This window comes from Ranitomeya imitator, chromosome 4 (assembly GCF_032444005.1).
Source record: "Ranitomeya imitator isolate aRanImi1 chromosome 4, aRanImi1.pri, whole genome shotgun sequence".
In the NCBI taxonomy this organism is placed as follows: Eukaryota; Metazoa; Chordata; class Amphibia; order Anura; family Dendrobatidae; genus Ranitomeya; species Ranitomeya imitator.
In genome coordinates, this window is record NC_091285.1 from 632,131,368 (window position 1) to 632,203,456 (window position 72,089).

The 72,089-nt window shown below is 43.3% G+C and overlaps 1 protein-coding gene across 1 annotated transcript; it reads right to left on the reverse strand.

Annotated features, from left to right (window-relative positions):
- Positions 1–5,054: 5,054 nt before the first annotated feature.
- Positions 5,055–39,168, reverse strand: PAX8 (paired box 8). The gene is made up of 11 exons (XM_069766763.1): positions 39,124–39,168; positions 34,884–35,049; positions 31,718–31,918; positions 30,583–30,665; positions 24,138–24,263; positions 22,500–22,675; positions 18,473–18,593; positions 17,347–17,535; positions 13,453–13,551; positions 9,939–10,028; positions 5,055–5,364 (listed from the first exon to the last, which is right to left on the reverse strand). Exons 3-11 carry the CDS (start codon positions 31,801–31,803, stop codon positions 5,288–5,290), a joined length of 1,047 nt encoding a protein of 348 aa, XP_069622864.1. The 5' UTR covers positions 31,804–31,918; positions 34,884–35,049; positions 39,124–39,168; the 3' UTR covers positions 5,055–5,287.
- Between the last annotated feature and the right edge of the window lie 32,921 nt (positions 39,169–72,089).

The window sequence follows — 72,089 nt, forward strand, 5'->3', positions numbered from 1 at the left end:
CACACATTTCAAGGGTATATCCTTTTCAGCATACTCTTCAAGTATTTTAATGTATGCAAACTGGTCCATGATCCCTGGTATGCGGTCAATAGGTCCGGCACTATAGTAAGAGAAACACGCCCATGTCGTCATACTTGCACCACCATGCCTCACTGTGTGCAGGGTGTACTGTGGCTTCAGTGCAGAGTTTGGGGGTCGTCTGATGAACTGCCTGCGACCCTTGGACCCAAAAAGAAGAATTTTACTTTCATCAGTCCAGAAAATGTTTCTCCATTTCTCTTTAGGCCAGTTGATGTGTTTGTTGGCAAATTGTATCCGCTTCAGTACACATCTTTTTTTTTTTTTTTTTTTAACAGTGGGACTTTGCGGGACTTCTTGCTAAGAGATTAGCTTCACACTTGAGACTGTCTTTGATCCTCCTGGAGCTGATCATTGGCTCAGCCTTTGCCATTCTGGCTATTCTTCCATCCTTTCGAATGGTAGTCTTCCATTTTCTTCCTTGTCTCTCTGGTTTTCCATTTTAAAGCATTGGAGACCAGTTTATCTGAACAGCCTGTCATTGTCTGCACTTCTTTATAAGTTTTATCCTCTCCAATCAACTTTATAATCAAAGTACCTTGTTCTTCTGACCAACGTCTCGAACGACCCATATTTCTCAGGCTTTCAATGAGAAATGCATGTACAACATGTCCTGGCTTCACCCTTAAATTATGGTCACCTGATTCACACCTGTTTCTTCACGGAATGATTGACCTCACTAATTGAACCCCACACTGCTATTATTTTGAACTCGCCCCCTTCGATTCATTATTCTACTACACAGACTCCGAAACCTGCAGATCATGAATGCCGAGTCTGGTGGTTTCCTTAGAATCTATTGCACCAACTGGTAAATTGACGTGGTAATATAATTTGTGCCAAAAGAGTGGTTAATCATATTGGACTGCTAGTATCTTGAACATTTAGGCCACAAAGACTGCTCACAGTAGCACGAGCGACATGCCGTCTAGTGGTATCATGTTGATAAACTGCTCCTGATGACTTAGGAGAAACTACTGGGCCACAAACAAATTAATGCAACACCAAGCTGTTGGTGTTCCTGCACTGTAGGGGTCCGGCTACTGTATATTTTTGCCACCCCACACCATGTACCCAGAAGCCGGACCGGAGTGACGTTCCCTCATGAAGACCTCTTCATGACATTGCCCATGTGGTCTCAAGACAAATGTCCATCAACCATTGTGTTCGAGACAGAAGTGAGACTCCTCGCTGAAGAGGACGGGCCTCCATTCCAGCCTTTATTGCCATCTTGCTCTGCGCCACGACAGCCTTTGAGGGCGGTGGTGTGAGGTCAGCGGACACCTGTGGCTGGACGTCTGTCTCGTAGCCCAATGTCACTCAGACGCCTTCTGATGGTTCGTGTAGACACTGACGTCTTAGGTTCCGCATGTGACATTTCCCTTTCAGTACAAAGTAGATCTCTAGTCTGGCGCGCCGTCCATCCCGAGTATCGCCTGTCGTCTTTCCAACCACTGGGACACACAACGGTGAACAGTGCTGACATCTCAATGCAACCTGTGATAATCCAAGGTCCCTCAGATTAATAATTTTGTCCCCTTCAGACTATGGAAAGTGGTGATCGACCAACAGAAGGCGACGCACAATCATCCCACAAGACTTGATGCTATTTTTGAGGTTTCGCCTGCCATAAAAACACTTTGCTTTTAATTGGGTTTTTATGCCTCATATTGGAGCTAGGTGATACAAATGTTGTAAATGTGCAGATTTTAGCGACACCACCTACTTCATCGATTGGCATAACCCTATGGCTCATGCTGCTTCTTGGCGTTGCAATTTCCATGTTGAGGAGTCTATCTACACCACATATTATTAATGTGTCACAAAAGCATTCTATACACAGCTCATCTAGGCCGTCCGTATCAGATTGGTTTGGGTCACATTTTTAGCCCCTCAACAGCTGATTGAAGGGGTCTGATGAGCGCCATGTCCTCAACTCTGCACAGCGCCATACACTTTGTAGTGGCTGCGCGTGGTATTGCAGCTTGGTCCTATTTGCTCAATAGCGGTGTCATGCCCAACACGGGCGCTGCAAAATGTCTAACGCTACGTCTGCTTTATAACCGGTGACAAGGATGCAACCTGACGGAGCGCCACCATCCTATATAGCATTGGATAAATGGGATGGTGTGGGACCACCATTGGTATTAATGGCCTTTTTTTGTTGTTGCTGCTACAATTACAGGAAATCTGCACAGACGGACTGTCCAAACCAAGTGCAGGCGATTGGTGCACCATGACGTAGCCAAACGTTTTTAGTTTACTTTTCCATCTATCTCCGATCTTCTCTGGTTCTATAAAGCCAGAGCTGTCAATCAAAGAAGAGGTGAGGGGTGAACATAAAGAGAAAACAAGTAGGTAGGAAGGGGCACTTAAATATTTGGCCACATCATGGAGTAACGAGCGACAGTACTTGGTTTGAACAGTCATTTTGTGCTGACAGGGTCCTTTTAAGTGGGTACATTGTAATGCTCCAATTCCCCAGTGGGGGCACTGCAGGGAAATGCACAAAGTACAGCTGATCACTGGGGATCAGCTAGTGATCAGCTTATTGTCACATGACTTTTTATTGTGCAAAGCAGAGACCCCCCTTTTTTGGGAATATTATAGTTATTTTTTTTTCCACATCCTCTTGTATTCCCCTATATCCATGAAGACCAGGAGCCATATTATTTCATCATGCTTATTTATTTAAAATATGTTATCTTACAAATAATTTCTGTACATTGTGTTTTATCTCTTTCCAATTATTTACAAACCGTTCCGGTGGAGAAAGTCCCGTAGGAGGAGCACCACCCCGTATATACCGTATATATATATTCCTGTGGTCCTCCGGGCGGATCCCAACGTTATCACACAGCGAAAGAGAAATCACAGATTTTGCCCGTCCCCAGGCTTGAGGTAAAAATGTCTACAGGTAGAAAACCATCCCTGTTTTTTTTTTGTTACTTTGTTGCTTTTTTTTATATATAGATTCTAGATGTTTACATTTTTGGAAGCCAAAAATTTTGGGGGGAATTTTAGATTATTTCCCATTCTGGATAATTTGCACCCGCACTGAGAATACTTGGAAGTGCGTCCCATTTAGGATATATAGAACTGCAATAAATCCGGGTTATTATAATAAACAACCAAGTGTTTGTGCAGTAAATTATCAATGGCGGTCGTCAGAATGACTGCAGCCTTCCCGCAGGCAGATTTCATACCTGTGCCTACAAATAGTACTTCCTCATTTTCATTACTTACGTTCACATGAAAACTCATTTTCCGGTTAACATAAAGATAAAACCTACAGAAAAAAAAGTTGTAATAAAACTTCGCAAATGTTTGTGTTTATTTCTAAAGTCACATTATGGCTGTAACCAGCGCTGGATTCTCCGGGCTCTAATCTCCAGGTGTCATCTTGACGCCAGGAACTAAATAGTGATCTGATATAGGCCCGAATCCCACATCCATATGTCTGGTGTACTTGGACCGTGATGCACGGACGGCCCGCAGGTCTCCTCGCACGGACGGCCCGCAGGTCTCGTCGCACGGACGGCCCGCAGGTCTCCTCGCACGGACGGCCCGCAGGTCTCGTCGCACGGACGGCCCACAGGTCTCCTCGCACGGACGGCCCGCAGGTCTCCTCGCACGGCTGGCCCGCAGGTCTCCTCGCACGGCCGGCCCGCAGGTCTCCTCGCACGGACGGCCCGCAGGTCTCCTCGCACAAACCGGACAGCCTCATATACGCCTAGGAGGTTGGTGAGATTGGGTCGGTCGGTGAATCCCAAATGTAGGATGCAGCGGTAGGGAAATTTAAGGTCCGCTTAGACGAGCCAATTACAGCCCAGTAACGAGCGCCAATAAACTATGTATAAGTCATTTAGTGCTCGTTTATTGTTTAATCTGTATGCACAGGCTGACCAGTACTGATGGGGACATAACGATTGTTACAGTATCATGTTATCGACAGCACATTTACACAGGGTGATGCGCTGCCGATAATACTGATGGGAACGGCATGATTGTCCTATCCCCATACAGTATCATGTTATCGACAGCTTGTTTACACAGGGTGATGTGCTGCCGATAAATACTTAAGGGAATGGAATGATTGTTCTGTCCAGTACAGCATCAGGTTGTCTGCAGCTTGTTTACACAGGGTGATGTGCTGCCGATAAATAATGAAGGGAACGGAATGATTCTTCTCTCCTGTACAGTATCAGGCTGTCGACAGCTTGTTTACGCAGGGTGATGTGCTGCCGATAACAATTATTTTTTTATGCTAGCATAAATGATAGTCACCTGACAAACGAGCGTGTTATTTGTTCATCGGGTGATCACTGGCACCTTTACGTGGGCTGATAATCGCGTTCTTCCGATTCTCGACTCCTCCAAACACACCTTTACTGTCCCACTGCACTACAGATGCTCGCTCATGCTTTTCACAGATTCTAATAGCAACCAGCAGAATTGTGAGTGCAGCTCTGGAGTATGCGATTTATGTGCACATAGCAGATATGCCATGAATTTTCCATTTGGGTTAGCGGGCAGTAAATCGGTGTACTACAGTACTGGCAAGTCTCATTGGCGCGACAAGAAAACATTTCTTAGTGGAAATTGACTGATTTTAAATCCACATTTTCACTACACATTGTGATGGGGAAATCCACAGCAAATCTGCAACAAAATCCCTGACAGAATCTGCAATGGATTACCCCTGCCATGTGTGATGTGTTGTTTTTACTAACTGTGGATTAAATTTAGGAAATATCTTCTGTTCTTCCGGTACTGTGCTGCTCTACTATCTGGACCCCAAATCTCTCCTTCCCCCTGTGAGTATAAGACTACGCCAGATTATAAATTAGGATCGGCACAGAAAAGTCATGTAGATTACAGCTATATATGGCGTCTGAATGGTGCTCAATGGTGGCCGCAGGCAGGAACGCCGCTGCTACGGTACGTTTCATTGGTGCAGTACTTTATCCAGTGTCGGGAATAACTATTTTATTAAGAGAAAGTTGTAGCATGCCGTGTGGGCCCGGGCCGGCTGTACGTCTGTCTTCTACCAAACGTATGCAATTACACGAGTCTTCCCTGCTTCGTCGTTACACATAATAAGGTATAGTCCATGTTGTTCGTGGCGTTGGCAGAACCGTAACAAGCCAAGCTGATCTCCTGGAGCCGGGTCATGGTGACGGTGCTACAAGAATAGCATCTGGGGAAACTACAGGAGGTCATATGCCCCGGCGGTGGTCGGAGGTGGTGCGGTCCTTGCAGTGGAGCTGTAGTAGTAAGGAGAACCTGGGAAGTAAAAGGGATAATGTTAGCCAGGGTCAATGATGGGACTAGTAAGTATGGGAAGTGAAAGTCGTCCACTTGGCACTGTAGGAAACACATGGTGCTCATGTGGGGGGGTGCCCCTGTGTGGGGATGGTGCCCCTGTGTAGTGATGGTGCCCCTGTGCATGGATGGCGTCAAGGCGTACCCCTGTGCAGTGATGGTGCCCCTGTGCATGAATGGCGTGCCCCTGTGCAGGGATGATACTCCTGTACGGAGATGGTGCCCCTGTGCAGGGATGATACTCCTGTACGGAGATGGTGCCCCTGTGCATGGATGGGGTGCCCCTGTGCAGTGAGGGTGCTCCTGTACGGGGATGGTGCGTCTGTGCATGGATGAGTCTCTTGTGTGGGGATGGGGTGCCCCTGTGCAGTGTTGGTGCTACTGTATGGGTATGGTGCTCATGTGCAGGGATGATACTCCTGTACGGAGATGGTGCCCCTGTGCATGGATGGGGTGCCCCTGTGCAGTGATGGTGCTCCTGTATGGGTATGGTGCTCATGTGCAGGGATGGTGCCCCTGTGCAGGGATGAGTCTCCTGTGTGGGGATGGGGCTTATGTAGGGGGCTGGCGCTCATGTACAGGGATGGTGCCCTAAATCATATGAAAAGAAAAGACTGGCACTCCCTTCATATAAAAAAAATGAGTGTCTGTTTTTATTTTCAAATAAGATGTGTCCAGTCTTTATTATGCTAAGATATGAGCTGGCGTACACATTAATTTACTGCTTTTATCAACTAAGATGTAGGTTATATCCATTAAATAGGTGAGAAAATGATATCTGCGGATGCCCCTAAGCTTCAAGGCTCAAGTGAATGCTCCGATCAAAAGCGCTTTCTCCTTGTCAAAACAACGGGCCCCATTATAAATCGATGGAGGCTGTCAGGTACCAGGGATATTGGTTGTACAACAGATCTTACAGAGCGTGGTGGCCTCTGTTACAGACATCAGCAGTGAGGACGGAGCCTGAGAAGGACGGATATTTATCAGATAAGCTACATTTTTAAAGGAATCTGTCAGCAAGATTGTGTTATGTAATCTGACAGCAGCATGTTGTAGAGACAGAGACTCTGATTCCAGTGATGTGTCCTTTAGTTTACTGGGTGCAGCAGTTGTAATAGTCATGGTTTTCTCGGTTTTCTCTGCTATAGATATAGCAGAGCTCTGAATGCTGACCTGTATATAACCCCGCCAACACCACTTATTTGCACCTTTCTGTGTTTATAGTGACAGAAAGCAGCCAGTCAGTAGTGGGGGAGGGGTTGAACTAGGAGACACCAAGTCCTGTAGTGATAATCTCCTGATGATAAAACACTGATTGTAGTGAAATGGCAAAGCACAGCCCAGCAACTGATAGATCTATGGAATCAGGGTCTCTGCCCCTACATCATGCTGCTGTCAGATTACATAGCCAAAAGCTACAGACGGATTCCATATAAAAGAGTCTTCCTATGTGAGGCCTGCATAAGGTAGTGACAGACGCCTTATATGTTCCCTCGGTGTATTTTTTTGTGAAAATTTACTCAATTTACAATGCACCGTGAGCCAGGACTGTTTGATATTCATGATCTCTAGGATAAGCCACTGCCTTTATTGACCAATTCTCCACCTGACTCCTTCACTTTCTGTCTGCTGACATTCCCACCACCATCATGTGTGACTTCAACATCCCCATTGACACCCACCAGTCAGCAGCCTCCAAACTCCTGTCCCTTACTTCATCCTTTGGACTTACTCAGTCACCCACACAGACGGACACACATTAGACCTGGTCTTCACCCGTTTATGCTCCCTATCTAACTTCACAACCTACCCTCTCCCTCTATTTGACCACCATCTACTCACTTTCTCATACCTGTCCTCCTCACCTGTCACCCATGTCCAGCAACATGCGCACCCACGCAGGAACCTCGCACACCTACACACTCACACTCTTTCTGACTCTATCCTACCACTGTCCTCTATATCCTCACTCCACGACACAGACAGTGCCACTGATTTCTACAATGCCACGCTCGCATCAGCTATTGACACGGTCGCCCCTGTCATGCATAGCAGAGTGCGACAAATCAATAGACAACCCTGGCACAATAACATCACTAAAAAGCTTCGGCGAGTATCCAGAATTGCAGAACGGCGTTGGAAGAAAACACATTCACAAGATGATTTCACTGCACTCAAACAAGCAACACTGGCATTCAAATCAGCTCTCACTTCTGCTGAACTGGCCTACTTCACAACCCTCGTATCTTCCTTATCCCACAACCCCAAACAGGTGTTCAACACATTTAACTCCCTCCTCCGCCCACCACTGCCCCCTCTGAGTTCCCTAATCGTTGGTGAGGACTTTGCCACGCACTTCAAAAATAAGATCAACCAAACAAGGCAAGTCTTTGTTGGCCAACAACCACAACCCCTTTGTATGAGAGACCAATGCCCAAACCCCATAAGTTCCCTCTCTAAAATCACTGAAGGGGAGCTTGCTCATCTTCTCTCCAAATCACACCTCACTACTTGTGCACTTGACCCCATCCCACCTCTTCCCCAACCTCACCACCACACTAATCCCATCTTTAACCCATCTCTTCAACCTTTCACTAACTTCTGGTACCTTCCCCTCTGCCTTCGAACATGCCACAATCACACCTATCCTCAAAAAGCCATCTCTTGACCAAAGCGGTTTATCCAGCTATCGCCCCATATCCTTGCTCCCATTTGCTTCCAAACTCCTTGAGCAGCATGTCCATGCTGAACTTTCCTCTCACTTTGCATCTAACTCTTTCTTCGACAACCTACAATCTGGCTTCTGTCCCCACGATTCCACTGAGACTGCCCTGACCAAAATTACTAACGACTTAGTTACAGCCAAAGCTAACAGACAATTCTCTATACTCCTCCTCCTAGACCTGTCCTCTGCCTTCGACACAGTTGACCACTGCCTCCTACTACAGATCCTCTCTTCCTTTTGGGGTCAAAGACCTCGCCCTATCCTGGATCTCCTCATACCTTTCCAACCGCACATTTAGCGTTTCCTACTCCCATACTACCTCTTCATCTCGCCTCCTCTCTGTTGGAGTGCCCCAAGGCTCTGTCCTAGGACCCTTAGTCTTCTCAATCTATACACTCGGCCTGGGACAACTCATAAGGTCATATGGCTTCCAGTACCACCTCTATGCTGATGACACTCAGATCTACCTCTCTGGCCCAGATGTCACCACTCTGCTCTCCAGAATCCCAGAGTGTCTATCGGCCATATCCTCCTTCTCCTCTCGCTTCCTCAAGCTCAATGTGGACAAATCTGAACTCATTATCTTTCATCCATCACGCATATCTTCCCTACCTGCTCTATCTATTAAAATAAATGAAATCACACTTTCCCCTGTCCCCAAAATCCGCTGCCTCGGAGTAACCCTTGACTCTGCCCTTTCCTTCAAACCGCACATCCAAGCTCTCGCCACCTCCTGTCGCCTCCAGCTCAAAAATATTTCCAGAATCTGTCCTTTCCCTAACCCACACTCTACCAAAATGCTTGTGCATGCCCTAATCATCTCCCGCCTCGACTACTGCAACATACTCCTCTGTGGCCTACCTTCTAACACTCTCGCACCCCTCCAGTCCATCCTTAACTCTGCTGCCCGACTAATTAATCTCTCTCCTCGCTACACTCCTGCTTCACCTCTTTGCAAATCCCTTCACTGGCTCCCAATTTCCCAGCGTATCCAGTTTAAATTACTAACACTGACCTACAAAGCCATCCATAACCTTTCTCCTCCATATATTTCCACGCTTATTTCTCAATATCTTCCCTCACGTAATCTCCGGTCCTCCCAAGACCTCTTTCTCTCTTCCACACTTATTCGCTCCTCACCTAATCGCCTCCAAGAATTCTCTTGAATATCACCCATCCTCTGGAATTCAGTGCCCCAACACATCCGGTTATCCACTACTTTTGGATCCTTCAAAACAAACCTGAAAACCCACCTCTTTAAGGAAGCTTACAGCCTGTAAAGACCACACAGCCACCTCAACACCATCGGAGCTACTGCAACCCTCGACCTACTGTCTCCTTCCCCATAATCCTGTAGAATGTAAGCCCGCAAGGGCAGGGTCCTCGCCCCTCTGTACCAGTCTGTCATTGTTAGTTTTGTTTACTGTAAGTGATATTTATATTTTGATGTAACCCCTTCTCATGTACCGCACCATGGAATCGATGGTGCTATATAAATAAATAATAATAATAATAAGCCCACCCATCCCTGCTCTTCATCTGATGATTGACGGACGGAGAAAACTTGCAGAGAAAACTGCCAGTAGGTAATGTGTTGGTTATAATGTGCGGCTTATATACATCAGCCCCCCTGTGCCTGTTTCTGTTCCCGCAATTCCCAGTAAGCGCCCAGTCCCACACCAGGAGAAGCGGTGCCAGCATTCTCCTGCAGCAAGCGATGAAGATGTTGGGAGTGATTGTACCTGGCTTACACCGATGTCCTTTTTGTGAATGAGTGCGGAGAAAATCCTATTATATTTAATGTACTCACTTAGGAGGCTGGAGCCGGGGAACCGCCAACTGTCTCCATATGCCGCATAGGCCCCATGGCTATAAGTATTACCGGAGTAATCGCTTCCTGCTGAGAAAACAAGAACTGTCAGGTCAGATGGAACAGAAGTAGTAACATCTCACCCAGAGCACCGCAGCCAACGTCGTCCTCATAGCCCCCTCCTGCACGCCGCGGACCGCCGCTGCCAGGGCGCTGGAAATTATTACCTCATACAGAAGGAAATGTGACCATACGTCTACAAAGATGGAGCACCTTGTCTCCCCCTCCATCTACAGACAGGCCAGATGTATCCATAATACCGAAATCCGATTTCTAATATATCCGCCATGTACCCTGCTAAACAGCCATCACCATTTTATTAAATGACTGCATTAAGTAAGACCTCACTAGATGCAAGATGGGTCAGAGAAGGGGTGTACAGGATTCGGAAGACAAGGCGGCTTTCTTCTAGAAGCAGCGCCACACTTGTCCAATGGTTGTGCCTGGAATTGCAGCTCAGCTCTGTCGAAATGAAGAATGAGACTAAGTCCTCGTTCAGACATCCAATTTTCTCGTACAAGCGCTATCCGTGTTTTTCACACCTGTCATGGTCTATGCGGCCATTCACATGTCCGATTCTTTCCTCGAACCGAACAATCCTCGGAAAATTGTTCGATTTTGATCCAAGCGTCAGAGCAAAATCGACAATTCAAGTCTAAGGGTCCGTGGAAAAAAAATTGGACTGGACTCGGATGACATCAGTTTGGTCCAATTTTCACGGACTGACAGAATGGAGAAGGTGAAGAAACTTTTTTTTTTTTCCTTTACATACAAGAAAAACTGATGACACTCGGACCAAATTCTGATTAATGGTCTGACCGGAATAATCTGTTCCTTTTTTATATTTGCGAGAAAAACAGACGTCTGAATGAGGCCTTATCTGCAAGACCACACACGACCTGAGGGCAGGTGTAGCAACGGGTATTTTAATGTTTTTTTTCATTTAAATCACAATGTCTTTTTTAATTTTACTTAATACAAAATTATTACGTACTAGACGAGTGAGGAGCTTTGTAAATTTGTGTAATCGTCAGATTCCTGCCACAAACTGTGTATCATGGTCCAAGAACGGACTGTGATGTACGGACCGTCCGCGGGTCTCCTGGCCTAAACCCAACAGTCTCAGGCCACTTTCACACATTCAGTATTTGGTCAGTATTTTACCTCAGTATTTGTAAGCCAAAAATCGTCCCACTTTTCAGGATGATTTTTTTTATACTGTCGTGTGAACCTACCCCTAGGCTAAGTTTTCATCAATGTTGAACTTTTCGGACCAGTCACCTAGAGGCTATCACTGGCTCCACGTACTGGGCAGGTGCAGGAGATGATGCCACCTATTTCCATCTTAATTGGACCAGACGAGTGCATTCTTCAGTCTGTTAAGCCAAGGCCAAAGTTGGCCTTATCCTATATTTTGACGCGTTGCGAAGAATTGCACCTGCTATGGGGCCAACCAGATAAAAATGGAAAGATCTGACTCCTCTTGTGTTGGCAGTATATCGGTAGGTATATCGGGCTTAAATATGTCCGCCACTGACTCTGTGACCATCTGCAGGTTAGATGAAAGGAGTAAATGAGTCACCGGTCCGACACTCTTCTCCCGCCATCCGGGGGGATGTTTTATATGGCCCGTAGCAGATAATTTGTCCTTCTTGTGCATGTATGGGCATGTAGATTACAGGCGGTTGGGAACAAATCCGTCTTTCGCACACACAGTTAAAATATAACTGCTCTTTTTTATTTATCTTGACCAATCTCATTTCACGCTCCAGGAGAGGAAGGAGGGTGTGCACGCGGGTGTGGGGAGCCGGGGAGGGGGGTAGAAGTACTTTATATTTTTAACGCTGCATTAAGCGCGTCTCCGTGGTAACACAGTAACACGCTGGCTCAGCAGGTTCCGGAGATGTGAGCCGAGTGGGTGAGGGACCCGCCGGTTCTGCATTTCTTTTCCATTTAAATCTACCTGCAAAGGTCACCGGGGGTCAAACCCCTCCAAAAACACATCTTCATTTATAAACTGCGCAGTGTCGGACAGGTCTACGCTTATGTTTTGTCCAAATGTCCCCATGGGAACGTATTCAGTGTTGGGAACTAATACAGTACTAGAAGACCAGAGGGACAAGATCCAAAATGAATTAAGCGTTTGGATCTGCCATAAATCCTACATTAACGACAATAGATGACGGATTGGGACAAGCGATGCACAAAATGCCACCATTAACATAGATGTTACCTCAGATTTGCTACAGATCTGTTCTTTAACCCATTGAATGGACAGAAAAAAATTATCATTTAAGAACTTTTGAGGTCCAGGAGGGTCGAGACATCTTGTCTAAACTGCGCTTCTCCTGTCTTAGTGGTGACCACCATGTTTGACTTTTTTTTATTTGCCTGATGTTTCATCCATCCATCATTCATGGTCCAAGTACAGACTCCGACATTTGGATTGGATGCGGGCCTCCTGACCCCAAGTCAACAGCCTCATAATTGCCTATCGGTCAGGAAAACCGTGGTCGGTTCATCGTAGTCCATAGTCCGTACTTAGACTATGAATGCCGGATGTGTGAAACCAGCCTTACTGTAGGTTACAGGGGTCTAATTCAATACAGGCAGTAGGGTCTTCCTAAATAGTGTTATTAGGGTGAGCCCATGCAAACCGGCATTGCCGGGGATTATTCCGGGTGGATTATTAGATGGAAAATTCCCAGTAGAATACACTGAGAAATTCCATCAACAAAAATTGACATGCCGCGGATTTGAAGATGTCCACCACCTTTCACATCAATTTTTGTTGATGATTTATTCCAGATTTCTCCATTGTCTTGGATAGTCAAGTCAAAATCCGTAACAAATCCTAATTGTTGCAGAATTTGCTTCAGATTACCCACTGTAGAATCTGCAAGTGAAGATTTCGAAAGCATTTTTCTTTTTTTTTCTTTTTTTTCGCAAAACTTATAGGAAAATCTGTAGCTGCAAATTAGCAACAATTCCATCTCCAGGGGACCGACCCTCCATGTGACTGAAGTCATCGGGGCTCCATGGCCTCATTCCCACATCAGTGATTAAATACGTACGTGAAAAAAAATGGTGAGAAGTGGATGACGCACTCGGTGGAAGAGTGCGTCATCTGTATGTCCGTGACCCATACACTTGTATTGGCCATTGTCATCCGTGGAGACAAAAAAAAAACGTCACCGTAGATTATAACGGATACATGTACCTGCAACACAGACATGTGAATGAGGCCTAAGACTTAGGGCCATATTACTATATAGTAAGTCTCATCCAAAGGGGGTGGGATTTTGCAAAACCGTGCCGAAAAGTGGGCATCTTGGAATGAGACTTAAAAGTCATGAATTTTTTTCTTGCTAACGTTGATTAGAATTATGTATTACTCTAAAACCGAGCCCGATCCCTCATCAATAACTATGGTGAGCAGCGGTAGATTACATACCAGCAACCATTCCAGCAATTGCAGATGAGGCATAGTTTCCCTGCCCGCTTGGTATGTGTGGAGGGTAACCCGGCAATGTGGATCCTACAACATCGCGCCCTGGTAAAGAATAGACAGTTATTAGTATGACATACTTCCCCAATCGCTATGCCATTATGTAGAGATCGTGACTAGTGATGAGCGAACGTGCTCGGATAAAGTCCTATCCGAGCACCCTCGGGTGTTATCCGAGCATCTGGGAGTGTTTGTATATTATGTTCGAGTCTCTGCGGCTGCATGATTTGTGGATGTTAGACAGCCTGAACACATGCGGGATTGCCTGTTTGTTAGACCGCCTGAACACATGTGAGGATTCCCTAACAGCCGTAAATCATGCAGCCGCAGGGACTCGAACATAATATACCAGCACTCCCAGATGCTCAGATAACACTCGAGCATGCTCGGATAAGACGTTATCTGAGCACGTTTGCTCATCGCTAAGACTCGCTAGGCCTCATGTTTGAAATCCATCATGGTTCCCATATCAAGTACCCAGAGTCCCCCAGTCCAGTGCAGGTTAGAAATGACCACATCTTTACTGAGGGTTCTGACGTGACTGGTTAGACCCATTTCTGGAGCTTCTTGCCACTGCAGGAACTCTACCTATGCTCCTTTATACCCTATACCCTTACAGTTCATAATCTCCCCTGATGATTCCTCCATATGGAGGAAGAAACGTTTAGGGAGGGCTACAGCCTTTTTTGGGGTACTATTAAGGCAGTATTATACTTGGGTACACAGGGGCAACACATGGGGCACAATGACAGGCTATAATATTATGGTCCCTGTTATATTCTGCTGCTGTAATCCTGCTTGGACGATATTGGTTCATCATGACACAGTGGTGACTGGTGAGATCAAACCTTTTTATATAAGCATTGATTTACTGAACACTTGCACTTTATATTATAACTATTGCTGGTCATTGTATGTGTTATTTTTATTCTAGGTTCTTTTAATTATAGATTATTAATAATTATCATTAACAGATATATTTTATATTATAATACATTGATTATCTCTCAATGCTGGATTTGGATTTATTCTTTGAGCGATCCTTGTAGATCTGTCCTATCATATCGGATCCTTGCTGTTTTTCTCCACAATGTCTATCTGATCTAATACTGGAGATGCCACGAGTGCTGAGGTAAGAAGAGGCTGCTCACACTGCTGTCCACAATGTCTATCTGATCTTATACTGGAGACACCATGAGTGCTGAGGTAAGAAGAGGCTGCTCACACTGCTGTCTATCTGATCTAATACTGGAGATACCACAAGGGCGGAGGTAAGAAGAGGCTGCTCACACTGCTGTCCTCTCTATCTGATCTAATACTGGAGATACCAGGGGTACTGAGGTAAGAAGAGGCTGCTCACACTGCTGTCCTCTCTAACTAATCTAATACTGGAGATACCAGGGGTACTGAGGTAAGAAGAGGCTGCTCACACTGCTGTCCACAATGTCTAGCTGATCTAATACTGGAGATACCAGGGGTGTGGAGGTTAGAATAGGCTGCTGACACTGCTGCCCACACTATCTTTATGATATAACCCTGGAGATACAAGGGGTGCTCTGGTAAGATGACCCTGCTCACATTGCTATCCACCCTCTCTATATGATCCAATACTGGCAATACCAGGATACTGAGGCAAAACGATGATGCTCACAGTGCTGTCCACCTTGTCTGTCTGATCTAATACTGGAGATATGCTAATAGGCTGCGCACACTCCACCAGAAGTACTGAGGTACGAAGAGGCTGCTCACACTGCTGTCCACCCTGTTTTTCAGACACAGTGGGCAAAATAAGTATTTGATACACTACCGATTTTGAAAGTTTTTCCAACTACAAAGAATGGAGAGGTCTGTAATTTTTATCGTAGGTACACTTCAACTGTAAGAGACAGATTCTTTAAAAAAAAAATCCATAAAATCACATTGTATGATTTTTACATAATTCTTTTGCATTTTATTGCTTGAAATAAGTATTTGATATAATATAAAAACAACTTAAACAGGTTGTCCCCAACTAGGACAACCCCTTCTTGATCAAAACATTTGGCCCCCATAAAATAAAAAAGCCTATACTCACCTGCCATGTCGGCGCTGTTCCCACACTTGGCAGTCATTCTCCCTGGGGCTCTTGAGCGGTGTTGTGCGCTGGCGTCACTGTCCCCGCTTTCAGATAAGTCAATCATGAAGAGAAAGTCTGGGCTGAAGCTGATCCCGGACTTCCTCTTCATGTTCGATTTGTCTGAGGATGGGGGCAGTGATGCCAGTGCTAATTGGACGCCGATGTCACAACACCACGGGAGATTGACTGCGAACACCGTGGGAAGGGCGCCTGTACAGGAGGTGAGTGTAAGCTTTATTATTTTATGGGGGTCAAGCGAGGGGTATGACAAAAAGTTGTACAAATAGTGGACAACTTCTTTAATATTTGCTACGGAAACCTGTGTTTGCAATTACAGAGGTCAGACATTTTCTGTAGTTCTTGACTAAGTTTGCACACACTGCTGCAGGGATTTTGGCCCATTCCTCCATATAGATCTTCTCCAGATCGTTCAGGTTTCGAGGCGGTCACTGGGCAATATTGAGTTTCAGCTCCCTTCTAAGATTTTCTATTGGGTTTAAATCTGGAGACTGGCTAGGCCACTCCAGGACCTTGAAATGCTTCTTACGAAGCCACTCCTTAGTTGCCCTGGCTGTGTGTTTCGTGAAGAACCAGCCACGACCCATCTTTGATGCTCTTACTGAGGTAAGGAGGTTGTTGGCCAAAATCTTGTGATACATGACCTAATCTTCCATTCAATACGGTGCAGTTGTGCTGTGCCCTTTTCAGAAAAGCACCTCCAAATTATGGTGTTTCCCCCACTATGCTACACTATTAGGATGGTGTTCTTGGGGTTGTATTCATCCTTCTTCTTCCTCCAAACGCGGCAAGTGGTCTCGATACCAAAAAGTTCTATTTTGGTCTCATTTGACCACATGACTTTCTCCCATGCCTCCTCTGGATCATCCAGATGGTCATTGGCAAACTTCAAACGGGCCTGGACATGTGTTGGTGTCAGCAGGGGGGCCTTGCGTGCCCTGCAGGATTTTAATCCATGACAATGTAGTGTGTTACTAACAGTAATGTTTGAGACTGTGGTCCCAGCTCTCTTCAGGTCATTGACCAAGTCCTACCATGTAGTTCTGGGCTGATTCCTAACCTTTCTCAGAATCATCCTTACCCCATGAGACAAGATCTTGCATGGAGCTCCAGACCGAGGAAAATTGTGAGTCATCTTGTGTTTCTTCCATTTTCTAATAATTGTGCCAACAGTTATTGCTTTCTCACCAAACTGCTTGTCTATTGTCCTGTTGCTCATCTCGGCCTTGTGCAGGTCTACAATTTTGTGCCTGGTGTCTTTAGATGACCGCTCTTTGATCTTGGCCATGGTCGGGAGGTTGGAGTGTGATTGATTGTGTGGACAGGTGTCTTTTATACAGGTACCGAGTTCAAACAGGTGTAATTAATACAGATAATGAGTGCAGAATAGGAGGGCTTCTTAAAGAAAAACTAACAGATCTGTGAAAGACAGAATTTTTGCTGGTTGGTCGGTGATCAAATACTTATTTCATGCAATAAAAGGCAAATTATGTAAAAATCATACAATGTGATTTTCTGGTTTTTATTTTTATATTCTGTGTCTTACAGTTGAAGTGTACCTACGATAAAAATGACAGACCTCTCCACTTTTTGTAGGCGGGGAAACATGCAAAATCGGCAGCGTATCAAATATAACTTAATTAATAGGCTTTATTTAAATAAATCCAGGCGACATTACTCCCCGGGTCGGACACCCATGATCGTACCTGTGACCGTCTGACTGGTGAACTGTCCGTACACAGAGGACGCATGAGAAAATGCACTGAAAGCAGGAACAGCAGCTGCTGATCCGATGGGCTGCAGGTCCAGGAACGTGGGACTATACAGCGATGGCGGGGTGGAGCTGGCGCTAGAGCTATCTGAGATCTCTTGCTTAATGGTGAAAGATGAGAGTTCTACAATGGAGCAATGAAATGGAAGTGTTACAATGAATAAAACGTGGTACATGAGGGAATAAAGTGATGTGGCGGATTGTCACATGCCGATGACGTGTGTGAAATTGACATGATGACAAAGTTTGGTCTATGGAAACAGAACATTGCCGATGGTATTGACATGTTTATAATGGCATCCAAGGCTGGACTGGCCATCTGGCAATTCTGGCTAATGCTAGGTGGGCTGGTCCAGTCGTGGGCTGCATTGACTGCTATGCTGTTAATGGTATCGGGGTCCTCAGGGTGCTGTTGAGATGGAGCATCGGGGGGAGGAACAGCATCAGCCTACGAGCTTTCAAATGCCAGGGCCGAATTTCACTCCCAGTCCGTCCCTGATGACATCCATGGGATTTACAAGTGGCAGCCTGGGGGAATAACGATTATCCCTGATGATAAGCAAATCACTCGGAACCCCCCGGCAATCAGATATAAGGCCTTATTCGTAACACACAGGAACACACATTTCTGACTCTATCAGAAGTTCCGTTTGAACCCCCTAAAAAAGGGGGATTCAGACGTGCCCCTGTTGGAGCCCTTTACTATAAGGAGGCAGACTGAATCACTTTGTACTTTCCGGGAGTGTTCTTTTTTTTTTTTCCAGAGTTTCAGATGGAAGAACCCCAGACGGAGTCACAAACGTGTTGCCCGAATATGAGGTGAACAGGACCTAACTCTGCAGTGCCCCCCACAGGCGGAGAAGAAGAATTACACAGCTCCCATTGAAATCAGTGATCAGTATAAGATCCGGTTCCTCCAGAGTTTGAGCAAAACTTTGACGCAACTCTTTGATGTGGCTACTAATGGGGGTCCTAAACTGGGTATCCGCTCTATAAAAATCCTTCAAGTTTAGAAACTTTTGTAAAAATTTTGCCCAGATCGTATCAATTTTTCAGCTTACCTGACAAAGCAGAGTAGCCCTGGTGTGCGGAGAGATTTCTACCTAGAGCAGCATTGGAAGCGGTCAGCGCAGATTTCCCCTCGTCCATTGCATTATTTAGCAGCGGTAGCGGATACAGGGCCTGAAATCAAAGGACAGACAATAAGTTACATTTTATATAAAATCGGAATCCTGCCTATAAAGGCTTACAGTTCGAGATGAGTGAATCTCCTAAAATTAGTTTTGGGTAGAATCTCTCGATTTTTAACCAGCTGATCTTATACGGTCCTAGTAAAATTGGCCCTAATTGAAAGTGCCCAGAAAAGACATTTATTATGCTCTGAGGTCTCTTCAGATACCAAAGCATTATAAATGCAGGGAAGGGGTTAAAAGTAATTAACATTATATAATGACCTGTTTAGGCCGTCTTTACCTGTCCCTACCCTGCCTCTGCTCCCCAGGCCTAGGACAGATCGGTATATCGTGCTTATGGCTTTTAAACCCCTTCCCAGCCCTCAAAAGAAGACAGAAAAATGGCAGCCAAAGGGATTCTTGCAAATCATATCCCAAAATTTTCAGATTTGCCAGAATCTCCAACTTTTTTTATTTTAAATAAAAGAATATTCACAGAAACCGGAGGACTTAAGACAAAATTACTACACGGATTGGTAACAGTATGGATGTAAAATAGTAAGTGTGGTTGTAACATGATATTGATCTAAGAAATGTCTGTAGATCGTCTGATACATATGTGTACGAAAAATACTGTGCAAAAGTATTAGGCAGGTGTGGGGAAAAATGTGACAGATGATTGACAGGTCTTTCCCTTGCATGCCCTTACATGGACGTAGCAAGAGACCTGTCAATCACCTGCAGCGGCACTGGGAATAGCTGGGGGGGGGTGTAGCTGGACTAGTCTCATCTCTGGCAATACTTACTGGACAGATCTTCAAGGTATATTTTCTCTGACACGAAGAATCATTTCAGAGCATAATATTATACCGCATAGAACTGTAGAACAGGACGGCACTAGAGCGATACCGCTTTCAGAAGCCAGGACAAAAAATGTAGGATCCAGAGCTCTAGGCGTCACGCATGCTGGGGGGTATTGGTGCTCAGCATACTAAATGAAATCCAATAGTTCGTATATACACATAGGAAAGAAAATATGCGGCACTCACCCCAATTCAGCAGTGGAAAGCGTGAATTTTAATGGAAAACATAAACAGATAAAAATCCGTTACAACATCAGGTCCAGGTCGCACCGTCGAAGCACCTGCTGTGCGAAACGGCTGTCGTCCAAGCTCCAACACCGCACCCTCCTACTTACCTGATGTTGTAACTGATTTTTATCTGTTTATGTTTTCCATTAAAATTCACGCTTTCCACTGCTGAATTGGGGTGAGTGCCGCATATTTTCTTTCCTATGTGTATATCAGAGCATAATATACCTAGCTACCATCATGTAGCCAGGCTGCGATTCATCCTGCCTCTGGTTTGGGCAGCATCAATTCGCCTGACAACATCCCTTTAACAAAATAGAAAGTGATTGAACAAAAGAGAAATTTAAATCAAATCAATATTTGGTGTGACCGCACTTTGCCTTCAAGACGGCTTTAAATCATCAATTCTTCTAGGCACAGTTGTGCACAGTTTTTGAAGAAACTCAGCGGGGAAGTTGTTCCAAACATCTTGGAGAACTAACCACAGATCTTGTGTTTATGTCGCTTGTGCGAATCCTTCTGTCTCTTCTTGTAATCCTGTCTCTTCTTGTAATCCCAGACTTTGTCTTGTTGCTGTGGTGTATGACCTCTGACATGAAACTGTCTTCCACAACCTCACCTTTGACTGTTCCTCACCCACATTTAAGCCTCCTACTCTGTTTTTTCTGTTTCAGTTAATGACTATGCTTCAACCTACATATGAAAATGATGATCATTATCACCTGTTTGGTAACATTGGTTACTCATACCCCTGACCTAGAGAAATTGATGCAGCTTTGATGGTAAAGAATGGTCACATAAAATACCCATTTGATTTAGATTCCTCTTTTATTCATTTACTTTGGAATTTTTGTTAATTAATCAAAAATAAAACTATGAACACTTCTATTTTTTTTTAAAAGCATTCTTACTTTGCAGCATTTTTTCCACACCGGCCTAAAATTATTAAATAGTATTGTATGTATCAATGCTCTATACATTTTACCAGGGCGCTACTATGTACATATACAGGCTTGGACTGGCCCACGGGAGAACAGGAGAATCCTCCAGTGGGCCTCTCTGAAGAAGTGCAGAAAAAAGTATCAGCTTAACATTACATAGAAGCAAAAGTAAATCTGTTTACTAGGGCCAGGGTCACGTAGCTAAACAGTGGGCCCCAAGATTCTGGACCTTTGCCGACCCAGTCTGACACTGCACATATAATGTACAGGTCCTTCTCAAAAAATTAGCATATAGTGTTAAATTTCATTATTTACCATAATGTAATGATTACAATTAAACTTTCATATATTATAGATTCATTATCCACCAACTGAAATTTGTCAGGTCTTTTATTGTTTTAATACTGATGATTTTGGCATACAACTCCTGATAACCCAAAAAACCTGTCTCAATAAATTAGCATATCAAGAAAAGGTTCTCTAAACGACCTATTACCCTAATCTTCTGAATCAACTAATTAACTCTAAACACATGCAAAAGATACCTGAGGCTTTTATAAACTCCCTGCCTGGTTCATTACTCAAAACCCCCATCATGGGTAAGACTAGCGACCTGACAGATGTCAAGAAGGCCATCATTGACACCCTCAAGCAAGAGGGTAAGACCCAGAAAGAAATTTCTCAACAAATAGGCTGTTCCCAGAGTGCTGTATCAAGGCACCTCAATGGTAAGTCTGTTGGAAGGAAACAATGTGGCAGAAAACGCTGTACAACGAGAAGAGGAGACCGGACCCTGAGGAAGATTGTGGAGAAGGACCGATTCCAGACCTTGGGGAACCTGAGGAAGCAGTGGACTGAGTCTGGTGTGGAAACATCCAGAGCCACCGTGCACAGGCGTGTGCAGGAAATGGGCTACAGGTGCCGCATTCCCCAGGTAAAGCCACTTTTGAACCATAAACAGCGGCAGAGGCGCCTGACCTGGGCTACAGAGAAGCAGCACTGGACTGTTGCTAAGTGGTCCCAAGTACTTTTTTCTGATGAAAGCAAATTTTGCATGTCATTCGGAAATCAAGGTGCCAGAGTCTGGAGGAAGACTGGGGAGAAGGAAATGCCTGAAGTCCAGTGTCAAGTACCCACAGTCAGTGATGGTGTGGGGTGCCATGTCAGCTGCTGGTGTTGGTCCACTGTGTTTCATCAAGGGCAGGGTCAATGCAGCTAGCTATCAGGAGATTTTGGAGCACTTCATGCTTCCATCGGCTGAAATGCTTTATGGAGATGAAGATTTCATTTTTCAGCACGACCTGGCACCTGCTCACAGAGCCAAAACCACTGGTAAATGGTTTACTGACCATGGTATTACTGTGCTCAATTGGCCTGCCAACTCTCCTGACCTGAACCCCATAGAGAATCTGTGGGATATTGTGAAGAGAAAGTTGAGAGACGCAAGACCCAACACTCTGGATGAGCTTAAGGCCGCTATTGAAGCAGCCTGGGCCTCCATAACATCTCAGCAGTGTCACAGGCTGATTGCCTCCATGCCACGCCGCATTGAAGCAGTCATTTCTGCCAACGGATTCCCGACCAAGTATTGAGTGCATAACTGAACATTATTATTTGATGGTTTTTTTGTTTGTTATTAAAAAACACTTTTATTTGATTGGATGGGTGAAATATGCTAATTTATTGAGACAGGTTTTTTGGGTTATCAGGAGTTGTATGCCAAAATCATCAGTATTAAAACAATAAAAGACCTGACAAATTTCAGTTGGTGGATAATGAATCTATAATATATGAAAGTTTAATTGTAATCATTACATTATGGTAAATAATGAAATTTAACACTATATGCTAATTTTTTGAGAAGGACCTGTATACACTACTCACTTGTTCAGCTTTGCTGTGACTGGCGGAGGGATAAGATTCAGGAAAGTGCTGCCTCTGGAATGGGCACTCCAGTCCATCGAGTGGGTGCTGGATATAGGCTTCTGTCCGCATCTGCTTCCGGCTCAGACCGCCACTGCCCTGAGAGTCTATGCTGAGCCTGCAGCTGTCCTGATCGCCTGGGAAAACCAACAAGGAGTTAATGCTATTATTGCACTGGCACCTACATTTTATTGTTTTATATATATTTGTATTGTCTAGTTTTTGTGTTTTTCACCTGTCTTTCATTTGTGCCTAATTCTTCGTTTAATTTACGCCTTTTTTTTTTTTTAAAGTCTGATTTAGTTCACCTATTTTATTCGTTGTTGTCGATGGAGCCTGGGGTTCCCTAAATGCTTTTGTCACATACATCATTTGTGACCTTTTAAAAACTTTGGTGCAAATATACTCTAGTCACCCATGTAGTGGTTATATATATATATATATATATATATATATATACTGTATATATTTATTTATATATATATATATTTTTAAATAAAGATTGCACCAGAGATATTTGTGTGCAACGTTTGCGCCACTTTACCAAAAGTGAGACTTTTTGTGCTTAATAATACCAAAACAGGTCAGAGACAAAAATAAAGACTATTTTTTTACTTTGTGTCAAATTCATCAACCATTTGCACCATTATGAAAAATATAACACAATAGACAGCAAATACCATACCATAAAAGTGCATAACCCCCCTGCAAATGATGAATTAGGGACAAGAGGTTGCTATAGTGGTAAAAATACTTTTTAATTCCCCTCTTTATTATTGTTTATAATTCCATTGCATACAAATACTAAGCAATTTTGCAAATAGTCTTGATTATGATTGCAAAATATTTTGTGTATACAGCTCCCATGCAAACCTATGTGTGCCTTTTGCCGCAGTGTAAATTGACATTCTGTTTTTAAAGGGAACCTGTCACTTGATTCATGCTACCTAAACCATGTCCAGCATGAATTAGTTCATGTTTGCAGCCAGGTATGTTTTGCTCTGAAACTGTCTGGCGTCTCGCAGAAAATATAGTTAGAAGATCCGGTTTCTGCCAGCGCTGCTACATGTGATTGACAGATCTGTTTCATATGTTTACTTAGCGAGAGACCTGTCGATCACCTGGAAGATGCGGGGAGAAGAAGTTGGGGTTGGAGTCATTAGTCTCGTCTCCGGCCCGATCTTTTAACCAGGCTTGGACTGGCACGTCGGGTAACAGAAGAATCCCCTGGTGGGCCTCCCACATGAGCAAATAAATGCAACATCTCATCATTCATTTAAAAAATTACTCAGCTTAATATATAGAATTTTAAGCAAGTTTTATGAAGAATGCATACAGCTGAGCAGTGGGCCCCCAATATCTTTGTTACTGGTGGACCCCTGGGACTCCAGTCCGACACTGAATCTACCTATATTTTGTCAGAAATGCCGGAGCGTTTCAGAGAGAAGTCTACTTGGCTGCAGTCGTACTGACCCATTATGCCAGTGGTTTGGGCAGCTTGAGTCAAGCGCCAGCTTCCCTTTAATATATGTTAGTGATGATCGCGCCCAGTCTTGTGGAATACGTAGTCTCCTGGACACGGCAGGGGATGCTACTCACTGTCATCTAGTTTTCGTTTGCCATCTGTAGACGGATGAGAGATTCCTAACAGACCATTGATGGAGTAAGTGGATCCAAGTGAGTCCGAGTGTGGAGACTCGGGAGGTGTCACTGCTGAGCTTGGAACTAGGAGAAAAATACTCAAGATTATCCATCAATTTGGCTCCTCATTTGTAGATATTAACCAATTATATTCACTAAGACCAATATTTGGAATGTTTTGTCATCAGCTTCAGGATACAGTGTGTTCTTGCTTAAAGGGAATCTGCCAGCAGGTTTTACTATGTAATCTGAGAGCAACATAATGGAGATGCAGAGACCCTGATTCCAGGGATGGGTCACTTGCTTGGCAGCTTGCTGTAGTATCAATACAATTAGTGTTTTATCAGCAGGAGATTATCACTGCAGGACTAGGTGTTTCGTGCAAATCAGTCAAGCTAATCTTTGCAACCACACACACACACACACTGATTGGCCGATTGCTGACAATACACAGGAAGCTGCCAATCAGGGGTATGGGTAGGGTTATACACAGCTCAGCATTCTGACCACTGCTCACCTACAGCAGAAAAAACAGGGATTATATCAAAACTGCACCAAGCAGCCCAGTAAGTGACACATCGCTGGAATCAGGATCTCTTCCTCTACATCATTTTGCTCTATGATTATAAAGCAAAAACCTGGTGACAGATTCCCTTTAAGTAAAGAGACCATTTCCTTCCTTATTACCCTCCCAGTACATTCTTGACTACCTTATGCCACCACTAGAGGGCGATCTATTTATTGCTTCTATTGACTTCTTCGAATCCACGTAAAGACTGGCCCTTATAAGATTTTATGAAAACGCAGAATACTATAGATTTGTTCACACCAAGGGTGTCCTATTGTGCATTTTCCACATCAAAAATCTAAGGCTGACTCTTGGTTTTCCATTGTGGGCATGCAGCTAATTTGTAGTTTGCGCTGCTGTACATCCCCAATGCAATGCTTGCTTTTCCATACTGTGTCTGCAGGAAAAAAGTATCATGCTATGTAATGATACACCTGATCTTTTTCCAGGGTGGCATGCATGTGGTAGGTTTGCAGAAATCCTATTTACATGCAGGGGATGCAAATTTCACACAGACTGAGGCACAGAATTCAATCCAAAATTTACATGAGCTAATCATGTGAACTTACCAAGATATTATATTATAATTTATAATACAAAGTAAGGCGTAGTCCCCTTAACATGACCCTGACCACTGGACTATTCTTATATGCTGAATCAGTAAAGGAAAGTTTTGCCGTGTGCCACAACTCATTGTGAAGTCCCAATCTGTGGCTTTACACAGGACTGCAGATAAGGTAGGTCACTGAGATATCAAGCGCAAAAAAAGACAGTAAACCAAAATCCAGATCTGCTACATCTGTTGATTAAAGATAATAAATGGAGACATACTAGCCTTTCAAGACTTCATGGATCCAATTTAGGTCCCTCCGGAGGTCTCCACTGCAGTGGTCAGATAATTAGGAGAGCGCAACATCGGATGTTTCTCCAATGAAACGCTCTTCTGCCCACATGACTGCTGCAGCCAATTACAGGCTGAGGCTATGTGCAAACGATGCGGATTTAGTGCGGATCCACAGCATTTTTTTCTGCGCAGAAACGCTGCAGTTCCGCAAAGTGATTTACAGTACAATGTAAATCAATAGGAAAAAAAAATGCTATGCTAATGGTGCGGAAAATTCCGCATAAAAAACGTTGCGGATCAAAAGAAGGAGCATGTCACTTCTTTTGTGCGTATCTGCAGCGTTTCTGCACCCTTCCATTATAGAAATCCTCAAAGGTAAAAAACGCATGAAATCCGCACAAAATCCGCATCAAATCCGCAACAAAAACGCAAAAAATCGACATAAAAAAGCGTCAAATCTGCACCTGCGTTTTCTGCCAGGAGATGCGGATGCACCCCAATCCGCAACGTGAAGGGGGCAGAAAACCTTCAGGAACCTTCGAAGACCTAAGGAGTGGCTTGAGCTGGATCCAGAGTGGCGCTGGAAGATTAGTATGCTGTTTACTGCTAGACAATCCCTTTCAGAACACAGACCTCACCGTTATAAAATTCTTGTAAACTCTTTAAAGAAGGTCTGTCACTTGCTATAAATATAAAGTTGTGTAAATGCCGCTGTTTTCCAGAATCTGTTGCTGTTTTTCATTTGTTCCTGCGCCTCTTCGCCGCTGAGTAGAGATGAGCGAATCCGAACGTAAAAGTTCATGGTTCATTCCGGTTAGTGTCCGGTGCTTAACGACGAACGCGGACTTCTCCCGGAAGTCCCTTGCAATGTACAGAGTACCGGGGGAAATCCGGGAGGAGAGAGACGGAATTTTCCAGCTCAAAAGTTTGGGTTCCATTCTTTTCAATGGGGTTCTGGTTCCCGAACCAAACTTTGGAATAAAGCTTAGGTTGGGTATCAGAATCCAAACTTCCCCAAGTCCACTAATCCTTATTCTTGAGATATGGCCACTCTTCTCTGTAAATAAATCTTTTTTAGCTAACTGGGTGTGGTTATCAGATCTACCCTCTACTAGATTTATATACCAGGAAGAGGGGCCATCTCATATCACTTCTCTCCTATGCCTCAAAACTACTGGAGCAAAATGTCCATTTTGAACTGTCCTCCCACGTCTCCTCCCGCTCCCTCTTTGACTGGTTACAATCTGGCTTCTGACCGTACCATTCCACTGAAACTGCCCTAACTAAAGTCCCCAATGACCTACTGACTGCCAAATCTGTCCTCCTCCTCCTGGACCTGTCCTCTGCCTTTGACACAGTGGACCATTCCCTATTACTACAGACCCTCTCATCTCTTGGCATCACAGACTTGGCCCTATCTTGGATCTCGTCATACCTAACAGACCGGACATTCAGCATCTTCCACTCACACACCACCTCCTCACCTCGCCCCCTATCTGTCAGAATCCCGCAAGGTTCAGTCTTAGGTCTCCTACACTTCTCATCTACACCTTCGGCCTGAGACAGCTCATAGAGTTGACTCTGATCTCTCCTTCAAACCAGATATCCAAGCCTTTTCCACCTCCTGCCGACTCCAACTCAGAAATATCTCCCGTATCCGCTCATTCCTCAACCAAGAATCTGCAAAAACACCAGCCTCGATTACTGCAACCTCCTGCTCTGTGGCCTCCCCTCTTATACTCTTGCACCCCTCCAATTTATCCTAAACTTCGCTGCCCGACTTAGCCACCTGTCCCCTCGCTATTCCCCGGCCTCTCCTCTCTGTTACTTCCTTCAATGGCTCCCATTGCCCAGAGACTCCAGTTCAAAACTCTAACCATGACATACAAAGCCATCCACAACCTGTCTCCTCCATACATCTGTGACCTCGTCTCCCGATACTTTCCTGCACGCGACCTCCGATCCTCACAAGATCTCCTTCTCTACTCCCCTCTTATCTCCTCTTCCCACAATCGCATACAAGATTTCTCTCGTGCATCCCCCCTACTCTGGAACCCTCTACCACAACACATCAGACTCTCACCTACCATCGAAACCTTCAAAAAGAACCTGAAGACCCACCTCTTCCGACAAGCCTACAGCTTACAGTAACCATCGATCCACCAAACACTATTGAATAAATGGTGCTATAATAATAAATAATAATAATAATCTCAGGATTGGAGAGGCACAGGAACGAATAATAAACAACCCTGGATTCATTACAACAGCGGCATTTACTCCATTTTATATTTTTGTCAAGTGATGGGCCCTCTTTAAACCATAAGATACTACAACTCCCAACATCATCAATATAGAATATTTTTGATTTTTTTTTATAAATAATAACAATGAACGTTAGGCTATGATCACACGTTCAGTATTTGGTCAGTATTTCACATCAGTATTTGTAAGCCAAAACCAGGAGTGGCTGATAAATACAGAAGTGGTGAATATGTTTCTATTATACTTTTCCTCTGACTGTTACACTTCTGATTTTGGCTTACAAATACTGATGTAAAATACTGACCAAATACTGATAGTGTGACTGCAGCCTTAGGGTAAGTATAGGATGCATTTTTCCCATTTTCCTTGCAGTGGCACTGTCACGGTCTTACCATGACACAGAGGAGCCAGTAGATCGCAGCGTCTGATTTCCCGCACTTCTGCACTGACTAGAAGCACCTCACCATCATATTAAATGGTGCAGGTTTCTGCTAGCAGTGCAGGGGTTAAACTGTTCAGACGATACCTTCTAATAGCTTTCCAGGGTTGATGGTCTCAGCTGCTCATTGTTGGTCACTCCCCTCTACTATATATGCTTGCCTCTAACTATCATGGTGTTTCATGCTGCCTGGACTGGAGGAGTTGGTTTGGAGTGTTTATCTAAAGACTGTTGCTTGGTTCTTTGGTTGTGTGTAAACCCTTATTCTCTCCTATTTGTTTGTTAACCCTTCCTTCACTCCCTGGTGCTCCGCTCCGCTTATGAGAGAATATTTGTATGATTGGTATTTTTCTTTATCCCTGTACATCATCCCTTGTTAGTCTGGTTGGTGTATTACATACACTACTACTCCCCACTTCTCTTGGTGGGGGAGGGAACAGATAAGGGCTGAGTTAGGAGCTCAGCAAAGTACGTGGCCCTAGCGTCTTCACCATTAGAAGTAATCCAGGGCGAAGGGTTAGCTAGGGCGGCCCTAGATTTTGGTACAGGGAAGGACCCCTTGGCACGAGGATATCCCACAACACAGTCGTTACTGGCACTGGAAGAAAAATGACACCTAGTAATGAAGGCTGCTGGTCCCCAAAAAATCGTCATCGTGCATAAAGAAACCTTTTGTGAGTGTGCAGCTTATAAAGTGGAAGGATCCCGGATAATATGGAGGGATACACATGAGGTTATTGGACACTCAGCTGAATCCCTGTTATCTCAGGAAGTTTTGGCAAGTGCTTTTCCTGCCAAAATGGTTCTGGTTTCCATTCACTAGGTTGTTGAGTAGAGTGGGGTTAGGTTAGTGATGGCAGGTGATTGGGTCATTGTTTGAACTATAGGGTGGCCATCTCAAGGGAAATTAAGTTTGGATAGCATGGGCAGTGATCGGGTCTTTGTTTGGACCTATGGGGCTAGTGTTGTGGGGGGCAAACCTGCTTATCAGCCTCAATAACTGGATTGAGCAAATCCCATGTGAGCCACTGCTACCATATAAAATGTGTACTGTGGATGAGGCTTTATCTGTTCTGAAAACTGGATTATCTCCCCCCTCCCCCTACCTTTATGTTAATGTGTCTGGACTGTTTCATCACGGCCTCTTTGTAAGAAAGTGGTGAATCGCTTGCATAAAAATATGCAATTGGGCCGTTTATCAGATAATCAGATGGTTGGCTCGGGCATTTGGCTGAACTTTTTGAGCTTTGGTGATTGTTATTTTTTATGAAGGTATTTATTAAAGTTGTGGTTTGATGAGCTTTTCATTAAATATGGTCGAACTGGCCCACCGGGGAGCAGGTAAATTCCTCGGTGGGCCCCTGTGAAGGAGTGCTAATAAGCAGTACTAATTTACTTGATTCAATATTTACAGAGAAAGAAATCAATTAATCATTAATTATGCAAACTATTTTGTTTAAGATTACATAGAAGGGAAAAAAAATTGTGTACTAGGGTCAGGTTATTTTTGACCCTAGTCAGCACTGCCTGTGGTCAATTTCCACCACTATAAAGCACTGTCCACTTGTTCTTTTTAGTTATTGTGAACAGAAGATTTGGGTGTGACATACTGTATAATCCCATGAACTCTCAATATCACTCATTTATGAAAAGATTTCTGGAGATCTATGAGCGCAGGTAGCCCCATTCAGGAATACTGCAGCCTGAAATGGTTGATACCTGGGAACAAGAGTGGGCACAAACAGAAGAAGACCCCTGTGCAGTCTAATGGCTCATCATAATGCACAATTCCACCTACTTTGGAGGAAGCTGTGACCCCCAAATCTCTTGGGCCCAAGTTACACCAATGATATATCCGCTCCTTCTTGGGAATGATATATTATATGAAATTTTACGTAATACAAAGTATAGGTCGATATGAGTTACAGCTTCCAAAACAACTTCAAAAGTCACATAATTTTGTCACAACTTGAAACTACACCAAAATCTTGTGGCTTTTGGTGTTTTTACACCAATTCCGGCCTTCCATGGCTGACGTATGGGCATGGCTTCCCGTCTAATTCTTCCAATTCACTCCACGTTAATGGCAAAAATTGTGCCAGAAAAATATGCCAGAGCCAGATTAGAATAATATTTCTGTCAGTGGCGCGTAACGAGGTGTGCCGAATTCATTAAGAGGCGCCCCTTACTCCAGAAGTCCCAATCATTAAGAATAAGGAGCGCCATGCCAGTCTTAATGAATCGGAGCCTACGTATAGATAGTCAGCAGGCAACATTGGCCACTTACTCAGAGTGTGTCCGGGACTTAATGACTTCACGCAGCTCTCCATGGGCAGATTAAATAATTGCTGGACCTTTGTACGGATTATCCTAGAAGAGAGAATGACGGGTAAACTGATAGCAAGGACACGGGCACAGATGGGGTAAAGGTTCAGTATGCCTCTAGATACCCAGATAGTAGTGGCTTCTTGGAGCAATTGCCTTCCCCGTGCCCATTATACCTTTGGCTTGTAATCTGCCCATACTTCACAACCCTCCTTGGCCTCTGCCAGCAAGTTTCCTTCTCAAAACTCCAGCAAGGCCGTGCTCCCCAAACAAAACCTTCACCATCACAGAGTCCTGTTCATACGTACATATGGGAGGCAGGAAAGGGTGGATGAGGGTATTGGCTGTTAAAAGGGGTTTGTGTAAGCGGGGGGGGGGGGATGGGAATTGAAGCTGACAAGTATAGATTGAAGGATGTAGAAAACACCCTTCGTTAACATTTTTTTTACTTAAATGCATTTTTTTAAACTACAAATCTTGTTTTGCAATTGGGGTTCATAAACAATTTAGCTCTGTTTGCATTGTTGACCACAGAAAGAGTTAACTAATAATCTGTCAGTAGGCTCCTCTTAGTTTATTTTCAGATTAGAAAGTTCATCTCAACATTCATGAGGTCATAAAACTACTGAAAGGCGCTCAAAGTCATAAACTCTCTCATCTCACAGATTCTCAGTTAACTCATTCTTCAGCCAGCAATCGACAATGCAATACAGAGGCTATAGAAGCAAAATATTTAATTAAAACCATTTGCAAAAAAAATATTTTTAGCCAAAAATAAATGAATTTAAATAAAAAAAAGAACCAGTCAAGGAGGATGTCTATATCCTTTTAAAGTGTACCTGTTATTTCATTCAACAGTCTTAAAAAAATGTGCATGTATTATTCAGGCTAATTTTTTTTTTCATGGCATTAGCCACATTCATACCTTTCACTTTGCCCCAATGAAATTGCACACCATCTGTCCATACACTAGATTTCTATGGGGACTGGCATCTGCCAGCACTATATGTACTGGTACTTGACGCTTCCTTCCAGCTACTAACAGTCATACATTGCACCTCTACCAGTAATAATTAATGACATATCTCTTTTGATACCTGTTGATGGAGCTGACACTGGGCACTGTGTCATTGTCGCATACACCTTCTGCCAAAAGCCGATCCCTGATCTCCCAGGCAAACATGGTCGGATTTTGCCTCTTGTAATCTCCAATCTTCTCCACCACTTTGGGGGTGGCAACTTTAGGTTTGGACCCACCGATGACTCCTGGTCTGATACTGCCAGTTTCATAGTACCTACTCCAATACAAAGTAAGATAGAATTACCCAAATCCATTGATCTTCTAAGCATGGTTTGTCACTAGGCGCCAGGGCTAATGTCCTACGGCCTAGAATGGGCACCATGAAAGAAGAAAAGCACATTTATAATATTGATATTCAATGAGACATATTGTATAATGATTGAATTCCGATACAGAACGGCTCGGATTGCGAATACTAGGCAGAGTGAACATCTATGCTTATGGTGTCGTAAGTGTTGTGACTTGCTGTCCTTGCTCCAACTGTTTTTTGGGAAACCTAAATTGCTTTCCTTAAGGGGCTCATAGATTGTGCGATTGACTTGCCCTAGGATACTACACTATAGATATCTGGCCCTTATGGCCTTAGAGTGCACTAGACTTATGAGCTCCCCATAGGTGACACACGTCACCAGTGTTGGACTGGGATGCCAAGGGCCCACCAGTATCATCAACTCCAGCGCCCCACTTTTAAGTGACATGCAAATTTAACTTTATTCTCTTTCAAAAATGTCTATATTACTAAACTGGGTTCATTATTACATAAGTAAGATGCCGTTTTTGTCTGTACATAGTGAATCAAGTGTATTGTGCCAAGTACTGCTCAGATAAAATGCTGGTGGCCCACCGGAGGATTCTCCTGTTCTCCTTTGGGCCAGTCCGAGCGTGCATATCATGGACTACCTTGAACTGTATACTGTTTAGACACTGGAACTAAACTATACAGAACTGGTGCCCCTGCCGAATTCTAGAGGTCAGGCAACCACTGATCCTATTTAGTAGGTAATTGACCTGTATGGTTTTGCTCTAGAAATTATGACCTGGTCTCTGTCTGGTGGGTCAGACTATATAAATACCCAATGTGCCAAATTTGCTGTGACTGTTCCGGCATGCTTGTGGTGTCCCTAGACGAAACGAGGAGGACTTTACACAAATTAAGCCCACAAATGGGCATTTCTGGGCGGGATTTGTGGCCATCCCAAGCCCAAAATCATCAAAAAGAGGGCAGATGTAGATCACCTCTGACTTGCCAAACAACAATAACTGAGACTACAATATGGATGCACCCAGTGGTGTAACTTGAAGCTCATGGCTCCCAATGCAAAAGCTCCAAATGGCCCCCCAATTATTGCAAGTCTTTAATAGCATTATAGGCCAAAGGGACTTTTTGGGCCTCCTAGGCTCCAAGGCCCTGTTACGATTGCAACTCCTGCACCTATTGTAGTTACGCCACAAACTAAGAAAAGATAGCATGCATTTTGCCCGCCAACATCGGTTGTAAAGTATTGTAGTTACGCCCCTGCGGGCACCATATCAAACAGATAATACCAATGTATATTGCCCAAATATTCCAAACCAAATAATACTGATGTACAGCGTCTACATAATACCAACAAACCAAATACCAAGAGAGAAAACCCAAATAATACTAATATATGGTGAACAAATAATACCAATTTACAGTGCCCAAGTATTGCAAACCAAATAATACCAGTAAAAAAATACCAACCATATAATACCAATATACAATACCCCTGTATACTAGAGAAGAAGTCTGGTCCTGACTCCTGATCATAAGGACCATCATGCACCATAAAATGCAGTTTGGAATTCCAGGACAATGTGTTTCTGCCTCTCAATGCCCAAGTTCGTGGTGTAATTTCTAACTATGTGATTGACTACGTCCACCTTTTGTCCAGTCCTTTACTCCCTATTGAACAGAAATGTGACCATAGTCTCACACAGATTAGCAATCCTAAAATCTATTCTGTATGACTCTAGCTCAATGTCCTACAGATGACAGAAATAGGAAATTACAGGGCATGAGGTATATCTGTAGGCGTCTTTATGTAATTTTATAATGACAAAAAAATAAGATAGACTGTTATAAATGTTGAGAAAGTGGTTTGAATATTGTCCTCTCACTAAGTCCTCCCTCAACTCCACGACAATGTATTACCGCGTCTATGTAGTTGTCTATGTACTGCGTCTATGTAATACCCATATAAACCACTTTAAACAGTATGTATGCCATTAATGGACTACTGCACCAGTCAGGGGTTTGCCACTTGTCAACAAGTAGGGCATCATTGATGGGTGAATCTCCCCAAATCCAAAAAAGTGTTATAGATGGAGTTGGATGAATATCATAAAATGATCTACCGTAGTTATTTCTTAAATATGATAACTAAAGTAGGACATATCTCATTGTAATGAAGGCTCCATTAGTGATGGAAGCAGTTAAGTGCCCTCTGCCCTGATGAATCCACTTGCTCTCACAACACATTAGTAGTCGCTGATGTCTACGCCATTTACATTCACCAGAGGCTCAACTCAATATAGCAATGTGAAGGTCATCTGCCGAGAGCCTCAAGAAAAAACGAAGACAAGCTCGCATAATGTTCATTAGATAATGGAAGATAAAGATGCCAGATTTCTAAAGATGTTGAGGGTATCAGAAAGTAGAACTTATTGGTGTAAGGTCATCAGGTAGAAGAAAAATTGAATTGATATTTTGGTGGAGAAATCTACTTTGTTGAGCTTCTTTAATCACCATTTGAAGTTTTCTGCTAAATACATTTTCGGTGCTCAAGGGCCGGACTGTGCACTGCGTCTTCTCCTCCATGTCTGTGATTCCTTGGACCCCTCCACCTGCCTCCGGTCTGTGAATAACCTGCCTCCTCTGTTTGACAATTCACCAGTGACCTGTCATTCAGGGACCGAAGCGGTCGGAGAACACAGACATGGAGGAGAAGACCCAGTGCATAGTCCGGCCCCTGTGCACCAACATCTAGTTAGCAGAAAACTGATTAAAGAAGAACTACAAAGCAGATTTCTCCACCAAAAGTAACAACGTAATCAGTATTCCAGCACCGTTACAGCCATGTCTTTACTATACATTGCAAAATCTTGCTGGAAGGTTCCCTTTAAGTGTCTTCTCAAAGATTGATCTTCTAGCATCTTACCTGCCCAGGATCTTGCTCACACAACCATGACTGACCCTCAGCTGCCGAGAGATGTCACATGGACGTACTCCTTGGTGCGCTAGGTCTACAATGCGCTGCCTCACTACTTCTGGAAGTGGGCGCCCATTTACAAAAGCCCCACCTAGCTGGTTTAGTCCACCGTGACCTGGATAGAAAGATAAAAACTGTGTTTTATTAGTCTAATCGTTGTGCTGAACCTAAGCCCCATTAGTTCTCATATGCTTTGCCAAGCAAATATCTAGTCAAGTAATAGGCAATATCATACAATTTTCCCTGTGACTGATAGTGAGGACACTCTATTTATTAGGGGTGACTTTCTGATCAAGAAGAGAAGGATCTGTCCTATAAATTGGCGGTCTACTCTCCCGATTCATATGGACGCATAATGGCTCTATACAACTTCCAAGTTATTAAGAATGGGTCAGAGCTGAACAGGTTAAGTGTAGGCCCCGTATGACAGGGATTGGAGCCTGAATAAAATGATAGGGGATAGGGGTTATTGGTTTGACAAGAAGGGCAAGGGATTAAAGGAGAGGCCATTTTAGGGGATCCTCAAGGTGAAGAGTCTCAACCACTCACCCTGGTAGAATTGATATTTCCATTCCAGCTTTATATCAAAAAGTTAAATATAAGGGACAATTGAAGGATATTGACATTTTGGGTCACAGTGGCTGAGGCGGTGGAGGGGTCTTTGGAGTTGGTGTGAAAATTGGTTGGGTGGGAAATCAGGTGGATGGTTCCCTTCAGGATGGATGATCTGGCACTTAGTGGGGTTCTTGACGGGGTTGGACACTGGGAGCCGGTGGTTGTCGTTATTTTAACAACCACTGGTGTGATGCCCTCGAGCGTGGTTTTCACGGATAAGAATAAAGATAATTCCATTTTTGAATAATTGGTTAACGTGTGCCAGATCTGGTAGCACCAAGCACCTCCCTCTTTTTCGGTAATTTGCAATGGTTATTGTTATTGTATCATTTGTTAAATAAATGGCCGATGTGGCCAATTTTATTCCAAATATGGTCTCTTGCGTATGTTAACGTCAATTGGGGTAATTGTCCAAGGAAATTTAGTAATAGGGGATGAAGTTTTTTGAATTGGGTGAATCGGCCATACCATGTCAAGATCTATGATATAGCGCCTACAGAAGTCGTAGGGTGCCAATGACTCCATTGTACCTAGCCACAGAGACACAACCACCTTCGCACAGACTCTGTACGTATACGTGGAACTTTCATCAGTCTGTCACCAGATTCCACAAGACTAACCGCGTACATTATTAAATAGATCTCTTTGAAGAGGCTGGTTTACTTTGTAAATTATTACCAAAATTATCATATAATCCATTTAGAAAGTTCCAACCTACGGTAATATTAAAATGGGGATTTTTGGGGGGAGTCCAACTCTTACTTGAGTTTTAAAATGCTTATATTAATATCAGGATTGTACAATTATTTTTACATGAAGTATCAATGTATTTAATGTAGTATGCAGTTTATATTGTGAAATCTGGTGAGAGATCCGCTTTAATGGTAACTCTAATAGAAATGATGACTATATACAACCTAGAATGTTAAATATCTGGCCTGATCTACAGTACTGTATTTCATACTGACGTCTTCATAAATGTTTCACTTAATATATAAAAGAGGAGCAGTGTTGGAAATCCCACCAGTAAATTTGCAGGGGTTACTACTACAGATCTTTCTTTGGAGGAACGGTGTAATAAGGCTCACTAAGTCGTAGTTGTAGTGATATGAATTGGATCCTCATTGCTTCTGGCATCACTGTTAAGGGTGACTATAAAAATAAATCAGATCCTTTGGCCATTTTTGGTCTAAATGTCCATTTTCACCAGGGATCTGTTTTTCTCATATGAGCATTTTTCTTTCTGATTTGGCAGGTTTTTTTTTAATGGTTTTTAAAATGTCTTTTTTTTTTTATTAACTATCATTTTTCTGTTGTGCTTTTTTCACTGTACTGAATAATGAAATAAAACAATAATAAAAATAATATAATACATTAAAATAATAATAAAAACAATAAAATAATAAGAATTTAAAAATGTGTCAAAACATTCCAAAAGTCTTTTGAGCTTTACCATTGACTTTTATGGGAAAGTACAGAGCCCCTTCCGAGTGGAATGTGACAGAAAAAAGGACATCACTTCTTTTAACCAATTGGCGTTTTTTTAAACTGAAGATGTTCATTAACCTCAACATATGAACAAGTTGTTTTTACGTAGGAATTAATTTTTATTCTTTTGAGTGGTTTCTAATATATTTTTCAGACGGTTTTCAAGGCGGAATCCACCTAAAAATGACATTGTGTGCATATACCCATTATAAGACCAAGTTATAACCTATCGGCAGGATCGGTGGGCACTGATTGATCGGTGGGGGTCTGACTGCTGGGACCTGCACCGATTGGCAGAATTAGAAATTTTTACCCCCTTTCAGCCACTTTTATCCCTGTTAGAATGGCGGGGCAGAGTGCATGCCTTACTGCCGCTCTCTTCATTCTCTATGGGGCTGCCAGAAGCCGAGCGCAGTGTTCAGCAGCCCGATAGGGTGTGAATGGAGTGGCGGTAGAGCATGGATAATACCGCTCCAATCTAATGTTCTGTCTATCAGTGCGGGTCCCAGTGTATAGGTGATAACTTTGTTTTCACTTGTCAACCCATTTAAAGGGGTTGTCCGGCCTTGGGGTACCAGTCTGCAGTCACTCTATGTTACTGCACCCTGAGGACACTGACAGTGTTAAGCAGACAATGTGGCCCACGACTGGACCAGCCTATCTTGCATTTGCCATAATTACCAGATGGCCAGTCCGGCCCTGTCGGGAATAGTGGGGACGTGATCTTAAGTATGCGATGTGCATACATGCGGTCACATGCCGACTAGACGTGCACGGCCTCGCTCAATGCAAGCACGTTTAGTCAGAATGTGACTGGAAGTATGTAAATTGTGTTCTTACCACTTCCGGTATCAGCACTGTAGAATCCTCACAGTGTGCACTGAAAGGATTCACAAGTCTGCAGTCACATAGAAATCCAAAAAGAGAAAAACCGCACCCTATGTCCATACAGCTTCCATTCGCATATTGGCGCAAGTCAATGCCAAGGGGTCCAGCCCGGCTGCAAGTCCATATCCCAGAATAGAAGAAAGACAGCGCCACAACGGTCAGTGATGAAGACCTTACGTGTTTAATCTGCCTCCTGCGGCGACGTTTCGGTACAATAACCTTGATAAAGGTTATTGTACCGAAACGTCGCCGCAGGAGGCAGATTAAACACGTAAGGTCTTCATCACTGACCGTTGTGGCGCTGTCTTTCTTCTATTCTGGGATGCAGTCACATAGAGTGACTGCAGAATGGTACCCCAAGGCCGGACAACCCCTTTAAGGGTTTGACAAGTGAAAATAAGTTATCGGCTGTTACCCGCACCGATAGGCAGAACAGGAAACTTTTATCCCTATGCATATTCGTCAGCCACTCAATCCCAGTGTCCAAGGCTGGACCACCCCTTTAAGGCAGGACAGCCCCTTTAAACATTGGAAGAGCTGATCTCTTTTCAACGTAAACATGAAGTTCACACCAAGCTTACTCCTTTCTCCTGAAAAGATTCACATGTACTCCCACCAAAATGAGTGTGCATGTGTACGGAGGGGATGAAAGAATAGCTGAGGTGTTAATAAATGTTCTGCCACCAGTTGGATAACTTTAGGCTTGGGATTGAGGCCCATCAAAATATGTTTACAGTAATTTTCATGACCAACCTGCCACTGAAAACAATGACAGCATTTGCTGTCATGTTATCAATTATCTCATTGCTTTTCAACACACTTTTTTTTCCAATATAAGGGCTGCACTCTTGTTGCTATGGACACTTTTCCATTCAATAGGTGCCCATAGCAACCAATCATATCAATGATTTCACATGCTATCCTGTAATGGTTGGTTGCTAGGGGCAACTGCTTTCATTTTTAGTTCTATTATGAAAGTCACCGTGGAGGGGGAAGGGGGCATATTTATGAAACTGAAAGAAAAACTGTCTGTCGCCCACAGCAACCAATCCTAGTGCAGCTTTCATTTTGTTTTATGCTCTTGAAAAATGCAAGCTGCACTGTGATTGGTTGCTCATAGCGTGGCTCATGGCTGTGGTCGGCCATGTGTGTGGCATAGACTATGGCATATGTGGCATGAATAGAATGAAGCGCTGACCTATATGCAGTGAGCTGATGGGTCCTGTGCAGCCTCTCTCTGTGATGAGCTCTGTGGACAAACGTATTGTTTAGAGACAGCAAAATCCAGTTAAATAAAGTTATTAAGACAAAATGGATGATGGGAATCCTTGTTATAGGCCGTTATTATCATACATGTACACAACAGTTACAGGATCGTGTCTTCAGCGCCTCGTACCTCAGTGAGGCTCCTACTAAACTGATACGTACACTTCCAATCTTAAAATATAAGAATAACTTACCATTTTTGTTATTAATATGATATGTTCCCTTTAATAATCATTTTACAAAACGTATTTCATAGCAATCGACAGTGCAGTAATCAACCCTGAGTATAAAACAGCTGAATTCACACTTCTGCAGGCTTCAGAGCTGAAATCTCCCAATAAACCTTTAGGATCTGTTCACACAGAATTTTTTTGCTGGTTCGGCCAGCAGCTATGTTAGCCGACTCACTCGGCCGAGCACTCCTGTGTTTTCTATGAAAAATCCACTGCCAGACATGAATGGCGGTGGCTTATCACAGAAGATCAAAAGGACTTACAGTCTGAAATCGGACATGCACGATCTCAAACTCCCCCGACAAACAATTGTCCTGGGGCCCACAATCATATTAGATTGTCGTCCAATCCTGCTGATATGGGCGGGTTTGGCCAACTTTAGTGTAACCTGTATGGGGGGCCTGAAAGGAATTGTCCAGTCTTCGGGTACACGTCTGCAGTCACTCAATGTGACTGCAGACTTGAGAATCCTCACAGCGCATAGTGCGCGCACTGTCAAGATTTTTCGATGACGACATCAGGAGCTCACGGACGCGTAACAGCAAGTATGCGATTTGCAGACAAGAGGTCATGGGCCAACAAAACGTGTGCTGCCTTGCTCAATGCAAGTGTATTGAGCAAGGTGAGATATGTCTAGTCGGAAAGTGGCCATGAGTATGCAGATCACATACATGCGTTTATATGGCCGGAGATCCTGACAGCACACATTGTGAAGATTTACAAGTCTACAGTCATATAGAGAGACTGCAGACTTGATCCTCAAGGCTGGGCAACCCCTTTAAATTATCACTGTCACAATTTTGTTTACAATTGTGCTCCAGCACCCTACACAAAAATCAACAAAAAAAGGTATATATATATATATATATATATATATATATATACATACATTTTTTTTTGCACAATTCAGGGCTACCGTGTGACATTTTAAAGCTTATTAACAGGATAGTGTGACTTTTTGAAAAAGCCAAAAATAAGCATCTTTGATTTTTCAACAAATCATCAAATATTGTTCACCCATTTTGATGAATCGGGGTATATGTCAACGCAAAGTTACATTTTGCGCTATGTATAGCTTACCTGTAAAAATAAAACTGACAGCATTAACAGCATTATAGGAGAATATTAACAAGCTTACTTTTGACGGCAGTTAGCAAAATTGTGAATGCAGCTCTGGGCTATTATTTTCATTAATAATAATAATAATAAAATAAAATTATAAGATGACAACTGGTGATTTACAGTGAGGTATAAAACAGCTAAAAGGGCAATACAAGTACAGCATCTAAAGTAAACATGGTGCCATCGTGAAGAGATACCCTTCCATATAATCTTTTCATTAATTAAGATGCATAGTAACAAAGTGTTAATTAAGTATTATAAAGCAGTAGTCTCTGATCAGAAGCCCTCAATCTTTTCTTGCATCCACAGATCTATATTACGTACCCACTCTCTATACCGCCATATGGTGCCACCACAAGGCAATGTATTCCCACGTGAAGAATACAGCCTATAATATGCTATTTTTTTTTTTCTCATGGACAGTATGAGCCATTAATAGACTATGGGTGTCATATTAAGGATTCATAAAATGGGGATTTATAATAAGGCAGTGGATGAGCCTTAGGAGGAGACATCTCTGTCTCTAGACGGTATTTCTGTACAAAAATGACTGAAGTTTCTGTGGATCGAACTCCTCCAGATGTTGCCCTGATACGACAGTTATGTGACTGACACCAGACGGCGTCAATATTCAGCATCTGGTTATTAAATCTCTTATACGAGGGCTGCAAATCAGGATCAATTAAGCCGGAGAGGAGTGGCATCGAAGGATCAGGAATATTTCACGACTATTTTTTTAACATTTTGTAACGTGTGGAACTATGTATTTTTAAAGTGTAACTCCATAGAGAAAACAACTCCTCCCCTATCTGTTCGTATCTTCCATTTCATATACAGAACTCTGCAAAATCCGTCATCGGCAGACACCACCTATGGTGACGGACCCCGTTGATCCCTAATGGGGTACGTCGGGGCTCATGTTGGTTATTGTCACTTTGATGGGAAGAATAGTGCTGAATGCATTTCTATCATTACCGTCAATACAGCTTCTAATAGCAGTGTGAACAGGTGCACACGTTGCGGAAAGGTGTGCTAATTTTTCCCCACTGATTTTGGTAAATCTGCAGGAAATCCGCACTGCGGATTTACTGCGGAATTACTGTGTTTTTTTTGCGGTTTTTGTGTGGATTCCACCTGCGGTTTTATGCATGCGGATTCTTATTATGGAGCAGGTGTAAACCGCTGCGGAATCCGCACAAAGAATTGACATGCTGCAGAATAAACAACGTAGCGTTTCTGCACGTTTTTTTCCGCAGCATGTGCACTGCAGATTTTGTTTTCCATAGGTTTACATTGTACTGTAAACTCATGGAAAACTGCTGCGAAACTGCAGCGGCCAATCCGCAGCGGATCCATAGCAAAATCCGCAACGTGTGCACATAGCCTAACATTTCTATCATTATAGTCCAGTCTGTCAAGACTACAGTCCAATCGGCCAAGACTATAGTGCAAATACAGCCTCTAATGGCAGTATGAACAGGGTCCAACACTTCTACCATTACAGTCCAATCTGCCAAGACTACAGTGCAAATACAGCCTCTACTGGCAGTGTGAACAGGGTCTAACACTTCTATCATTACAGTCCAATCTGCCAAGACTACAGTACAAATACAGCCTCCAATGGCAGTGTGAACAGGGTCTAACACTTCTATCATTACAGTCCAATCTACCAAAACTACAGTGCAAATACAGCCTCTAATGGCAGTGTGAGCAGGGTCTAACACTTCTATCATTACCGTCCAATCTGCCAAGACTACAGCGCAAATACAGCCTCTAATGGCAGTATGAACAGGGTCCAACACTTCTACCATTACAGTCCAATCTGCCAAGACTACAGTGCAAATACAGCCTCTACTGGCAGTGTGAACAGGGTCTAACACTTCTATCATTACAGTCCAATCTGCCAAGACTACAGTACAAATACAGCCTCCAATGGCAGTGTGAACAGGGTCTAACACTTCTATCATTACAGTCCAATCTACCAAAACTACAGTGCAAATACAGCCTCTAATGGCAGTGTGAGCAGGGTCTAACACTTCTATCATTACCATCCAATCTGCCAAGACTATAGTACAAATACAGCCTCTGATGGCACCACTTCTACCATTACAGTCCAATCTGCCAAGATTACAGTGCAAATACAGCCTCTAATGGCAGTGTGAACAGGGTCTAACATTTCCATCATTACAGTACAACCTACCAAGATTGCAGCCCAAATACAGCCTCTAATGACAGTGTGAACAGGGTCCTACACTTCTACCATTACAGTCCAATCTGCCAAGACTACAGTGCAAATACAGCCTCTACTGGCAGTGTGAACAGGGTCTAACACTTCTATCATTACAGTCCAATATGCCAAGACTACAGTACAAATACAGCCTCCAATGGCAGTGTGAACAGGGTCTAACACTTCTATCATTACAGTCCAATCTGCCAAGACTACAGTGCAAATACAGCCTCTACTGGCAGTGTGAACGGGGTATAACACTTCTATCATTACAGTCCAATCTGCCAAGACTACAGCGCAAATACAGCCTCTGATGGCAGTGTGAACAGGGTCTAACATTTCTATCATCACAGTACAACCTACCAAGATTACAGCCCAAATACAGCCTCTAATGACAGTGTGAACAGGGTCTAACACTTCTATCATTACAGTGCAATCTGCCACGACTACAGTGCAAATACAGCCTCTAATGGCAGTTTGAACAGGGTCTTACACTTCTACCATTACAGTCCAATCTGCCAAGACTACAGTGCAAATACAGCCTCTGATGGCAGTGTGAACAGGGTCTAACACTTCTATCATTACAGTCCCTTCTGCCAAGACTACAGTGCAAATACAGCCTCTACTGGCAGCGAGAACAGGGTATAACACTTCTATCATTACAGTCCCTTCTGCCAAGACTACAGTGCAAATACAGCCTCTACTGGCAGCGTGAACAGGGTCTAACACTTCTATCATTACAGTCCAATCTGCCAAGAATACAGTGCAAATACAGCCTCTAATGACAGTGTGAACAGGGTCTAACATTTCTATCATTACAGTGCAATCTGCCAAGACTACAGTGCAAATACAGCCTCCAATGGCAGTGTGAACAGGGTCTAACACTTCTATCATTACCGTCCCTTCTGCCAAGACTACAGTGCAAATACAGCCTCTACTGGCAGTGTGAACAGGGTCTTAACACTTCTATCATTACAGTCCCTTCTGCCAAGACTACAGTGCAAATACAGCCTCTACTGGCAGCGTGAACAGGGTCTAACACTTCTATCATTACAGTCCAATCTGCCAAGAATACAGTGCAAATACAGCCTCTAATGACAGTGTGAACATGGTCTAACATTTCTATCATTACAGTGCAATCTGCCAAGACTACAGTGCAAATACAGCCTCCAATGGCAGTGTGAACAGGGTCTAACACTTCTATCATTACAGTCCCTTCTGCCAAGACTACAGTGCAAATACAGCCTCTACTGGCAGCGTGAACAGGGTATAACACTTCTATCATTACAGTCCAATCTGCCAAGAATACAGTGCAAATACAGCCTCTAATGACAGTGTGAACAGGGTCTAACATTTCTATCATTACAGTGCAATCTGCCAAGACTACAGTGCAAATACAGCCTCCAATGGCAGTGTGAACAGGGTCTAACATTTCCATCATTACAGTACAACCTACCAAGATTGCAGCCCAAATACAGCCTCTAATGACAGTGTGAACAGGGTCCTACACTTCTACCATTACAGTCTAATCTGCCAAGACTACAGTGCAAATACAGCCTCTACTGGCAGTGTGAACAGGGTCTAACACTTCTATCATTACAGTCCAATATGCCAAGACTACAGTACAAATACAGCCTCCAATGGCAGTGTGAACAGGGTCTAACACTTCTATCATTACAGTCCAATCTGCCAAGACTACAGTGCAAATACAGCCTCTACTGGCAGTGTGAACGGGGTATAACACTTCTATCATTACAGTCCAATCTGCCAAGACTACAGCGCAAATACAGCCTCTGATGGCAGTGTGAACAGGGTCTAACATTTCTATCATTACAGTACAACCTACCAAGATTACAGCCCAAATACAGCCTCTAATGACAGTGTGAACAGGGTCTAACACTTCTATCATTACAGTGCAATCTGCCACGACTACAGTGCAAATACAGCCTCTAATGGCAGTTTGAACAGGGTCTTACACTTCTACCATTACAGTCCAATCTGCCAAGACTACAGTGCAAATACAGCCTCTGATGGCAGTGTGAACAGGGTCTAACACTTCTATCATTACAGTCCCTTCTGCCAAGACTACAGTGCAAATACAGCCTCTACTGGCAGCGTGAACAGGGTCTAACACTTCTATCATTACAGTCCAATCTGCCAAGAATACAGTGCAAATACAGCCTCTAATGACAGTGTGAACAGGGTCTAACATTTCTATCATTACAGTGCAATCTGCCAAGACTACAGTGCAAATACAGCCTCCAATGGCAGTGTGAACAGGGTCTAACACTTCTATCATTACCGTCCCTTCTGCCAAGACTACAGTGCAAATACAGCCTCTACTGGCAGTGTGAACAGGGTCTTAACACTTCTATCATTACAGTCCCTTCTGCCAAGACTACAGTGCAAATACAGCCTCTACTGGCAGCGTGAACAGGGTCTAACACTTCTATCATTACAGTCCAATCTGCCAAGAATACAGTGCAAATACAGCCTCTAATGACAGTGTGAACATGGTCTAACATTTCTATCATTACAGTGCAATCTGCCAAGACTACAGTGCAAATACAGCCTCCAATGGCAGTGTGAACAGGGTCTAACACTTCTATCATTACAGTCCCTTCTGCCAAGACTACAGTGCAAATACAGCCTCTACTGGCAGCGTGAACAGGGTATAACACTTCTATCATTACAGTCCAATCTGCCAAGAATACAGTGCAAATACAGCCTCTAATGACAGTGTGAACAGGGTCTAACATTTCTATCATTACAGTGCAATCTGCCAAGACTACAGTGCAAATACAGCCTCCAATGGCAGTGTGAACAGGGTCTAACACTTCTATCATTACCGTCCCTTCTGCCAAGACTACAGTGCAAATACAGCCTCTACTGGCAGTGTGAACAGGGTCTAACACTTCTATCATTACAGTCCCTTCTGCCAAGACTACAGCGCAAATACAGCCTCTACTGGCAGCGTGAACAGGGTATAACACTTCTATCATTACAGTGCAATCTGCCAAGACTACAGTGCAAATACAGCCTCCAATGACAGTGTGAACAGGGTCTAACACTTCTATCATTACCGTCCCTTCTGCCAAGACTACAGTGCAAATACAGCCTCTACTGGCAGCGTGAACAGGGTATAACACTTCTATCATTACAGTCCAATCTGCCAAGAATACAGTGCAAATACAGCCTCTAATGACAGTGTGAACAGGGTCTAACATTTCTATCATTACAGTCCAATCTGCCAAGAATACAGTGCAAATACAGCCTCTACTGGCAGCGTGAACAGGGTATAACACTTCTATCATTACAGTCCAATCTGCCAAGAATACAGTGCAAATACAGCCTCTAATGACAGTGTGAACAGGGTCTAACATTTCTATCATTACAGTGCAATCTGCCAAGACTACAGTGCAAATACAGCCTCCAATGGCAGTGTGAACAGGGTCTAACACTTCTATCATTACCGTCCCTTCTGCCAAGACTACAGTGCAAATACAGCCTCTACTGGCAGTGTGAACAGGGTCTAACACTTCTATCATTACAGTCCCTTCTGCCAAGACTACAGCGCAAATACAGCCTCTACTGGCAGCGTGAACAGGGTATAACACTTCTATCATTACAGTGCAATCTGCCAAGACTACAGTGCAAATACAGCCTCCAATGGCAGTGTGAACAGGGTCTAACACTTCTATCATTACAGTCCCTTCTGCCAAGACTACAGTGCAAATACAGCCTCTACTGGCAGCGTGAACAGGGTATAACACTTCTATCATTACAGTCCAATCTGCCAAGAATACAGTGCAAATACAGCCTCTAATGACAGTGTGAACAGGGTCTAACATTTCTATCATTACAGTGCAATCTGCCAAGACTACAGTGCAAATACAGCCTCCAATGGCAGTGTGAACAGGGTCTAACACTTCTATCATTACCGTCCCTTCTGCCAAGACTACAGTGCAAATACAGCCTCTACTGGCAGTGTGAACAGGGTCTAACACTTCTATCATTACAGTCCCTTCTGCCAAGACTACAGTGCAAATACAGCCTCTACTGGCAGCGTGAACAGGGTATAACACTTCTATCATTACAGTGCAATCTGCCAAGACTACAGTGCAAATACAGCCTCCAATGGCAGTGTGAACAGGGTCTAACACTTCTATCATTACTGTCCAATCTGCCAAGACTACAGCCCAAATGGCAATGTGAACAGGGTCAAATTGGCTATGCACGTGTATGTGTTTTATCTGTGTTTTTCACTACATGCCAGGACTTTTTTTGCACACAGCAAATTTTTAAAAAATAGTGACGACGCATCTGTTTTTCATCCGAGTCACGCATCAAACCATTCAAATCAGCAATGGGTCCCTGAAAAAATTGGGCTGCACTTGGATGCCATCTGTTTTTTACTATTTTTTTTTTTTATTTTTTTTGCAAACCAGAATAAAGGATAGATTGTGAGTCCCGATGGGGACAGCAATGATAATATATGTAAAGCGCTGCGGAATATGATAGCGCTATATAAGCATAATAAATAACTGAATAAACATGCAATGCTGAAAATCCAATCCAGCACATGCATTTTTTTTCTCAATGTGAATGAGGCCTTACCATACCATATAGGCCATTCACAGGTGACCATACTAATATACCAGCAAAGGCAACAGGCACAGGGTCACACTGGTCAATATTGACAAAAAATGATTATTTTTACTGTTCATAGATGTAAACGTGACCACTATTCGAAAAAAAAAGTGTATTTTTTTTTGTGTTTTTTTTTTTTTTAGGAAAACCTTTAGGCGAATAATAAAAATCATTTTTATGCAAAAAGAGAAGGTTACTCAGCTCAAAAACCAGCCAATCATTAAACTGATTTCACACTCGACAGTTTCTGATTTCGAGTCATTTTCACGGCATTTTGGGTTTGCGCATTTTATTTTTTACATTTTTTTTGCCAAAATATCGTGGCAAGTTATTACCTTAAAATTCATAGGGAAATAGAAAACAGCCTTCGTATTGATATAAAGGATTTTCATGGCGTGCGTTTCCTACAGGCGGCAGTCTGGGTATCGGGGATTTTATCTGCCATTTTTATTAATCTTTATAGACTTAAAATAATAGCAAAAAAATGTGTTTTAAATAATGCAAAAAAAAAAAAAAAAACTCCAAAAACTAAATGTGTATAAGGACATTAAGGCTGTGTTCACATGTTACGTTTTTGCAGCATTTTTTTGGGTAGTGCAAAAAAAAAAAACCTAAACTTTATCAGCATCACAAAACACAAATGTACCTGGACAAAAACGCAGCAATAAACACGCAGCAACAACTAAACAAAGAACAAAGCAAAAGCCAAAACAAAACTTGTTTTGTGTAAGCAGCTTAAGCTTTGCATAAAAAAGTTGCAAAAACGCAGCATGTGAACATAGCCGAAATCATGTCTCTGAAAAAAATGCTTTCTATGATGGTGTATAGGGCTCTCCACTCCCCTATCTGACCAATGGGTAGCTCTCATCTGAGAGGACAAAAGTGCTGATAGTGGATGGACAGCAGAGACCCTCCAGGGCAGCTCAGCCCACCCACCCGATCCCGGTCAGACTGGCATAGGAAATGAAAAATAAACACCAACATTCCTGTACAAACGCTATAAAAACGCTTCACATTCATTGTGGGGTGTTTTTTTTTTACAACTGTGCTCAAGCACTTTTTGTGCATTGACAGTTTTTTTTTCTGGTGGGTTGATTCTTGATCTGATCATTTTTTAACTGTTGATCTCTCTAAATCGATCTGTGGTCGGCTTAATCTGTTGCAGTCTTTATATAACGATCTGTGGTCGGCTCAATCTGTTGCAATCTCTCTAAATCGATCTGTGGTCGGCTCAATCTGTTGCAATCTCTATGTATCGATCTGTGGTCGGCTTAATCTGCTGCAATCTCTCTAAATCGATCTGTTGCAATCTCTTTATATCAATATGTGGTCGGCACAATCTGCTGCAATCTCTCTAAATCGATCTGTGGTCGGTTTAATCTATTGCAATTTCTATATATCGATCTGTGTTCAGTTTAATCTGTTTCTCTCTCTAAATCGATCTGTTGCAATCTCTTTAAATCGACCTGTGGTCGGTTTAATTTGATGCAATCTCTTTATATGGATCTGTTGCCATCTCTATAAATCCATGTGTGAGAGGCTTAATCTGTTGTAGCCCCTTCGATACTATAAGAAGTTGTTATTTTTTTCTGCTTTCTTTAACTATGCAGAGGATCGGCCAAAATTACAGTTGAACGACCGATCTGTGTCTAGATTGCCACTTTTCCATTGTCACATGTGTTACCATTGCTCTAGTTTCTATGTGTGATGACAGCACTGATGGGAAACAATCGTTCTCTCTTTTATCGTTTGATCATCTATTTATACTAGCTAAAGTCAATGGCTGTTTAGATTGTGGATTCCATGAAGCCGATCTCCCCTTCCATCCACGATCCTCTGAAGTCAGAGATGGCCGCAGCTTTATACATATTGATTGCGGTGATTCCGACCAGAATAACTCGGAATTCTCCAGAGAACTTTACTCCCTCTTCTCCCCATAATCACAATGTCGGGAGCCGATGAGTGCGCGATCTGTCAGATATTGCTGCAAGATAAGCGATCTGTCCGCTGAATATCCTGGATCCTCATCATCTAAAATCCCCTGATCTGTCAAAGATCTCCCTCTATAATACAACAATACACAAACTGGCAAAATAACAATAATATATAGAGAGAACATGAAAATCTAATTCTATAGACAATGCGATGTCCATGATGTTTGCAGTGTAAGATATCTATGTATCTATCATCTATCTCATTATATATATATTGCTGAAAGAGAAATAAATAAGTGAAATAAAAAAAAAAAAAAACAGAAACATATTCTTCTGACTGGCGATAAGGAAGCCAAAATTACAATACTGCTAGAATTACCAGAAATGTGTAATGTAGTTATGTCATGAAGTGCTGCTACAAATAGCAGACAAGTCCCGAATGCCTGCAAAATAGATAGATGGATAGATAGAGATATTAGATAGATAGATAGATAGATAGATAATAGATAGATAGATAGATAGATAGATAGATAGATAGATAGATAGATGGATAGATACATGATAGATAGATAGATAGATAGATAGATAGATAGATAGATAGATAGATAGATAGATGGATAGATACATGATAGATAGATAGATAGATAGATAGATAGATAGATAGATAGATAGATAGATGGATAGATACATGATAGATAGATAGATAGATAGATAATAGATAGATAGATAGATAGATAGATAGATAGATGGATACATGATAGATAGATAATAGATAGATAGATGATAGATAGATGGATAGATACATGATAGATAGATGGATAGATACATGATAGATAGATAATAGATAGATGATAGATAGATAGATAGATAGATAGATGGATAGATACATGATAGATAGATAGAGATATTAGATATATAGATAATAGATAGATAGATAGAGATATTAGATAGATAGATGATAGATGATAGATAGATGATAGATAATAGATAGATAGATAGATAGATAGATAATAGATAGATAGATAGATAGATAGATAGATAGATAGATGGATAGATACATGATAGATAGATAATAGATAGATAGATGATAGATAGATGGATAGATACATGATAGATAGATAGATAGATGATAGATAGATAGATAGATGGATAGATACATGATAGATAGATAGATAGAGATATTAGATATATAGATAATAGATAGATAGAGATATTAGATAGATAGATGATAGATGATAGATAGATGATAGATAATAGATAGATAGATAGATAGATAGATAGATAGATAGATAGATAGATACATGATAGCTAGATAATAGATAGATAACAGATAGATAGATAGATAATAGATGATAGATTAATAGATAGATAGATAGATAATATAACGATAATAGATAGATAGATAATAGATAGATTATAGATAGATAGATTGATAGATAGATATGAGATTGACCGATTATAGAAGGATAGTTTAGATAGATAAATAGGAGATATAGCAATTTCACACATGAAACAATTGGAGCATATCTACAATATTTCTTGTTTCTATATGTTCAAAATACCTTTAGTCATCCCAATCAATCATAAGATAAAGTGAGAATAGATAGATAGTTAGACAGAAAGAGAAGAGAGGCAGCAAATTAGACAGCTGAATTTTTGTAGTGCAATTGAATCAGAGGAAAAAAAAGTAAAAAGTGCAGACTGCTGCTTTTTTTTAAATTTCCAAGCTTTGTAATTAAAACATATAATTAACGACCTAATATCTCGTTATCTAACCTTATGATTGTGTGGATCCATATATATGCCAATACACATCAGATACATTATATATATATACAGGAATCTCAGAAATGATGATCGCATGCAAATAATTACACGAAAGTAACAATCCTATTATACCTCCCATATAACCCATCCATATGCACTATGCATATATCTATCTATCTATCTATCCCATATCTATCTATCTATCTATCTATCTATCTATCTATCTATCTATCTATCTATCTATCCCATATCTATCTATCTATCTATCTATCTATCTATCTATCTATCTATCTATCCCATATCTATCTATCTATCTATCTATCTATCTATCTATCTATCTATTTATCTATCTATTATCGATCTATCTATTACATATACATGGGCTATATGGGAGATATAATATGATCGCTATTTTAGTGTAATTATTAGCATGCGATCATCATTTCTGAGACTTCTGGGCTAGAATCTCTCCATCCTATAATAGGAATAGACAGTGATTATTAGAAAGGCTTCTCCCTCTTGTCAGCTGTAACTTTAGATCCACACAGATAATAAAAATCTCCACTTTAAAAGGAAGAAACTAAATCCACATAGTTGAGATGACAAGAAAACAATGTTCTCCTCCCTGATCCCCCCTGAAGCTGCATCCATCACAGGGGCTGTTAATGTGTCACACAAGGGGATGGGGGAAGACAGTCATCAGCCCAAATTATCTGCTAATTAACTTGTATTCAGATGTATGCAGGACTGTCCTCACAGCAGCCATGGATATATATGTATATACACTGCCAGGCAATGGCCTGACCAGAGAGCACAGAGGCTGTCTATGAAATGAGGGTGGAATAACAATAACAAAATAATCATATGCAATACATATAATAATTAGAATATTTATTTTGTAGCAGAGAAATGGAAAAAATAAATGATGCAAGAATAACAATATATTCTGCATTAATCATAGTTCACAAAGTATTATTAATATTATTTTGGTAAGAATTATTAAATATAAGCATATGAATAATCTATAACAATAGCAATATTTATATGAATATTGGCAATAGTAAAATTAATAACAATGACGATTATAGTAATAACAATAATAATTATTATTATTATAAATAATGTTACAGCAACTGTATAGATATTAGTAGAGTAAAAAGATAATAATATGTATGGGCATGTGAAAGTATTAAAGGGAATTAATGATATTTAATAACCGTGTAATCATATTAATGATAAACACATGATAAAATGTTAGCAATACCACTACTTACACTAAAACATTGATCAAGATGATAAATGTAATAAGGGCAATAATCATATCAATCAATCTAGAAATGACTCCAGTTCTGTAGGATTCCTACAATTGTCGATAGTAATATAATAATGTATTTACAATATTGTTAGAATAATCATTCATAATAAGAGTAACAACAACATTGTATTATTTGTGCTTTTTGCTCTTTGATGTATAAGCCCAGGTCTATACAACACGTATCTCATACACAATATATTGAATTATTCCTTATTCTCACTGGTCGCTCTGCTTTCCTATAAATCCTGCTGGTTAGATTATAGAGAGTAATGACTGATCATTGAATGGTCATTACAGAAAGTCGGGGAGCACTGGAAGTATCCTAACCATGGACAGCAGTCATTATAAGGACACAGAAACAGCCACACTGAGAAACTGATATCTTTATATCCAGCACCCAGACCATCAGTAATGGAGGGGGCAATATAGTGCTGCACAATCATCAATGACACCCTGCTATAACACTCACACGTGGAACCAGTCTGGGTGCTGGATAGATAGATAGATAGATAGATAGATAGATAGATAGATAGATAGATAGATAGATAGATAGATAGATAGATAGATAGATAGATAGATAGATAGATAGATAGATGATAGAATCTTGAATCTTGAATCTTGATAGATAGATAATAGATAGATAGATAGATAGATAATAGATAGATAGATAATAGATAGATAGATAGATAGATAGATAGATAGATCGATGATAGATAGATAATAGATAGATAGATAGATAGATCATAGATAGATCATAGATAGATAGATAGATAGATTATAGATAGATAGATAGATGATAGATAGATAGATAGATTCGATAGATAATAGAAAGAACATAGATAGATGATAGATAGATAATAGATAGATAGATATAATAAATAAATAGATAGATAGATATAGATAGAATAAATAGATAGATAGATAGATATATGACAGATAAATAGATGTAATACATGATAAATAAATATGGTAGTGAATAAATCACAGATAATTATGCATTGACTAATACACAGATAATGGAGAGATGCAGAATATTAGACAGATCGGAGATAGATAGATAGATACAATAAATAGATAGCTATAATAGATAGATATAATAGATATATGACAGATAAATAGATATAATACATGATAGATATGATATATATGATAAATAGAATAGACAGATGATAGATCGATAATAGATACACAGATTTATAGATAGATTTATAGGTAGAGTAAATAAATATGGTAGTGAATAGATCAGAGATAATTATGCATTGACTAATACACAGATAATGGAGAGATGCAGAATATTAGACTATGTCTATAGATAAGACCAGATAATAGAAGGATGTATAGGCAGAGTGTAGGTGACAGATCAGGTCACAGCTCGCACATGTCCCTGTACAATCATAGACTATGATGGACCCTTCCTTCCCACAGGCTCCTGTGATAGCACAGCACCGGCCATGTCCCACAGGCTCCTGTGATAGCACCAGCCATGTCCCACAGGCTCCTGTGATAGCACAGCACCGGCCATGTCCCACAGGCTCCTGTGATAGCACAGCACCAGCCATGTCCCACAGGCTCCTGTGATAGCACAGCACCGGCCATGTCCCACAGGCTCCTGTGATAGCACCGGCCATGTCCCACAGGCTCCTGTGATAGCACCAGCCATGTCCCACAGGCTCCTGTGATAGCACAGCACCGGCCATGTCCCACAGGCTCCTGTGATAGCACAGCACCAGCCATGTCCCACAGGCTCCTGTGATAGCACCGGCCATGTCCCACAGGCTCCTGTGATAGCACAGCACCGGCCATGTCCCACAGGCTCCTGTGATAGCACAGCACCGGCCATGTCCCACAGGCTCCTGTGATAGCACAGCACCAGCCATGTCCCACAGGCTCCTGTGATAGCACAGCACCGGCCATGTCCCACAGGCTCCTGTGATAGCACCAGCCATGTCCCACAGGCTCCTGTGATAGCACAGCACCGGCCATGTCCCACAGGCTCCTGTGATAGCACAGCACCGGCCATGTCCCACAGGCTCCTGTGATAGCACAGCACCGGCCATGTCCCACAGGCTCCTGTGATAGCACCAGCCATGTCCCACAGTGTCAGGAGCCATGATTGCACCTGTCTTTGCTCCACTCTGACATAGGAGACAGATTGTCAGCTCCTCAGCCAACACTGAGCTTCCATCCTGCCGAGCACCTCCATAGCGGCTGCCCCGCACTGACCGCTGCTGGCAGTCACATGGTGGGGCATCAGTGAGGATCGGTCGCAGTCCCCCTGATGAGCCCTCAGTGTATGTGCTCAGCACTGGGTCACTTACCGGATCTGATGCTGTTGTGGGGCATGCTGCCTGCTCGTGTCCTCTGTCACCGGCTGATTCCTCTGTGCCCAGCAGTCCTGGAGGAGACCGACCTGCAGAGGAGACACCGGTCACTCACCGAGGAAGGGGGAGACGGGACCCCAGACAGTGTACCGAGCACAGCCCTAATCAGGGGCACATCGGCTGGAGACATGGCATGGGGCAGACATAGAGGGATCGGTGAGAGATAGGTGATAGATACATAGAAGATAGATAATAGAGAGGTAACAGATAATAGATAGATAGATAACAGATACATGATAGATAATAGATAGATAATAGATAGATAATAGATAGGTAATAGACAGATAACAGATAGATAGATAGATAGATAGATAATAGATGGATAATAGATAGATAGATAATGGATAATAGATAGATAGATAGATGATACATGATAGATAATAGATAGATAATAGATAGATACATAGATAGATAGATAGATGATAGATAGATGATAGTTGGAGATAGATAGAAGATAGATTACATAAAATATATAGATAAATATAGATGAACTATACTAGATAAATGGATGACAGAAAATCTACAGTATGTAAATAAATAACAACTACATATTACATAAAGTAGGTAAATAGATGCTAGATACAGTTGTTAGATAGATAAATAAATAGATGATACATAATAGATACTAGATATGAGACAGATAGATAGATAATAAATAGACAGATAATAGATAGATAGATAGATAGATGATAATAGATAGATAGATAATAGATAGATGATAATAGATAGATAGATAGATAGATAAATAGATAGATAGATAATTTCTTAGATGTAGAAGGAAGGGGCAGATGGATGCATTTCTGCAGATAGATGGATGTGGTCCCAGGAGGAGGTGAGCAGACACTACCAGGCAGTGGGATGAGGAGATGGCAGCTCTCTACCTTGTCTCTGGAGGACCTGTCCTCACCCTTACACTTTGCTGGAAGTTTGTCCTCTTACAATAGGATGTGAGGAGGAGGATTTATGCCATGGAGGGGGCTCAGGCATGTCTGGCACAGGACACAGGGCAGGGATTGGCTGCAGGTGTTCCAGGGCGGCTGGGAGGTGGGATCTGCACATGGATGGATGGTTCCCAGATTCCTGGAGACCCCAGCATCTGATAGAGCCAGGGAGTGTTGTCTCCTGATAGTGGGGCCATGGTGATGGGCTGACACTGTCACTACCTCCATGGTGTCTTCCCAGGAGCACATCCTCTTTGTGTCTTGCCCAGTGCATAGATGCAGAGAACTCCTGGCAGGTCCCATAGGGCAGAATGGCAGTCAGTGATGTGTTCATTGGTTCCTCTTCTAGTTTAAAGGGCAACTGTCTTTTAATACTATTCTGTCTGTATCTGGAGACCCCCTTCAGCTGTGCCCATATGAGAAGTTCTGGCTCTTATTTATATTCTATTATTTTAGGTGAAAAATAATCTTATCCATCTGAAGAGGGGATGCAGAAATCCATGTTCTTGCAGCCAAAAATCCTTTATCCTTAATGGTGTTTGCTTTCTCCTGTCTGATCATTTGTTGCCCTGGAGATAAGCAGCCATTGCATCTAGCAGCCACTTATCTCCCATTTCACTAGTGAAATAAACCCTATGGAGCAGCCTATATGAGCTTGTACTGTATGTCTATGGGGACCTGCACTGTATTTAGTCAGTGGGGGCAACTTTTCCCTTTGGGTTGTGGGAGGAAACCCGAGACCCCGGAGGAAACCGACGCAAACACGGGGAGAACATACAAACTCCTTGCAGATGTTGTCCTTGGTGGGATTTGAACCCAGGACCCCAGCGCTGCGCAGCACCAATGCTTACCACTTAGGTGGTCCTAAGAATTAGGGCCACCATGCTGCCCTAATTCTGCCCTTTATTCTGTGCACAATTACATTGATGACAAATTTATACATTTTTTTGTTCTACCTTTTTAAAATAAAGTAAAAAAACTAAAATAAAAATGTGTTGTGTGCCGCCATATTCTGCCACCCATTACTTTTTACTTTTTTAGTGATTGACCCATGAAAGCACTTTTTTTTGGGGGGGGGACAAGCTGTAGTTTTTATTGATACCATTTTGCTGTAAATACGATGTTTTGATCACGTTTTATTCCATTCTTTTTGTAGGTGTGCACTACTTGTGCCGCCACATAGTGACCTAGAATACCATTGCAATATTGTGGAATTACAGGGTCGGGTTATTAGATTGTGAGCCCCATGGATGACCAGGACAGGGCCAGATATTTAGATTGTGAGCCCCATGGATGACCAGGACAGGGCCGGATTATTAGATTGTGAGCCCCATGGATGACCAGGACAGGGCCGGATATTTAGATTGTGAGCCCCATGGACGACCAGGACAGGGCTAGATATTTAGATTGTGAGCCCCATGGACGACCAAGACAGGTCCAGATACTTAGATTGTGAGTCCCATGGATGACCAGGACAGGGCTGGATATTTAGACTGTGAGCCCAATGGATGACCAGGACAGTGCCGGACATTTAGTATATTTAGACTGTGAGCCCCATGGATGACCAGGACAGGGCCGGATATTTAGATTGTGAGCCCCATAGATGACCAGGACAGGGCCAGATATTTAGATTGTGAGCCCCATGGATGACCAGGACAAGGCCAGATAATTAGATTGTGAGCCATATGGATTACCAGGAAAGGGCTGGATATTTAGACTGTGAGCCCCATGGATGACCAGGACAGGGCCGGATATTTAGATTATAAGCCCCATGGATGACCAGGACAGGGCCAGATAATTAGATTTTGAGCCCCATGGATGACCAGGACAGGGCCGGATAATTAGATTGTGAGCCCCATGGATGACCAGGACAGGGTCGGATATTTAGATGATGAGCCCCATGGATGACCAGGACAGGGCCGGATATTTAGATTGTGAGCCCCATAGATGACCAGGAAAGGGCCAGATATTTAGTTTGCGAGTCCCATGGATGACCAGGACAGGGACAGATAATTAGATTGTGAGCCATATGGATGACCAGGAAAGGGCTGGATATTTAGACTGTGAGCCCCATGGATGACCAGGACAGGGCCAGATAATTAGATTGTGAGCCCCATGGATGACCAGGACATGGTCGGATATTTAGTTTGCGAGTCCCATGGATGACCAGGACAGGGCCACGGGCAGCACGGTGGCGCAGTGGTTAGCACTACAGCCTTGCAGCGCTGGGGTCCTGGGTTCTAATCCCACCCAGGACAACATCTGCAAAGAGTTTGTATGTTCTCTCTGTGTTTGCGTGGGTTTCCTCCGGGCACTCCGGTTTCCTCCCACATTCCAAAGACATACTGATAGGGATTCTAGATTGTGAGCCCCATCTGGGACAGCGATGATAGTGTGTGCAAAACTGTAAAGCGCTGCGGATATGTTAGCGCTATATAAAAATAAAGATTATTATTATTATTAGATTGTGAGCCATATGGATGACCAGGAAAGGGCTGGATATTTAGACTGTGAGCCCCATGGATGACCAGGACAGGGCCGGATATTTAGATTGTGAGCCCCATAGATGACCAGGACAGGGCCAGATATTTAGATTGTGAGCCCCATGGATGACCAGGACAGGGCCAGATAATTAGATTGTGAGCCATATGGATGACCAGGACAGGGCCGGATATTTAGATTATAAGCCCCATGGATGACCAGGACAGGGCCAGATAATTAGATTGTGAGCCCCATGGATGACCAGGACAGGGCCGGATAATTAGATTGTGAGCCCCATGGATGACCAGGACAGGGTCGGATATTTAGATGATGAGCCCCATGGATGACCAGGACAGGGCCGGATATTTAGATTGTGAGCCCCATAGATGACCAGGAAAGGGCCAGATAATTAGTTTGCGAGTCCCATGGATGACCAGGACAGGGCCAGATAATTAGATTGTGAGCCATATGGATGACCAGGAAAGGGCTGGATATTTAGAATGTGAGCCCCATGGATGACCAGGACAGGGCCAGATAATTAGATTGTGAGCCCCATGGATGACCAGGACATGGCCGGATATTTAGTTTGCGAGTCCCATGGATGACCCGGACAGGGCCAGATAATTAGATTGTGAGCCATATGGATGATCAGGAAAGGGCTGGATATTTAGACTGTGAGCCCCATGGATGACCAGGACAGGGCCAGATAATTAGATTGTGAGCCCCATGGATGACCAGGACAGGGCCGGATATTTAAATTGTGAGCCCCATGGATGACCAGGACAGGGCCGGATATTTAGATTATAAGCCCCATGGATGACCAGGACAGGGCCAAATAATTAGATTGTGAGCCCCATGGATGAACAGGACAGGGCCGGATATTTAGATTGTGAGCCCCATGGATGACCAGGACAGGGCCAGATAATTAGATTGTGAGCCCCATGGATGAACAGGACAGGGCCAGATAATTAGATTGTAAGCTCCATGTATGACCAGGACAGGGCTGTATAATTAGATTGTGAGCCGCATGGATGACCAGGACAGTGCCGGATATTTAGATTGTGAGCCCCATGGATAACCAGGACAGGGCCGGATATTTAGATTATGAGCCCCATGGATAACCAGGACAGGGCCAGATAATTAGATTGTGAGCCCCATGGATGACCAGGACAGGGCCGGATATTTAAATTGTGAGCCCCATGGATGACCAGGACAGGGCCGGTAATTAGATTGTGAGCCCCATGGATGACCAGGAGAGGGCCGGATATTTAGATTGTGAGCCCCATGGATGACCAGGAGAGGGCCGGATATTTAGATTGTGAGCCCCATGTATGACCAGAACAGGGCCAGATACTTGGATTGTGAGCCCCATGGATGACCAGGACAGGGCCGGATATTTAGATTGTGAGCCCCATGGACGACAGGACAGGGCTGGATATTTAGATTGTGAGCCCCATGGACGACCAAGACAGGTCCAGATACTTAGACTGTGAGTCCCATGGATGACCAGGACAGTGCCGGACATTTAGTGTATTTAGACTGTGAGCCCCATGGATGACCAGGACAGGGCCGGATATTTAGATTGTGAGCCCCATAGATGACCAGGACAGGGCCAGATAATTAGATTGTGAGCCATATGGATGACCAGGAAAGGGCTGGATATTTAGACTGTGAGCCCCATGGATGACCAGGACAGGGCCGGATATTTAGATTATAAGTCCCATGGATGACCAGGACAGGGCCAGATAATTAGATTGTGAGCCCCATGGATGACCAGGACAGGGCCGGATAATTAGATTGTGAGCCCCATGGATGACCAGGACAGGGTCGGATATTTAGATGATGAGCCCCATGGATGGCCAGGACCGGGCCGGATATTTAGATTATGAGCCCCATTGATGATCAGGACAAGGCCAGATATTTAGATTATGAACCCCATGGATCACCAGGACAGGGCCGGATATTTCGATTGTGAGCCCCATGGATGACCAGGACAGGGCCGGATTATTAGATTGTGAGCCCCATGGATGACCAGGACAGGGCCGGATAATTATATTGTGAGCCCCATGGATGACCAGGACAGGGCCGGATTATTAGATTGTGAGCCCCATGGATGACCAGGACAGGGCTGGATATTTAGATTATGAGCCCCATGGATGACCAGGACAAGGCCGGATATATAGATTATGAGCCCCATGGATGACCAGGACAGGGACGGATATTTCGATTGTGAGCCCCATGGATGACCAGGACAAGGGCGGATATTTAGATTATGAACCCCATGGATGACCAGGACAGGGCCGGATATTTCGATTCTGAGCCCCATGGTTGACCAGGACAGGGCCGGATAATTAGATTGTGAGCCCCATGGATGACCAGGACAGGGCCAGAATAATAGATTGTGAGCCCCATGGATGACCAGGACAAGGCTGGATATTTAGATTGTGAGCCCCATGGATGACCAGGGATGATCTGAGCTCACTCTGAGCTCACTGAGCTACATGGGAATATATGGATACAAGAACATGAAATGGCGCCATTTACAACCATAATACTTCCAGACGCTGCAGAAAGAACCTTCTCTGAAGTATCAAACTTCAGTTTACCAAATTCATGGAGATGCCATGTTATCTGCGCCTTTACATAGGACTGCAAGTAAATCTACTCCATTATCTAGGAGACATCTCTCAGTGCATGATCTCAATGAAGGACTGAGCTCTGTTGTTCCCATCCGAGCATTACTTACATATTATCGAGGTATTATTTGTGCCAGGAGCACCATCTCTCTGTTGGGGCGGAGATGGCGCATTTGACGTGGGCAGTGTATTCTCTAAACAAGTACAAAGAACTGCAACATGACCCCTACATTTGTGGGGGGACCATTCCCCTGTCACATAAAGGTATAATCAGTGGGAATGGGCTGAGAATGCCTCTGTTCTGTCAGCTTTATGACCCCCGAGCATGGGAAGACAGAATCTATCAATTAATGAAAAGAAAACACCACTTTATAACCCTGGCTAGAAAAGTTTAATGAGTTTGGGGGCAGAGGTGATGTTGTGTCCGCTCAGTCCTTCATCTTGTATGGACTCTGTAGACTCGATGTGAACCTGGCCCGCAGAGCTTGCACTCTAATTAACTGTATATCGAGGTTTACTTATTACTAGCATACAGGCAGCGCTCACAATTAAAATCTGGGTGCTGAGGGTAGGGTCACATATCCACATCTGCGAAAACCAGTCAGATTATTTTGATCTGATGTTGATTAGAGTTTCATCAAAGAGGGCATCAGTTTTTTTTTTCTTAGATGTGGAGAGAAAAAAATAAAGTTTCTCCACCTTCTCCTTTCTGTCATTCTGTGAAAATGTGAGTTCTCCTTCAATGGAAGTCTTCAAACAGGAGCTGGACAGATATATGTCTGAGATGGGTTAGTGAATCCTGCATTGAGCAGGGAGTTGAACACGATGACCCTGGAGGTCCCTTCCAACTCTAACATTCTATTGTGAGGGTGATCAATGAGTGGAACAGGCTGCCATGAGAGGTGGTGAGTTCTCCTTCAATGGAAGTCTTCAGACAGAGGCTGGACAGACATCTGTCTGAGATGGTTTAGTGACTCCTGCATTGAGCAGGGGGTGGGACATTATGACTCTGGAGGTCCCATCCAACTCTAACATTTTAGGATTCTATGATGTCATCCGAGCGAGGTCCAATTTTTTTCACTGACTCATAGACTCTCATTGACAAATTTGATCACTCACTCAAAACAAAACTGGACATGTGTCAGATTTTTCCCATGGACCACTCAGTCCTTGAAAAAAATCAGACATGTGCACAATCTCATAAACTATCACAGGTACGAGGGCTATCCCTGAAAAACACGTTTAGCACTTGTATAAGAAAATTGGCCGCGTCCACGAGCCCTTAGGCCTTTTTTAAAATGGGAAGGTGTATTTTCTTGGTGCTTGTCCATATGTGTATGGTCTATGGGAGTGGTGTAATAATGTGGATCTCTCTCTCGATGGAAGTGCAGCGCCCCAGGGTCCTGGTCGTTGCAGTAATGTCGCTCTTCCACCAGGGGGAGTGATGTTACGTCTGAAGGCAATAAAGGAGATCACCTTACCAGGTATCACAAACCACACAACACACTTCACACTCCAGGCCGCCAGGGGGAGCCATGCTTCTATCTATTAGGGCACTCCTCACAACTAGGTAAAACTGGTGGTCTGGCTAGAAAGTTAGGCAGAACAAAGGAGAAGCTGGCTGGAGAGAGAGGGAGCCAGGTGCAGACTGAGGTCTGCAGAGGACGAGGGTCCACGGAGCTGCGCCTGCCCCACGTGCGGCAGCACCCTAAGAATGAGACATCAGAAGGGAATTGTCTTGTAGTGAGTGAGAAACGAAGTCATAGCAAAAGGAGAGGAAACCAGAGGGAGTTCTGCCCTGTAAAAGGCTGCCTCCATTCTGAGGCGCAGAAGCCGGTAGCCAGAACACCGAGGGAGTAAGGATCTCTATGCTTTACTTCAGAGACTGGCAGGACAGTTAATTCCACGTTGGCTGCCCGACCTTATACCCAGGAGGCACGGTGGCAACTTGTGGGGGCTGGGGCGTGATAGAGTAAAAAGCCTCAGGCCATCAGTCATACGGGTTTGTCCTATCCTATCCATCAGGGGGACAGAGAGATAGAGACTTTACATCTACAATAGTTGTGAGGACCTCACCGAGAAGCTCAGCAGGGAGGAACTACAACACTCAGGCGCTAGAGGAAGGCTATTGAATTCCACCTGGATAAGGGAACTCTGGATTTGCCTTCAGACCGCCGGACTCTGCCAGCCCTGTGATCCGGTGCTCTGGACTGTGGACTCTGAAGCATCCAGTAAAGGTAAAGAGACTGCAACCTTGTGTCCTCGTTCTTTACTGCACCTCTCACCATCCACCATCTATACACTGGGAAGCCCTGGGGACATACTTCACCTGTGGGAAGGTACACCATCTAGCTGCCATAACATCATCCCAGCAGACCCCTAAGCAGCGTTGGTCACCCTGACCGAACACCACAGGTGGCGTCACGAACACTATTCTCATTGAAACTCTTCATTTCATTGGACGCCCCTCGAAGGGCCACGGGCTGGGTCGGGCCACCGTGACATCCCCATCGAGAACCGAAGGACTCGGTACCGAGTACCCCATTGCCCTAACGTGGGGGCGATCCAGATATGTATGTCATCTAATCCGATAAAGCCAAGTTTCCATATATCCTGCTATTCGGCTTTTTTCCTTGCAGTGAAATCCCGAAGGAAACTGATGCGACAATGTATCCTATAGTTTGCTATGGGATCCGTCATACTCATCCACCATTGCAATGGACTCTTCAAAAATTCGGTTCAGAAACAGCTTCATGTCGCATTTTTCTATCCAATTTGCCAATTTTGCAGTAGAAACTGGTGAAAAAGGCAGACGGCTATCCCATCCAGGATAGTGGTACGATTATTTCTCTCTTGCCACCCGCATACAATCCGTTTTTCCGTTAGGTTAGGGGGCCCACTGTCATCTTAAAAGCAGACTATTAAGAGTATAGTAGGTAGTTATACTGCATCAGCAAGATCTCTCCCAGGCAAATATTTCAAAGCAGTCTGGTATTTCAAGATGTGATGTTCAAGCTCTTTTGAAGAAGCACCAAGAAATGTGCAGTGTTGAGGACCAAAAATGCAATGGTCAGCCAAGGAAGCTTAGTGCAGGATATGAAAACACATCATGTTTACTTCCCTTCGAATTTGGAAGATAACCAACAGTGCCATCAGCTCAGAACTGGCAACAAGTGGCACCAAGTTATACCCATCTATTATTTGGAGAAGTCTGACCACAAGTGGTCTTTATGTAAGAATTGCATCCAAAAAGCCATACCTACAACATGGAAACATGTACAAGTGACTGTGCACAAAAATATATGAAATGGGGAGCAGAAAAATATCAGCAGGTGCTCTGGACTGATGAGAACAGAAGACTGTTTGCTGAAGTTCTGGGGAGTGGCACAATAATGAGAATTTGCAGGCAACAGTGAAGCATGGTGGAGGGTTCCTGCAGGTTTTGGGGTTGCATTTCAGCAAACAGATCTCAACATCATCAAGTCTTAGATTAAATTAAGAAACAGAATGATTTGTACAAGTGACATCCACAGAAGATCTGTGGTTTATTTTCCAAGATGTTTGGAAGAATCTCTTTGCATAGTTCCTTCAAAACCTGTGGACAAGTACAAGTACCAAGATGAATGAAGGCAACGGATGATCGCATAAAATATTGACTTAATTTAGATTTCTCGTTTGTGCACTCACTCACGCATTTTGTTAATTAATTAAAAAAAAAAAGAAAACTATGAACACTCTTATTTTTTAAAGCATTCTTAGGGTATGTGCGCAAATGAAGTATTTGCCGCAGAAACTTCTGAACACATCTCTTGTCAGGACAAACACTGAACAAAAAAAACTTGCTTTTCTATGTGTTTTTGACACAGATTTTTCCATGCTTTTTTATGTTTTTTTTCCCCATTCATCTGATCGGTTGAAGAACGCTAAAAAATTGACAAGTTGCAAACTGCTTCAAATCAGCAAGGAAAAAATAAGCAGCGAGTGCATGAGACTTCAGAAATCTCATTCATTTTGCTGGTGCAGAAACTTCTGGAGCCAATACTTACCGTGTGCACATAGCCTTACTACGTAGAATTTTTTTCACACCTGCCCAAAACTTTTACTACTGTTTATATAGGGGATTCATATTTGACACCCGGCAGTTTGGGTGTAATCTTATCTTCTCTAGTAGATTGAGACTTAAGTACATCACACTTTAACCTCTGGATCTAGAACTATTTCCATTTCTTGTTGTGTGAAATCCCTAATGAAAAGGTCAGAACTCAGATTGATGTAGAAACCTCCAGATCTGTTCTGTTCAAAGCTTTCCCTTATCAGAGGAAGTGACAAAAAAAGTGACCTTTATTCTTTTGTCATGTCCCATAAACCCCTCTAACCATTCCTCATCTGCCAGATCAGAGGCCATGCATGATAAGGAATGGGCTTCAAATTAACCCCCCTAACAAAAGGCAAGGTGTTTGTAAATAAACATGATGGGTACAGTACAAGGGAGGACGAGAGGGGGCAGAGGTCCAGTTCCCAAAAATGTTCCCTGGGATGAGGGGAGAGGTTACACCAACTAATGTATCTTACCAATACACATCCTATTTTTTTCCCAACTACCTGTCTGAAATAAAGACAAAATATGGAGCTGAAAAATGCGATTTTGCTCGATGGCCGTGTGTTTCTCCTGCTATACAAAAGTAGTGGTCGGAAGAAGGGGCACATAATACACTGTGGAAATTTATTTTTTACATTTAAGCCACACTCCTAACCTCGTCCAGTCTCCACAGAAATTGGGCCCCTAGTGAAGTCCCCTTGTGTTCCCATCTGTATGGCCCCCAAGCAGTATGATAATAATCTTTATTTTTATATAGCGCTAACATATTCCGCCCCCATATTGATGCCCCCCACAAAGCACCTCCACCAAGTATGATTCTCAAAAGATGCACCCTAACACAATGATGCCCTCACAATGCGCCTCCCACATAACCCCCACAGTATTTACCCCACACATTATGTCCCCACGCATGATGACTCCACAGTGCCCTCCAAACAATGATGCTCTCACGCAATATGACATCCCAGTATCCCCCCACAAAGTATGATGACACCACGGTGATCCCATATTATGACGCCTTGAGCAGCCCCCGCAAGGTATGATGCCCTCACAGTGCCCACCACACATTATGATGCCCTTAGTACATCTCCACACAGTATGATGCCTCCACAATATCCCCCACATAAATATCCCCCCACATAGTATGATGCTCCACAGTACCCCCAATGATACCTCCACAGTTCCCCTAGTGCACATCCGCACAGTATGATAATCCCACAGTGCCCCCCACATAATTACTCCTTGCACATAGTTTGTAGCCCCTGCAGTGCACCACTACCACTCAATAATGGTCCCCACACAGTATGATGCCTCCCACATACACAGTATGAGGCCACGCTGTGCTTGCCCATTATGGTGCCCCTCCCCACACAGTATGATACCCCACAGTGCCCCCCACATAGTATGAAGCATCACAGTGCTCCTAACATGTTATGATGCCCTCATAGTGCTCCCCACACAATGATGCCCCCACAGAGCCACCCACATATTATGATGTCAATCGTGCATCTCCAGACAACATGATGTCTCACAGTGCCCCCCACAGTGTTCCCAAAATGTTATGATGCCCTCATAGTGTTCCTCACACAATGATGTCAGTTGTGCATATCCACACAGTAAGATGCCAAACAGTGCTTGCCCATTATGGTGCCTCTCCCCACACAGTATGAAACCCCATAGTGCCCCCCCCACAAAGTATTAAGCCACCACATGCTCCCAACATGATGTGATGCCCTCACAGTGCTCCCCACACTGTCACCAATATAACATGAAAAGGAGAAGGAGGAGGACTTCTTCAATAGTTGATCATCTGTATGAATTCCCAGAATTAATAGATATCCGTTTATTTTTATGGGTCCCCTTGCTGTGACTGTTATGGGAGCTTTTAACTGTCAGTAACGCAGCCTTTTTTTTGGCCTCGGGGCAACTATGTCAGATTGCACCAATCCCTTGGGCTGCAATAAAACATAAGGTGATATTGCCATCTGAGACTTTTACAGCTTCTATAAAATATATGGCACAAATGACTGATAGGTGCCAGGACTCTCACATATGGGGAGAATGGAGGCTCACTTTCCTCTCTTTGTACTCCAGAAAGGAAGAGACCATGGATGTGTCTCTCCACATGTGAATGTGGCTCTCGTATATTGTGCACCTCTGCTGTAAATGATGTGGAGTCCTCCTACTGTCACTGTATGGTCACTGTATGGTCACTGTATGGTCAATGTATGTTCAATGTATGGTCAATGTGTGGTCACCGTATGGTCATTGTATGGTCACTGTATGGTCAATGTATGGTCAATGTGTGGTCACCGTATGGTCATTGTATGGTCACTGTATGGTCAATGTATGGTCAATATATTATTATTATTTATTTATTTATATAGCACCATTAATTCCATGGTGCTGTACATGAGAAAACAGGTTACGTACAGGGTTATAGATATCGTTTACAGTAAGCAAATTTACAATGACAGACCGGTACAGAGGGGAGAGGACCTTGCGGACTTACATTCTACAGGATAATGGGGAAGAGACAGAAGGTTGGGGTGGTGGTGAGGCGGCAGTTCTGGTGGTGGTGACATGGCAGCTCTGGTGGTGGTGACGCGTCAGCTCTGGCGGTGGTGACGCGGCAACTTGGGTGGTTGGTGAGGCGACAGCTCGGGTGGTTGGTGAGGCGGCAGCTCGGGTGGTGATGAGGCGGCAGAATGGTTATTGCAGGCTGTAGGCTTTCCTGAAGAGATGGGTTTTCAGGTTCCGTCTGAAGGATCCGAGGGTGGTGGATAATCGGACGTGTTGAGGCGTGGAATTCCAGAGGATGGGGGATATTTGGGAGAAATCTTGGAGGCGGTAGTGAGAGGAACGAATTAAGGTACCGTCACACATAACGATATCGTTAACGATATTGTTGCTTTTTGTGACGTAGCAACGATATCGTTAAGGAAATCGTTATGTGTGACAGCGACCAACGATCAGGCCCCTGCTGGGAGATCGTTGGTCGCTGAGGAAAGTCCAGAACTTTATTTCGTCGCTGGACTTCCCGCTGACATCGCTGGATCGGCGTGTGTGATGCCGATCCAGCGATGTCTTCACTGGTAACCAGGGTAAACATCGAGTTACTAAGCGCAGGGCCGCGCTTAGTAACCCGATGTTTACCCTGGTTACCAGCGTAAACGTTAAAAAAACAAACACTACATAATATAATAATAATAATTTTTATTTATATAGCGCCAACATATTCCGCAGCGCTTTACAAATTATAGAGGGGACTTGTACAGACAATAGACATTACAGCATAACAGAAATACAGTTCAAAACAGATACCAGGAGGAATGAGGGCCCTGCTCGCAAGCTTACAAACTATGAGGAAAAGGGGAGACACGAGAGGTCTACATACTTACATTCAGCTGTCTGTCCCCGGCGCTCTGCTTCTCTGCACTCCTCCTGCATCCAGGGTCAGCGCCGGCCAGCCGGAAAGCAGAGCGGTGACGTCACCGCTGTGCTTTCCGGCTGACCGGCGCTGACAGTGCAGAGGAAAGCAGAGCACCGGAGGACAGACAGCTGAATGTAAGTATGTAGTGTTTGTTTTTTTAACGTTTACGCTGGTAACCAGGGTAAACATCGGGTTACTAAGCACGGCCCTGCGCTTAGTAACCCGATGTTTACCCTGGTTACCGGGGACCTCGGGATCGTTGGTCGCTAGAGAGCTGTCTGTGTGACAGCTCTCCAGCGACCAAACAGCGACGCTGCAGCGATCGACATCGTTGTCGGTATCGCTGCAGCGTCGCTAGTGTGACGGTACCCTAAGTGTGGAGGAGAGTAGGAGGTCTTGGGAGGATCGAAGATTACGTGAGGGAAGATAGTGGGAGATTAGTTCAGAGATATAGGGAGGGGACAGGTTGTGGATGGCTTTGTAGATCAGTGTTAGTAGTTTGAACTGGATTTGTTGGGGAATTGGGAGCCAGTGGAGGGATTTGCAGAGGGGAGAAACAGGGGAGTAGCGAGGAGAGAGGTGGATAAGGTGGGTAGCAGAGTTGAGGACAGACTGGAGAGGTTCAAGAGAGTTAGCGGAGAGGCTACAGAGAAGGGTGCTGCAGTAATCGAGGCGGGAGATGATGAGAGCATGCACAAGAGTTTTAGTAAATTGTGGGCTGAGGAAGAGACGGATTCTGGCAATATTTTTGAGTTGGAGGCGACAGGAGGTGGCAATAGTTTGGACGTGCGGTTTGAAGGACAGGGCAGAGTCGAGAGTTACCCTGAGGCAGCAGAATTCAGGTGCGGGAGAGAGCGTGATGCCGTTTACCGTAATAGATAGATCAGGTAGGGGGGATACGCGAGATGGGGGAAAGATGGTCATTGTATGGTCACTGTATGGTCAATGTATGGTCAATGTATGATCCCTGTATGGTCAATGTATCATCACTGTATGGTCATTGTATTGTCATTGTATGGTCACTGTATGGTCACTGTATGGTCAATGTGTGGTCACTGTATGGTCAATGTATGGTCACCATATGGTCATTGCATGGTCACTGTTTGGTCACTCTATGGACAAATTATGGTCACTGTATGGTCACTGTATAGTCATTGTATGGTCATTGTATGGTCAATGTATGGTCAATGTATGGTCACTGTATGGTCACTCTATGGACAATGTATGGTCACTGTATGGTCACTGTATAGTCATTGTATGGTCATTGTATGGTCACTGTATGGTCAATGTATTGTCACTGTATGGAGATTCTGTAGCTGGAACTGTTATGGGGTTCTGTAATTGTTACTGAGGACCCTGTGACTGGTACTGTTTTATGAGGGTCCTTTTTGGTCCCTTGCAGGGGAGAAATCGCTGTGCTATCACTGTATGTTGGGGGTGATGGCTGCCATTGTTCTAGGGGTTCGGCTGCTTGCGCTGGTGAAAAAGTCCAATAAGTGCGGCTGACACTGTTATGGAAACCCTGTGACTGCCATTGTGTTTGATGAGTCCACTTGCTACCACTTTATTTGGGGTCAATGACTGTAACTCTAAAATGGGGTCTATACTTACTGGAACTGCAGACTATACTGTATTTGGAATACTTTGGGTGTTATTGTTAAAGGGGGCTAGTAACTGCCATTGTGGGGCTACGTTCACAAAAGCGTATAAAAAATTGGCCAGAAATTTGTTTTCTCACTTGTCATCCATATGCAATCCATTATTATACAGCAGCAACTATTAAAAATGTACAAGACTAAATACAGAGCCCTCTGGCAAAGAATTGTTATGTATCCGTAAGATACGTGAGATGTCTTAGAGACGGGAGTGGGAGGTTCAGATTATTGAGGATGCTAGTCTGAGGTCTTAGCAGAACAGAGGGCACGGGTAGGGTGTTACAGATCTGTGGAGAGATTTGTGGGTGAGTGATACGTTTATATTGGACTCTGCAGCAGATGGGTAACCAGACTTCAGCGTGCTTGAATAATATGTTCGAGTCCGCGCGCCAGGAAATCCCTGCATGTGTTGCTGCTGTCGCACAGGCACGAGACATGCAACCGTGAGGGTTCGAACATATTATTCGATCACGCCAAAGAAACTCGGTTAGCACCCGAGCATGCTGAGATAACACCTTATCTGAGCACGTTCGCTCACCTTTGTTGGTGACCTTTGCTTTTTACTGTGGATTTTACACTCTCCACTGGAAAGCACAAACTAACGCAATGCAAGTTTAAAATCCGCCCTACTGGTCAGTTTCTGCTGCAGATTTTTTTTCACATGCATCGATGAGATTTGGGGAAGTCTCATCCACTTTGCAGCTTAAAGGGATTTTATCCTAAACATTAATAATTACCTATCAACAATGAAGGTGAAAATTGTATAATTGCTAGGACCCTCACCAATCGCAAGAATGGAGATCCCAAAGTCCCGCATGTGAATGGAATGGTAATGCACATGTGCAGAAACTTTTTAATTCATTGTCTATGAGACTGATTGATATATTACTTGGCGATCACATAGAAGTGGATAGTCCCTTCTCTTTGGGATAAATAGCCTGGACTCCAGTCTGATCCTCTTTGCCTGCGCTGATACAATGTATTGAATAAAGACGAGAGAAGCGTTATACATAGGGTTTGTCCATGACAGTCATAATGATGACCAATCCTTGTGATCAGTCATCAATACAAGATAAGTGAGGATTCTTTGGGGATTTGTATACTTCTAGCCACACTCCGACTAGACTGTGTCCAATTTCGCTCAATATACTTGCATTGAACAAGGCCGCACCCAGCTAGTTGGCATGTGACAGCAAGCATGCAAATCATATCCAAAAAAGAGAAAAAAATCCAGCTTCCAAAAACTTACAAATTTATTATGGGTAAAAAGCAAAGTCCAGTCCAATCCAATAAATTACATAGTGAAGAGTAGCAAGCAACGCGTTTCGAACAATGGTATGTTCTTTCTCAAAGCTTGAGCTTGTTTGAAACGCCTTACAGAAATTACATTTCTCAACATTAAAGTTGCAACTTCAAGAAGCAAAAGTTGTGGCACTAGGAAAACCACCGGATCGATACATATGTTAATGGTCTGCAAATGATGAAAAAATGGAAAACACATTTTCAAAACATCTTGATTGTTTCAGACTGGAGTATGAACGTCACATCCAGAACACCCCGCACTTACAGCCTTGGCTGCTATCAATGAGGTTATTAATGGTCGTTGGAGGTATGTTCTGCCTCACTGAATGCACTTGGGCAGATCATCAAGATCCTCTGCTGGCAGCTCCCTGTGCAATTGTTGATCGATGTCGTCCCCGCTGTGCTCAACGGGAGACAAGTCCGGAGACGCTGGAGGCCACGGTAGCACATTCAGACCATTCAGACCACTAACAGTAATGTGAGAAACGTGGCCTGCTGTTGCTTGTCATGAATTTTGATGAATGATCGGTGTGTTTCTGTTGTTTTTTTAATTGTAATTATTTCTTACTTTTGTTAGTTTGATGGGCACTACTTTTGGAGACATTTTTACTATTTATACCACATACATGTGCCCTTTTACAGTATTTGGCCTGATGACAATACCAATGCGGTGTCGAAATGCGTTGCCTCAATGTCTTACCAATAAAGGAGCCTTAACTACA

What these genes read in the sequence shown, in the direction of transcription:
- PAX8 (XM_069766763.1), bottom strand. Translation starts at nt 31,803, where the DNA reads ATGTTTGCCTGGGAGATCAGGGATCGGCTTTTGGCAGAAGGTGTATGC. An exon ending in AGTGTCAGCTCCATCAACAG is followed by an intron (nt 30,666 to 31,717) that starts GTATCAAAAGAG and finishes TCTCTCTTCTAG; the next exon opens with GATAATCCGTACAAAGGTCC. An exon ending in GTCACAGCAAAGCTGAACAA is followed by an intron (nt 18,594 to 22,499) that starts GTGAGTAGTGTA and finishes CTTTGATTTCAG; the next exon opens with GCCCTGTATCCGCTACCGCT.